We start from the raw sequence: 72,089 nt of genomic DNA, 5'->3' as shown, positions 1-72,089 counted from the left end.
GGATGACATTCAAAAGGATGGAGTTCAACTCCTCAGGAGAAAAGATATGCAGTCGGGAAGCCCTGGAGACTTTAGGGCGAGAACCAGTATTATCCCCTTGGGATTGAACTGGGGGGGAGTCTCCTCATTGTTGTGACTCAGACTCACTTTCTGAGTCTGATAGATAGAATATGGTAGTTTCAAATGGGTGTGTAGGCATCCCAAGGACTACCGAATCCTGTAGAGAGGTTGAGGTATCAGTCCGGTCATGCATATGGCTAGAGGGATCAGTTTTGCACTTCTTGAGGATTGAAATTGGTTGATTATCCTCTTCTGAATCACTGCTGGAGTCATGTTGGCTTGGTTCCACAGTAGTGATTACTGGTGGTGTTTTCCTTTTCTTGGAAGGTTTGGAAGCATCCTTTTTAGGAGTTCCTGATTTCTTGGTGTTGCAGGGGCCATGTAGTGTAGAAACTTTATGCTTACGTCTTGGGGTATGAAAAATATTGGAGAGAGTTGTGGAGGAAGGGACTGCGGTGCCTTCAGGGTTAATGACTGCGGATGGAAGAGGTGGAGTAGGAAGGTATGGGTCAATACCTTCCGTAGCCTCAATGTGGTCTGAGACATAAGCAGTCTCAAAACCGAGGGTAGAAAGAATATGGGCAGGAAGTCTGCGGATTGGTCCAAAAATTGATTGATCAGATGAAGGGTTGTACCTTTTGAGATCCTCGGTGACGAAGAGATTGATGTCATTTCCCATGTCGATCCTAGTGTCCGCATGAAGATCTGAAATGCAGAGTGACCAGAACCTTGAAAAGGTGAGTTTGGTTGGGTTGTCCCTTGGGCTCTCTTTGGGAATGTATTGCAGAAAATCATCCCAAATAATCTGTCCGTAGTTCACATCGTGTCCTATGAAGATGCTCCACACCAGCTCAAATAGTTTGAGACTCATGTTATCCGTGCCTCCAGTTCTGCCGGATAGACTACGGATGACGAAGTGGCACACGAATTACCAGACCGCAGGCAATTGGTTCTTCTTGAATTCACCGATTCCTTTGATCTTTTTCTGATAATGCATCTTGAATTCACCGATTCCTTTGATCTTTTTCTGATAATGCATCTGATGGGGTGAAAATCTTGATGGAGGGATGAACAAGGAGGTTAATGGTCGTGAGAAACTTTTCTTTGGACAGAATGACCAAAGAATCATTGATTAGGTTTAGATGAACTTCTTGGGGGTTATCGAGTGGGCGATAGGCAGAGAAGGCACATTTGAAGAGGGTTAAAATTGGAACAACATCTGTGAAAGCATCGAATAGACCAAACAGGGGGCGATTTTTCAGGAATTTGATCATGAGTTTTTTGGGAGCATTGTAGAAAGGGTATTCTTCAAAGATGGCACTGAAATTGCTTGAAGTAATTGTGGGAGAGTCTGAACCAATCGGGTTCACTGATCCAAAAACCTTGGATTGTTTCTTCGAGACATTGGATTTCACCATTGTTGTGAGTTTGAGAAAGCTTTGAAGAATGCAGAAGAAGGTTGAAGGTTTAGAGAGTGTAAACTTTTCTTTGTGTGGAAGAAAGGGGTTTTATAGTGGTTTAAGGGAGCGGGAAACGTTTTTTTTACCTAGATAAATTTGGGTAAAAACATTTGGGTTTATCTTTTAAATTAGGGTCTTTAATCTTAGCCACATATTGATAAACGAGGGATTAAATCTGAATTTGGGATTAACCAAAAAAGGGATCTGCATTTATACAGTCTACCGAAGTGAGTTTTGATATCTTTGGGAAAGGTCATGTCATTGACTGGGAAATGAAATTCTCGGTCTGGAGGGACATACAGTCTGTCTTTGTTGAACCGGGGTGAGGAATTCATTACGGTAGGATATCCATTTGACCAACCCCAATTGTATGTGTTGTCTACGGTTCCATTATTTACCAAGTTTTCAATAGCTTCACTTTCATTGAATAATTTTTGGATTAAAAGATTTAAACGTACAATTTAACTTTGAGCTAAATCTCTCTGGTTCAAAGCTATCTCTAATTGGGTTTCACTCAACATTTTTGCTTCTTTTTCTAACTCTAAATCTCTTTCTAACATAGCCATTTTGAGTCTTTTGTTATCCAGTCGTCCTCTCACATGGAACATCTCCTGGGATGCAATGTTCTTCTCATCTAAGGCTTTGTTATAGTCTGTAAGGACGGCAGCACATGTTTCATTAAGATTATCTATGTAAGGTTGACAATCATGAATGCTATAGTTTAGAGTTTGGATCATTAGTTTTACCTGTTCGAGGATGCTTAGAGTTTCATCCTTTGCCAAAATTGCTTGTGTATCAATTAGATCCAATTGATGGTGCGGAATCCCAATCAATTGGATGATGTCAGATCAATATATAAGAGAAGGAGAAGAAGAAGATGATGAATCTAAGATGTATTCAATATGAATGATGTTCCTTACAATAGATTCTCTCTCACACACACTTCTTCTCTCTAACTTTCTCTCTCTTCTCTCTTTCTTTCCTCTTCTAACCGTCTTTTCTGACCGTACACTCCCACATGCACTCCTCTATTTATATGGACCTTCAGCCATACACATGTGTACAACCGTACACAGGGTGTGCGGCCATACACACGTGTACGGCCGTACACACAAACCGCAAACACATACAACATTACATAAAAATATATTTTCCTAGAAAAGCAAAGTATAAACCATAATTTTGACCCAACAATCTCCCCCTTGGTTTATAGCTTTCTTTTCTAATTGGCCCAACAAACTCCCCCTAAAAAGTAGCTGGCCTTTCTTGTCAATCTTCAATGGGAGCTTTGGCTTCAGCTTTAATCTTCAAATTTCTTCACAACATCAAGATAAACATATGAATCTTCAATAAATGAATTCATCTTGAGCAGTCGGGTTTTTCTTCAAAATTTGACATTGAACGCACATTGGGTGAGGAGGCTTCTTGAAAAGATTCTTGAAATATAGCTCTTTCAGCTTAAGAATCTTTAGGGAGAACATCATAGAGAAATAATCTTCTGGATCACTTCAGCAGGTACAAAGATAGCAGCAGATTGATTGAGGAGGCTTCAATGCAATATGTGACATAATCTTCAAGTACAGCTTCACCATGCTTCTGGGGTTGACAGATTGAATGTCGAAAGAATAATCTTCATTTCTTGCTCCTTCGAATGTGAATTCTTCGATGCTCACGGACGAGGCTTTGGCTCAGAAATTTTCAACACAAACTCCATGATTCTTATCTATACCTGAAATCACTTTTCAAGACAAAACTAAACTAAAAGAAAACTTAGCACACAAATGAAAATAGAAACAAAAAATATTTTTGGATTTTTGATTTTTCTGAACAAGAAATAAAACAGAAATAACACTATTTTTGGATTTTTAAATTTTTCTGATTTTTTTTTATTTTTGAATTTTTCTGATTTTTTTTAATTTTTAATTCTCCCCTAATATTTAAATTAGAAGAAACTATGACAAATTTAACAAAAATAAAAATGATATCTAACTTTAAGAGAGATTTGGGATCAAAGTTTTTAGACAGCCTTTATCCACTTATCAGTACCTTTCATATTCACATCTTTTTCTGGTCGATCGTCGGTATTGTTGTCCACTTAAACACGAAAAATTGTGACAAATTTAGGACATACTATTTGTTACAAGACAGGTGAACTTAAGTTCCTAAAAATTATATCTGATCCTAATTTCTTAGATACTATATCTTAAGGACCATTCATCTGACGACAACCAGGGATATTGTTATCCACCTAAATTGAGCAGCGAGATATATAGACAATCTGTATGTGTTCAATTTTAAGTGTACTAGAACGTGTTTCCCGCTTCCTGATATGCCCCAGCCATCAAGAACTTCCAGAGTACTCCTTACACCGGGTGAGCAGACAACCATTCAGAGAGAAGATAGATTCAGAATTCTATTACTTATTACTTATTAATTTAGAGGGGTTGAGAAGTAGAAGGTTGCATATGTTGTGTACCAGGTCGGATTAGAAGTCGCGCAGAGGAGACAACATATGGCTAACAAATAAGAAGTCTTTCACATATATAACCTTCAGAGAAATAGAGTTGCATATGTTGTGTACTAGGTCGGATTGGAAGTCACGCAAAGGAGACAAAATATGACTAACAGACGGAAAGAAAGAAAATGATATTCTACAAACCTAATTTATCAGAATTTACCAGTCGCCCCATCCAACCGGAATTAAGGACAAATCCGCACATCGAGGAAAAGTTAAGCCACGGTTCCAAGTACGGGTTCAATTATTGTGACGAGTAGATTCCCATATATATCTCCCTGCTCAACCTATTCGAGCGTCGTATTGTCAGGTTGAACGGATCTAACTAGGTCAAGATTTGTCAAGTCTATAAATTTCCGAAGTTCAACTCTCCCTAGTCAAGTCCATTTAAAAAAATTTTGTGCCTACCGACGCATCAAACCAGAGCATAGACCCTTCAACTTCGGGTACGTTACGCAGACTCAGGTTGCCTGTTATCACTTTATCATATCACTTCCCAGAACATCTCCCTCAAATATAATTTCTAATTTTTAATGTTTTTGGATTTTCTATTTTTAATGTTTTTGGATTTTCTATTTTTTAATGTTTTTGGATTTTCTATTTTTTTAATGTTTTTGGATTTTCTATTTTTTAATGTTTTTGGATTTTCTATTTTTCTCCCCCTAAATTTGTGCATAAAAATGAAATAAAATAAAATGCGCAAATTTAAACTATCCTAAAACAAAAAAATGTCTTTAAAGCAAATCAACTTAAGAAAAACTCAGGAGTATAGAGAAGAAAACTTAAACCGTAAGTCACCGATTGAATTTGCATCCAGAAGGTCTGAGAACAACACGCGTAAACTCAAAACAGATCCGAAAATTCTTCATGTCGTTAAGCACAAACCCCGTTTGTGATCTCTTCCTTTCTTCCTTTCCCGCCAAGGACACATACTATCAAATAATGTTCTGAGTACTATACAGTTGAGAGCTGTCTCCTATCATGTGCCTGGAACAGCTACTACCAACAAACCGAAGTTTGATGATATGCCTCCCTAGCTGCTCTGACACAGAGCGGGATTAGTTGGTCTTTGGAACCCAGTCCATTTTGAAACTGGGTCGACCTTTGTCATCGAAACACGATACTTTCTCCCATGACATGTCCAGTTTATCACAAACAGAAGACATAGAAATATTAGAACCGTTAGTTGATTTGGGAGATTGAGCCTTTGGAACCCATTTGTAGTTGGGTTTAACCCATTTCTTTTTCGAACGGATGGGTTCCTCGGCACTTGATTTTGAACTTGAAGCCGATCGTCGAGATGACTTTGATTTTGACTTCACGGGAGCATCTCTTGGATTTGGCTTCTTGGCCGACACTCCCTTCTTGACCTTGGGAGTTGATTTCTTGGCCTTGTGGGGTTGATTTTTGGCCTTCGTGGCATTCCAGTCGCTATTTTCTGAATGTGACCTTGAGGGGTTTCTTTTGGAGTATCTCCCTCTTGGTGTTTTCTGCCAGCCGTGTGCGTAGTAGGGAGCGTATGCGCTATTTGGACAATTTCTGGCAATGTGTCCAGGTGTTCCACAGTGAAAACAAGTCTTTTTCTTCACTTGGAAATTGTTTCTTCTTGCCCCTGGTGGCGTATCTTTGCCTTGTCTCTTGCTTTTCCCACACGCACAGTTGCAACAGGCACTCTGTTTAGCTTGAAATGGTGGCCTGTATTTACCAACAACAGGTTGATCAGAAGCAACTGAGTTAGAAGCAACAGATTCAGAGTTCAAGGAGATGTTGGTTTGTTCAATGGTGTTCTCCTTGTTCTCATCTTCTGCTACTTTACCTGCACATGTAACAGAATCATTAGAAACGTTCACTTCATCCTTTTCTGGCACAACTGCAATAGGTTTCCCATATTGGAGATGTGCCTCATTGTCAATTTCTTCTTGTGTCATAGGGATGGATGTGTAGTTATGATTGAAAGGGGGAGGAACATTATCATACCCTAGACCCTTGTTTTGATTATCTTTGAATTTTAATTGGTTTTCAAATAAGGACTCGACTGTCTTACTCGACGCGGTGTAATTTTTGAAACTAACATCTGTTTTTCCACACTTAATTTTCAAAGTGCCAAGTTCTTCAGTTACAGCAGCAAGTTTGCGTTTAATGTGATCATGATTTTCACACTTGTTGCTGTAATCTTTTTGTAATTTCCTAAAGTCCTTGGTTTTTGCTTCTAGTTGTGCTTTAAACGGTTTCTTCCATTTCCTTAGAGTATAGCCTTCATATTTAAGGTCCTCATTTTCCCTTTTGAGCAAATCAATTTGTTCGCGAAGAAATTTAATTGTGGCTTTACAAGATGGAGTACATGAAACTTCATTTACCGGAATTGATGTGGAACTCATTTTCTTTTTTTTTATTTTTTTTTATTTATTTTTTTATATTTTTATATTTTTTTTAATTGCCCTTTGACTTAAAAACCAAGAAAGTCAACCTTAAAAGTCAAATTTAAAAAGTCAAACTCAAAAGTCAAACTTGAAAAGTCAAACTTAAAAGTCAAACCGAAAAGCCAAATTTGAAAAACTAAAAGTCAAATGAGAAAGTCAAAATTTAAAGTCAAAGGTCAACTTTTAAGAGTCAAAGTTAAAATTTTAACTAAAAAGTCAAAATTAAAAGTTAAAATTTAAAAACTAAAATTTTTGGTTGAATTTGGAATTTAAAATGAAAAGAAATTGAATTTTGGGGTTAAAAGAGTCAATTTTCGAAATTTGGAACCGAGAGAGACACTATATGAATTAAATTTCGAAGGAGGGAACCAAGGTGTTTGTTAGCTGAGTTGGTAAATCTCTGTGACAATGACCTAGAGGTCGCGAGTTCGATTCCCGGCACCCCCCCCAATCCGTTTCAATATTTTTAATGCGAAGCTGCTGTGCGATGTTGCTGCTTGCGAGGACTAGAGCTGCGAAGCGAGGACGAAGCCGCGAAGCCGAGACCTATTCTGCTGAGCCGTGAACCAGATGCGAGACCGAGGGGAAGAAACTGGACCGTACACGAGACCGCACACGTCCGAGTCACACACACTGAGCCGCACACTCCGAGCCGCACACTACTGAGCTGCACACACCGAGCCGTATACTCCGAGCCGCACTCCTTCAACCAGCCGCACACCTTCAACAAATTCGCGAAAAAAACGACGTTTTTCACCCTTTTTTGCTCTAAAACTCGATTAAAAACTCGTTTTTATAAAAAATGCAAAGAAGTAACCCCCCTTATTTTTGCGAGATCTATCCAAAACGCTATTCTCTTTTCAAAATAAGATCAAATAAGCTCCAGATCTGAAAAAACTGATTGATACAACCAAGCTCTGATACCAATTGTAAGTCCCCAAAATGGCTTGTGTATCAATCAGATCCAATTGATGGTGCGGAATCCCAATCAATTGGATGATGTCAGATCAATATATAAGAGAAGGAGAAGAAGAAGATGATGAATCTAAGATGTATTCAATATGAATGATGTTCCTTACAATAGATTCTCTCTCACACACACTTCTTCTCTCTAACTTTCTCTCTCTTCTCTCTTTCTTTCCTCTTCTAACCGTCTTTTCTGACCGTACACTCCCACATTCACTCCTCTATTTATATGGACCATCAGCCATACACATGTGTACAGTCGTACACAGGGTGTGCGGCCGTACACACGTGTACGGCCGTACACACAAACCGCAAACACATACAACATTACATAAAAATATATTTTCCTAGAAAAGCAAAGTATAAACCATAATTTTGACCCAACATAACGATTGTGCCATATGTTTGAAGTTTTTTTGTTTAAGAAATGAGCTTCAGTGGTATAGAAGGCCTTTCGAAAAATCAGAGTTCCGATTTTCAAAAAGCAACCACTATGGCTCTGATACCAATTGTTGAGAGAAAAACTTAGAGACACACTTAAACAAACGTTAGAACAAGTATATTGCAGAATAGTTAATCTCGAAGGATCTAAAAGCTCAACAATAATATTTAGAGTTAGATGGTTAGATAGTTAGTTGCGGAAAAGTAAAGAAATGTAAATGACAATAATTGTTATATCAAGTATACACTTAAGCTGATTCATAACGAGGAATGCATTCAAACCAATTTAACAAGTGAGATCAAACTTAGTGATTAAGTCACAAAAGACTTGCTCCGAAGAGAGGTTGTAATCGATTATGAAAGTAAGACGAGTGAGTAAGAAAGATAGAAGAGATAACTTCAGAGATGTGTATTCAGAATTAGATGTGTTTCATAGATGTTTGAATACAAAAAGGATGAGCTCTTTTAAAGAGACTCATGAACTACACTAGATTATGTCTCTAAGAGTAGCCATGCAAGGCATACTGGACAATAGAGACTATTACAAAAAGATAAGAAAAAGTAATGTAGTAAAAAAGGACTACGGTAGATAGAGACTGCGGTTGTGGTTGCCGATGAAGACACTTGACTGTGGTGGCAGGTCGGTTGTGGTAGCTGAAGTTCAAGAGGGTCACTTTTTATGATTCAACGGGTGGTGTAAGTGGGATTTTGGGAAACTTCCAACTGCTGGTCGGCGTATTATTTATTAATGCATAGCAGGCTTATGGTTGAGTCCAGGCTGAGGGTTTCGGAATTTGAAGTATGACCCGAACACCTGATTGGATGTAGTAAGATAAAATTTTTGGCTTAGGATGAGTGGGGATGTGATAGTTTGAGTTTGGTAAGGCCATTGGTGGTAACCATGGTTGGTTAGAAGTGTTGTTAGACAGACTTCAATGGGATCGTAAAATTCACTAGTTCGAGGTAGACTATCGTTGGAGGTGGTCATGAGCGTAAAAAGGGAATTAGTTCGTGCCTTGGGCACGCCGGTCAGGATTGTCGATGAGTATTTCTCTGTTTTAGGTTGAGGACCATTGGGGTCCGGTGCAAAGTCGACCCTATGTAGCTCTAGATGGGTGGGATCTGTGGGCGAGGCCGCTCCGTGGTATAGTTTGGGTGGAACCCATGGGATAGGCCTGTATGATTATGGCAATGTAGGTGGGAGCTAGTAGTGATCGTTGGGTCAAGGTATCGGATCATGGGTTTCAGGATTAAGTGTGTGGTTAGTAAGTGGTGCAGAGGGATGTTTGGGTTGGGTAGCCTTGTCATTTGGACTCTTGGGAACCTGGTGGCTAGGCAGGTGCGAGACTGGTAGTCTCAAAGATGGTTTGGTAATCTCTATACCCCGTATTAGTGAGAGGTTATTGTGAATCAGAAAGTTTAAGGTGAAATGCAAGTGTAAATCCTTTGATCTCGGGTTATAAGTTGGGGATCGAGATGGTTATTGGTGGGAATTCGCATTGGAAATCACGGGTGTTTATGTGCAAGGCCTTCTCTTTTGTAATATATGAGTTAAGGAATATAAATGGAAGGGTTCAGGGTTAAGAGATGGTTTCAATTTTTTTGGCAGATCAGGCTCTTGTATTTTGGGTTGGTTCTATCTGTGTAAGGGTCGGGGAAGCATGGGTTTCAGATTTTCAGATTGATTTCATTATATGATTGGTCATGGATTTCTTCAGATGGATTATACTAGGGTGGGTCAGTTCATAAGGCTATGGGAAGACCACATCATGCATGGAACCAGGAAGTGGTCGATCGTTGGAGGCCGGTTGTGATATAAGACTACATTTGGTCTTGTAGCATTCATTTTTATCATTGGCCTTAGTGACGTCAGGTTTGAGGGGCTATTATTATCGGTCGGGGCCATAAGTGGCGAGATAGCTAGGGAAATTATTGCTAGATGAGACTTTCATTCGAAATTCACGTGGAGCGACTGTGTGTGTCTTTTGACTCAGCAACCGGGCGGGAAAATGGTTTTTCTATTAGTGGCAGATTAGTTGGGACCAGGTAGGTCTCGACTGTTTTTGGAAAGCAGCTAAGTCGCATCGAGATACGTCAAGGCGATATTAGTGATTTGGGATTCGTGTGTGGAGTCGCTTGGTAAGTCATTTTCAGCTTAGATTGTATAACCTCAGAGTAAATGATCTGACCTTGTTGTGCAACTCTCGTCCGATTCTAACCGTTGAAGGGATGAGTCCTCTATTCGAAGAATTGTTTGATATTTTTGTTAAGTATAAGTGTTTTGCTTCAATAATGGTTAGGGATTCCGTTTCCATTAGAAGCATCAAGTTAATCAATGGTTGGAAGTGTTCTGATTAAGTTTGGACTCCAATGAGAATTTGGTCTGGTAGTTGGTCAGTATGGGCAGTCTTTCGGGGAGTCAAACCAATTCGAGATTTCAGGTTTCAGTTTTTAGGTAAAGTAGGATTGGTTTTCAGCATAGGATTATGGATTCGTCTTCTTTGGGTCTGGAGAGTTTTGCTAAGGTTAGGTTTGGTAGCTTTGGGAAGGTAGTTGTATGCTCGGGGGTTGTGGTTGGGCTCTTCAAGCTTTCTGGCATGCCTGGGATAGGAAGGAATGATTTCAAGGACGAAATCTAATTTTAGTGGGGGAGAGTTGTAACACCCAGAATCTTGTGGACTAATTTTTGGGAATAAATCCTCTTTTGAGGGTTGGACACAACGTGTTGGAGGAACCAACACGACGTGTCGAGATTTGAAGAAACACGACTTTCATTAAGGCCAACACGGCATGTTTATTCCATAAAACGGCATGTTGGCAGCTGGTGGAGAAAACCCTAATATTTAGGATGTTGCTGTTGGATTAGTGTCTAAGTCCATAACTATTTTGGTATGTACTTGACCCGATGGTGCATGGTCCTTTTGGGTTGCCTTCACCAAAGCAACTTGATTGGAGAAATAAATAAAGAGAGAGGTTATTATGATTTATTAATATGTTATAAGAATAATATATTAAAGGAGAAATCATATTTGTTTAATTAATATTGGTCAATAATTAATTAAGAATTAATTTTGTGATCAAATGTAATTAATTAAACTAGAGGGGCTGAATTGTAATTATGTGATAGTTGGAAAATAGGGCAATGGTTATCCTTGTTAAAGGATGGAAGAATTCAAGGATAAGGATATCCTTAAAATCGTCCAAGGTCCAAGAGATAGGGATTTTCAAGGCTTATCTTATGGTTGCTTGATGGGTAAGTAACTAGATAAGGATAAGGACTGAAACCCTAATCCCAACCCTATATAAAGACCCCTAAGGCCTTAGGATTTCGTGCACTTGATCCCTAGAGCATCTAAGGACGAATTTCTACCTATCTCCTCTCTCTTTATACCTTCTCCACTTGCTTTTGGTGTTTGTAAGCCATTAGAGGAGTGACACTTGTGACTCTAAGCCTTCCAAAGTCAATACAAGGAGATTTGGGATTGTTATTGCTACATAACAATCAAGGTAACATTATAAACCTATTCTCATGTTAATATGATTATTTGAATGCTAGAATTAGGGTTTATAGTCTTGGATAACTTGCATGTACAATAGAGAAACCTAGATCCAAGCATTAGGGTTTGTATGAGCACATAGGATGTCTTATGACCAAAATCCATCAGTGGTATCAGAGCCTAGACTGGTTTCTATTGTATTGATGCTTGATATGTATGAAAAATTCAATTGTATGAACTTAACATATTAGGGTTTTTTTTCGAGATTAGGGTTTGCAAACCCTAATTTGCAAGAGTTTGAATAAGATCTTCAAATCCTTTCCTTAAACCCTTAAATTTCGAAATCTAGGGTTTGTTTTAATCCCTTGATTTTCGAAATTAGCCTCCTCCCCAAGATAAGATCCTAAATTTTAGGGATTTGGATTATCCCATATCTTGTAATTATCCTCTAATTGTTAAATATGGTAATTATAGATTTTGCATTATCCTATCCTTATTTTCAAAATCTATAGAGATAATTAAGGGATTAGGATATCTTAAATGTACAAATGGTAATTATCCTCATGATTTAGATAATCCCTTATGATTTAATAATTAAATTAATAGTCTAATTCAAGATAATTATAAACTCAAGAGTTTTAATATTTAAAATTTTAATTTATATGTCATAAATTCGAAAATTTTAAGATACATTAAAACTCAATTGTTTTTGAAAAGTTTCAAAACTTTCCCTCAAGTTTTGGAATTTAAAAGTTGATTAAAAAGGTTTAATTAGGAATGTTAAATTCTAAAACCCTAGTATTGTTTTGAAAAGTTCAAATCACACCCTATGGTTTTATTAATTAATTAAGGTGTATAATTAAAAGAGGTTTAATAAATCCATAAAAGTTTAGGTTTACAATTTAATTGAATTAAAAGTATAATTGTTAAATTAGACCACCTAGTATTTTGAAAGTATAAAATACACCTTATACTATATATAACATTAAAATTCTAACATTATATATATGTATGAGTAAAAGTTAGTCTTACCGTTAGTAGGCCTCATTCACGAAGCTGGTTTATAAGGGGTGTTTAAGGAAATTGCCTATAAAATGGCGATTGAATGGGTATCCACTCTTACCCACCGCACTCTTGAATAGTGGAGGGTTGTTAGCCGAACGGGTAGGATGGGACAAAACCTTCCATTATAAGTATAATGAATTACTAAAGTAACTAAATGTTTTCATAAAATTCCCAATCTTAGTTACTTAGGCAAAACTGAATTGATGCAATTCCATGAAATTACACTTTGTGCCCTTGCGAAGACGTTAGTGGAGCGTGTGTGGTTTACCGGCACACTAAATGGTTCTAAGCAAAGGTAGCAAAGGGTGACTCAATGTTTGTCATAGTTCGGTGGAGCGTGTGTGGTTTACCGGCACATCGAATAGGTGACTGTAACATGTGAGGGCACCATGTAAGTTTGCATGGTTATTCACACCCGCTTTGTGATCCTCGGCATCCCAGTCACAAACAAGAGGGGCATATCGAGATTTAAACATGCCATTGAAAGTTCAATGAATCTCAAAGGATCTAGGAGTTTTCATAGATTTAAAACTTAAATTCTTTTTCGTTTTTCGTGGTGGAAATTAGTGAATCGTCATTCACTTACCTTCAAATATTCTGCAATTAGGGTTACGGCATCCCTCTCCCGAGTTGTAGAATATTGTGTTGGGTCCTAGCCTTAGTATCTCATTTGGGTGATTTACTAAGGACTCAATCAATCAACTAACTTGAATTTATTTTCTCCCGTTTTGTAGATGTCAAAGTTTGACAACTATGGTCTTCTCAAATCCCGTGGAACAAGCATTCCACATGAAGATGATATTCCACGATTCGATCAAGGAACAAGAAATCATGCTTCACTTCCTCCACCTCCTCCAATTATTCTCCCTAACCCACAACTTCGAAGGCTTGAAAAGTTCAAGCTCACTCAAGCCCTTTTGGCAAGTAAACATAAAGAAGGAAAGTCGGTGTGTGCACACGTCCTAGGGATGAAGTCGCACATTGGTAGGTTAAGAATGTTGGGATCCGTTGTCTGTGCAGAGATGATTGTTGATTGGGTTCTTCAGTCACTTCCTAACTCGTATAGTGAGTTCGTAAGAGAGTACTATATGATGAATTGCGATGTGACCCTTATAGATCTCACCTATATGCTTATTGCTTCTGAATCAGCAATGGTTTGGCGCAATAGAAAAGCAAAGTTGATTGGTGAATCTGCCTTCGAGAGCTCTATGAATATAATATAGACAATGGCAACGAAAGACATGCAATGATCGAAAAGTTTGATCATAAGAGAAAGGCAATGTCTGAAGTAGTTCCATGTCATGTTCCAAAAGAGTCAATTCGCTTTTATTGCCAAGAGAAAGGGCATTGGAGACGAAGTTGCCCTATTTACCTAAGATACCTAAGAGATGGGAGAGTCGAAACGTATGGCTCTAATATAGGTAAAATCCATTAACTAACTCTTTTAAGCTTCTATTCTAGATTCTTAATACATAATGTGATAAGATTACAATTGATGTTTTAGAGGATCGAAGAAAAGAAAGGAAGCTTAAGGGAAGAAGTGAGCAGAATCTAACCGTGAAGGAATGGATTTCGATCGCATTTCTCGAAGATTAGATTCTTGAGCTACTACTTAGAGTTAGAATTAGATTGCTAAGAAAGATGTATTAGCATAGTTTTTCAATGAATTGCATTGTAAGGACAAATTTTTCTGCAATAAAATAAATTTTGATTTTATATTATTTATTTATCCTTGCAATGGCGTATATGAAAAAATTGATGTCTGAATGTTTCTGTTATTAGCAATAATGGATTTGGTTCTTATTTATGTTATTTATGGAAAGTCGAGAATTTACCAAATAGGGAGAGTTTCTCATCGCCCAAGTTTCAATTGGACAGAAATTTGGAATCACGCAACTTGGTTGCATGATGAATGAGAAATTTCATATTTGGAAATTAGACTAATTCATTGACAAAGTGTCAAGTAAAGGACTGAGAGATCGAGCACAAAAAGTTGCGTGTTGATCAAGTCCACCACAAGAATCACAATGATATTCGTCATGATTTACTAAAGGTTTAGTAAATATGATTATACTTACAAGATTAAGTGTAATTCGGAATTGATTAAAAAGGTTTAAATCAATAGCAAAACGAATAAGAAGAATCATGTAGGCAGAAAGATAAAAGTTTCTCCATTCTAAGAAGAAGGGAGAGTAGCTTTTATGCTTTATGATAGGTCTTAATGATTAAGAACCATATCTCAATTGATCCTCTAAGTGAGTCATAGCACAATTGTATGTCTAAGAAGAGGAATCAAGAATTGAAGAAATGGTTAAATCAAAAGGTCAATCGTACTTCATTCCAATAACAAGTCTTAGAGTTAAGATTGTGACAATGAGTGAAAAGTATTAAAGGTTTATAACATTCATCAAATGTGGAAAGTTGTGATGTCTTGGATAAGACAAAGACCAACTAGGACCAATTTATGAAGAGTTTTGATAAAAGCTACACTAACTCTTGAATGTTTGGTTGTCAAGAAATGGTTATTGACAAGAGAATCTTATATGTCAAGGAGTCAGTGGGAGTCTTAATGGTCTTGAAAGGTTTCAAGAACAAATCAAATAAACCTTATCGATCATCACTAGCACACGAGTTGAGGTTTATAACCTATCGTGTTGACATTATTTTGTTTCTGTGCCATTCCACTTGAGTTAATTATGCATGTGAGTTCTATGAGTTCTCATTTTGAATGCATAAAAGGCAAGGACATTGATCAATGGAAAGTACATTGATAAGAAAAGGTGAGCTGCTTAACTACCTGGAAGACATAGTGGGCAGCTGTGCTACCATAAGGGCAAGAAATCAAGATCAAGAAAGTTCGATCCATATGATTTTGAATTTGTCGTAAACTTTGGTTTTAACAAATTCACATGGATAGGAACAAATACACCGTTTAAATCTAAGTGTCATAAGATTTCCTCCTTCATGAAAATGATTGTGAGGAAATGCTTTCACTAAGAAAGATTTAAGAAGATAGTGATTGTAAAATTGCATTCTCGAATTCGATTATGGTTACGGTATCCCTTTCCATAATTTGAATTGTGAGGTTTGGCAATTAGTCTTAAGTGTTTAGACACACATATGAACTATCAAAGACAAAGGTGTATAAGTTCAAGAAACCTTGATAAAAGATTATCAAAGCACTAAGTATTAGAAACATGAACTTAAGAAATTCAATAAGTATTGTTTTTCTGAAAGTTAAGCTGTTTCTGAATACATGTCGAAGCTAGTGGGAGCATAAGTGTTATGTTTATAATAATCATCATGATAGTGGGAGTATAAAAGTTATGATTATATGATTATTAAGGCACCTATTGCAAGTTGGCAATATTAATTATAGAAAACAAGAGTTATACCTTGCAAAGTCGTAAGGGTTGTAATGTTGTTTTGCTATAATTAAGGGAGAGAATATTATGCTTCATTTCAAATCTAAAGGATTAGGTTGAGAAATGTTAATAAATTTAGTCAAAGGTAAATAGTGTGTTCTTAAAATTTCGATTATGATTACGGCATTCCTCTTCACAATTCGAATTTTGAGAACATAGCAAATAAAACATTATGCGTCGTGTCCCATACGCTTCGAGTATAGGATCGATTGCAAATGCTTTAATGTTTGACCATTCTAAAATTTTCCAAATGTCTAGCGCATTTAGAGGGAAAAAGGACTAGAATCGGTTTAGACTAAAATAATTAAACAACTATCAAAGGACAATCCAAGTTCGACGAGGATTGGTTGCTTGTGAGTCGTTGGAAGTACAGTATTGGAAGATATGGAAATGATTTCATATTGGATGGACCATATCGACATTATTAGGAATAGATAAGATTCTATTAAGAATAAGTTGTCATATGGAAAATATGGAAATGTATCCACATTGGGAATTGAATATTGATAATCTATGACTAGATTAGAAACTTTTATGCAAAAGGATGTTCAAAGGAATGTACTTTGAGTGAGAGACATCATATCTAAGGAATTGTCTTGTAACAATTTCTGATAAAAGACTTTGTAATATCATTGGCAATAGTCTTTGTGACTTTTGTGCAGTGACATTACGAAAGTATAAGTTGCATAGAATGTTAGAATCTAGCATATTCTATAAGTAGCAAGAATTTGATATTCTTTCATTTATGAAAAGGATTTGGAGTTGTGAAATGAGAATGATTGGAAATCTGTTCAATGTGATCTATTTCACAAAGTAAGAACCATAGGTAAACATTGTGTGCATGCTAGGAGCATGGGACAAGTGTTGTAATTCAAGTAAGAAGTTGATTACCCGAAACGACAAATAATGAGTAATCAATATGGTGATAAATAAAATGTGTTTTATTTATACTCAAAGGTTTGAGGCCATATGAGATTAGTATTATTCTTGTGTTTCACATTTGCATGTTTTGACTTCCAGAATAATTGAGTTTATTAAGAATAATCGAATTATTCGAACGGGCCACAGTCGTTCATATGTTGGAAGTAGATATGAATGAAGACTGTCATGAATTGGTGTGTGGATTGTCTAAAGAGCATTAGACATAAGCAAATGTTTGCTGCAACGTTCATGAGTGCTTATGAATGTGATTTGAGCATTGGATTAAACCCACGCTCACTTGGATCACTCCATGAATTGTATCACGAGTGATTGGTGAGACGATAACATCTTATATTCTTGAAACCGATATGTGTGAGTTGTATCTTGCAAATCGGTTGCACATTGATAATATGTAAACGCACTAGTAACTTGGTGTTATAAAACATATTGTTGTGTGTAATTCGGTAAGTGAGTGTAAGCAAGCATTGTATCAAAGTTTATCCGTTCCTTTTATCCAAAGAAGGATAAAAGCGATATCTTTGGGCCCCTCGATGATTTAGTGATGACAAACGTAAATGCTCGGCCGGGCTAGGGCTAATTTGATTTGTTCAATTAGTCAGTCGTCATAAATCGGGAATCGAGATATAGTACAAAGAGAATGATTTGAAATCATATCTCATATGATATCTAGAATGGAGGAATATATGATCCCTTATCAAAGGACACGCATATTTGATAGGATCAGAGTTGACAGCGGCTTTGGAAAGCTACGATTGCAGATCAGGATCTGAAGTCATACGCATAATAGTTATTAGACTTATCCAAGTGGGAGACTGTTGGATTAGTGTCTAAGTCCATAACTATTTTGGTATGTACTTGACCCGATGGTGCATGGTCCTTTTGGGTTTCCTTCACCAAAGCAACTTGATTGGAGAAATAAATAAAGAGAGAGGTTATTATGATTTATTAATATGTTATAAGAATAATATATTAAAGGAGAAATCTTATTTTTTTAATTAATATTGGTTAATAATTAATTAAGAATTAATTTTGTGATCAAATGTAATTAATTAAACTAGAGGGGCTGAATTGTAATTATGTGATAGTTGCAAAATAGGGCAATGGTTATCCTTGTTAAAGGATGGAAGAATTCAAGGATAAGGATATCCTTAAAATCGTCCAAGGTCCAAGAGATAGGGATTTTCAAGGCTTATCTTACGGTTGCTTGATGGGTAAGTAACTAGATAAGGATAAGGACTGAAACCCTAATCCCAACCCTATATAAAGACCCCTAAGGCCTTAGGATTTCGTGCACTTGATCCCTAGAGCATCTAAGGACGAATTTCTACCTCTCTCCTCTCTCTTTATACCTTCTCCACTTGCTTTTGGTGTTTGTAAGCCATTAGAGGAGTGACACTTGTGACTCTAAGCCTTCCAAAGTCAATATAAGGAGATTTGGGATTGTTATTGCTACATAACAATCAAGGTAACATTATAAACCTATTCTCATGTTAATATGATTATTTGAATGCTAGAATTAGGGTTTATAGTCTTGGATAACTTGCATGTACAATAGAGAAACCTATATCCAAGCATTAGGGTTTGTATGAGCACATAGGATGTCTTATGACCAAAACCCATCAGTTGCACCCTATATAAAGGTCTTAAGTCCTCATGGATGACCTCCTTACTGGCCTTCATTGCCAAAAAAACCTAAAATCGATCTTTAAGCATCTTGGTGGTGTTCTTGAGCTAGTAATTAAGAAGTTCTTGGTGCTTATTTTTAGTCTTTGTGAAGGAAGATGAGATCTTGAAGTTGTCTTGCTTGGTGGAAAGGTTTTGGATCCATAATCATCTTCTTTTGTGCAACCTTTTTAAGGTATCAAGTTTGAACCTTGACTTATAGATGTTTAGATTTCTACATATTATGCTTTGTTATGCTTTTGCTCCCTTTTGGGTTGATGAGAGACTAAAGTCATTTAAGGGCTTGTTATTCCAGATTTATGTTTGTATTGGACTCCTTGAGCATAAAGGTGCAAGCTTTATGAGATAATTGGTTAGATTCATGCATTAAGTCACTTATTAAGTCCTTTTTAAGCTTAAGAACTTCATTTAGACATTAATTAATGCAAAGTTGGCAACTTTACATGGTTTTCCAACTCAAGGAAGTCAGATCTATGTTTTGAGGCTATGTCTTTATGGGTTAAGTACTTATTGGTTACGACCTTGCATTATTAAGCTTTATGAATTAAGTTTTGAACCATTTTTGGTAGTTCTAATGGATAAAGTTGGAAACTTGATTCTTCTGGACCATGTTATGGACTAGATATGAGCTTTGGAGCTCTTGGTATCAGAGAAAACAACTTAGGGGTTGTTTGATAGTTGTTGACTGGGTAAGATCTGACTGAGTCAGAGCCTGATTGGGTCAAAAGCTCTGACTGCATCCTCTTCTAACTAAAATCATACTGTTTGACCATGCATCTGACTAAACGTGCTGAATGCTGAAAATAACCATTTTACCCTTCTATATTGTTTTGTTTTGTGCTAAATAAAATCTATCAATTTGATAAAAAAAATCTAACAAATAATGTAAATTTATAAAGAATTGAAAAAAAAAGTTATCAACTATCAAATTACTAAGACCTTCAAAAATTAATCAATGACTCTATGAAACATAATACATAAATAGTGATTCCGTTTTCATTAAAGTGATGTATTCTTGAACTATTTCCTTGTACTGCTCATACAATTTCGTTATCTCAATCTCCTGGAGCTGCCATCCTTCATTGAAATTAATCAATAAGCTGCATAAATTAAAAAGATTCATTCATTAAACATTAAACATTTAAAACCAAAATTAAAGTCAAATAGATCTACAATTCCAAAAGTCATAAATTTACAGCTTACATTGTACAATCAACAAAGAGGCTAAAAACAGAAAACCTAAAATTCAAGAAAACGGTATCAAACATATCACTGAGAATGATCGTGTTCACTCTATCGAATAGATGCTTAAAATCAATTCAGATAGAGAAATCACACACATGAAACCAATCAACAACAAAAAAGCAACTCAACGACCAAACAATTTACAGAAATCGATTTAGAGAGAGAGCAAAAAAAAAACTTGAAGAAAAATGACCTTACCTGATGAAGATGATGGTGCAGTGATGACGTGAACAGTGCTGAAGTAGTGGCAAAAGTGAATCTGCGACGGAGGTTCGGCGTTGGAGATGACGAAGTCGGAGGAGGTTGCCGGCGAGGTGGAATTGGAAAGAAGGCGAAGGTGCGAGGAGGATCTGGAAGAAATCATATCCTGGGTAAGGAAGAAATCACGTGTAGGGCTAGAAGGAGAAGGGCAAATGTGGGTAAGTTTCAGTCAGCCATATTTTTTTAAAGGACCGAGTCAGTTATTTTTATGGGCCGAGTCAGACGTGTGGCCTGGGTCAGAAGCATATCAAACACCCTGACCGGACCGAGTCATATCAAAACATCTGACCGGACCCGGTCAGCACCAAATCAAACAGCCCCTTAATGTATTAAGTTGTTGAAACTCGAGCAAACATGGTGTGTTTGCAAGCCAACACGATGTGTTGGCTGGGGTTTTCATGATTATTTGGATGATGGCGAAGCACGGCATGTTTGCAAGTCGACATGGCGTGTTTGGTCAACATGGACTGTTGACTTTGACTTTGACCAGAAGTTTGATCAGGGTTGACCTTGGGATGTTTTGGGCCATGTTTAGGCCTTTTGGATTGTTGAATTGGGCTTTGGCTTTGGGTCCAAGTTATAAAGAGGGTAAAAATGTCTTTTACCCTAGTTTGGACACTTAGTGTGAGTCAGATCCGATTATTAATGGATGATTAACTTGAGATACATAGCATGGGGATTCTTGCAAGCCTGAAGCTAGAGATTCTTTCTACGATATTCGGCAGTGCAAGGTGAGTCTCCTCACTGTGTTTAGCGGGTCGAAGGCACCAATGCCGACCCATGGTTTATTATGTTAGGATGCTAGCTGTCTGCGTGACTCTTGTATGTGTATGTATTGATATGTATGTTGAGCGGGGCTTAGTGTCGGCCAAGGCCCGATGACTATGTCGTATGTTGTTATCTTTGTGATTATTACATGTGTTGGTAGGATTATGTATTGTATGCTGGGCGGGGCCTGTTATTTGAGGGTGGGCAGGGCTCGTATCTCAGTAGGTGGGGCCTGATTTGCGAGTATGGTGGGGCCAATATCTGAGAGTGTGAGGCCCGTTATGTGAGTGTGGGCGGGGCCCGTATCTCAGTGGGTAGGACCTGATATGTGATTGTGGTAGGGGGAACTCACAATTCTTTATGCTTACGTTTTTCAGTTTATGTTTCTGGTCCTAAGGTTTTCAAATGGAAGAGCTCGGGATGGTTGCAGGGCACACATCACATGTTTCCGCATTCTGTGATTTACTCTTATTCGATGATGTTTTTCTAAATCTAGATTACCATGGTTTTATGGAAATGATATGTATTAACGATTTATTAATTTAAAAACAAAAATTTTATGTCATTATTGTTGGGACGTTACGATTTCAAAGCTTAGCAGCTATAGGTTAGGTCCAAAACTACATATTGTGTTAAAGGCGCCAGGACCTGAACTACATTATTTTTGGGACGTTACCTTTAACTTTTTGAAGTGTTATCGATGTATGACTAAAGAGGATATCCTTATGTTCACTAAAGACTTTGAGGCCTCGGGCATCTTGGTGAAAGGTTGTAATTCTTCTTTCGTCTCTTCAATTTTGAATACTAGTCACCCACTATCAATTAAGGAATATAGACCGATTGATCTTGTAGGATGCTTGTACAAGATTCCTTCTAAAATTCTTGAAAATCATTTAAAAAACATGTTGGATAAAATTATTAGACATGAACAATTGACTAATGTTAGTGGAAGAAGCATCTTAGATGTCCCTGTTTTGCTTAATGAAATTTTCTTGTGGTCCAAAAAGACAGAAAAACATGTTGATTTTAAAAGTTGACTTCGACAACATTTTCGATTCATTGAGTTGGGAGTTATTAGACTCGATCATGGAGGAAATAGAGTTCGGGTGAAGTGGAGAAGACGGATCAGAAGATATCTTTCATCTAGTAGGGATTCTGTTTTGGTTAATGGCTCACCTATTAATGAGTTTGACATTTGTAGAGGCATAAGGTGGTCCCTTGGCTCCGTTTTTTTTCATAATTGTTATGTAAGGTCTTCATATCTCCATGGATGTGGATTGCGATCTTCATTACTTTCATGGTCTTTCGCTTTATAAAAATGGACCTTTTATTTCTCACTTTATGTATCTAGACGATGTGAAGTTTTTTGATATTGGTCGAGGATTAAATTTTTGAATCTTAATATATTACTTCATTTCTTTTTTATTTCTTTAGGGTTGAATGTAAATTTACCTAAAGGTAAGGTCTTTCGTATCTGTGTGGATAATTTAGAGGTGGATAAACTTGCTAGCATCATCAAATACAAACCCAATAATTTTCCATTTACATATCTTGGGCTTCTGGTGGGGGTGAATATGAAACTTGCCAAAAATTAGACCCTGGTGGTGTAGAAATTCAAGAAAAGATTATCGAATTGGAAGGCAAAATCTTTATCTTTTGGCGGTCGCCTCACCTTATAAGTTTTCTCCTAAATATCTTGCTCTCTAGTATTTTTCTATTTTTAGAGTTTTTATAAACATTATCATTGTACTTGATGACATTAGAAGGAAGTTCCTTTGGGGGAGGTGACGATGATAGGAGGAAAATTATCACTTGTGATGATGATAGAGTTTCTAGAAACATTATCATTGGTTGTCTTGGTAGGTGGCTAAAAGACTTAAGAAGGATGTGATCTTGGTTGCGGGTCTCTTAATTCGGTGAATTTGACTATTCTTGCCAAATGGTGGTGGCAACTAAAATATAAAGGTAATTTATTTTAGTCCTTTACATAAAGTCTATTCATTAATTAATACTTATTGATGATAAACCTCTTGCAAAGAAATCTATAAAATGTTTCTAGCTTAGTATATCTAATGGTGATGTTGATTTAAAAGAAATGACATTTTCCCTCTTGGAGTTGTTCAAGAGGATGGATGGCAAAAGCATTGATACTTTCTTTTAGAAAGTTTTATGGTGTGGAGATGTTCCCTTGAAAGACTTATTCCCTAACATGTATTTAATAAAATTAAACAAAATTCCCTAGTTTTGGATAGACGCATCATTGATTATAATACTATTTTGAGGTGAAACTGGGTCCAGGCAGCTTTGAAGTGACAGAGAGTCTGCTCAATTCCTAAAATTGGTGACTTTTCTCGAGAGTTTTCAACTTGTTGGAGGTTTGGATATATGGTGTTGGAGTGGTGATGGTTTTAGTGAGTTCTCTTTTGAACCTTTAGAGCCTTGATTGATAAACATGATAATGTCGAGGTGAATTTACTGCAAGTGGATGAAATGGACTCCTTTGAAGGTTAATTGTTTCGTTTAGAGATTGTTTAGAAACATGATCCTTCTCTTCCAAAATCTATTCGATCAAGGGATAATTGTTCAATATTCTATTTTCCCTTTCTTTCAGGTTGAACATGAGAATCTTGATCATGCATTTTTTCTTGTGGAATGAGGTTGAGATTTTGGAATTGGTGAATTGAGTAGGCTGCAATCTTTAAGAATGCTCCTACTTGTTACATGGATCTCATGGAGATGTTGAATTCAAAGGAAAATGACAAACAAATTCAAAATCTTATGTTGTCGTTTACTTATTCCACCTTATTGGTCATTCGGAAACACATAATTATATTGTTTACATAAATGTTTAAAGAGTGAGGATGTTGTTGGCGGATGATGTTTGCATTATATGCTGAATTAGATTAAAAACAAGTTCAACTTGGGTTCTCTTGATTGGTCTATTGGTTGTATATCTCATATCAAAAATGTTCTCTTACATTTGGCTTGGCTTAAGCTTTGTGCCTTAGCCTTTTTGTTTTGTTCTAATAAATTGCTCATTGTAAAAAAAAAAAAAAAAAAAAAAAAAAACACACTATTCTCAAAAGGGTTAAATGCAAGAAATAGTAATGTACTTTTTAAATACATGGGAAAAAAGGTTACACGTCATTATAGATGTAGATCAAGACATAATTCTTTTAGATGTTGATATTGCCATATTTAGTCATATGTTTTGGGGTAATCAACTTAATATTTAGAGATTAATTTAAATAATTAAAATACCTTGAATTGGATAAATATAGGTAAATTTGTGCCTTAGAACAAAATGAATAATCCAGAACCGGTTTGGAGCTGAAAAGGTATGAAAAACGAAGACCATCTAGAAAAGACTTAGGAGCACGTTGCACCCTATGTAAAAGCGTGTTGTGCCTTTTTCTACTTACATGTAAAAAATTGTATTACGACGTCGAGAAGATCGAGACCGACTCGGGTGCAAATTAGGTTTAGCGACGTGACATGAAAAGCTTCACGTTGCTACGTCGTTGAATCTATAAATATAGGATTTTACAACCTTAAATCGGTATGCACCCACACTAAATCTTTGGTGCGAAGATAGAAGTCGTCCAAAATCTTTTTTGATTAATTTGAAGGCTGAAGAACACTATAGGAGCATCACTTTGAAGATCAAAGTTTGGTAGCGTTATTTAATCATTCATTTTGTCTTAGATATCATGTTTAGCAATAATCCACTGATTGTTTTCTGTTTTTCAGTAAGCATTATAGGCTAAAACCCTTTTACTTCTGCTTAGATGTAGATGATTCGTAGATATTGTGGTTTGATTTGTTAGATGGATTTCTAAAGCTTGATTATTTGTTATGTATGTGTAATAAAGTTTCAATTTTTATTTTCAACAACTGAGTTTATTGAAGTTTAGAGGACCAATATGACTATATCAACTCTTATCTTAATTAGCTTATGACAACAAACTATTAGGACTAGTGGTGGACCAAATCCTACAGTTAGATAATATAATTGTTAGCTTGAATATATAAGAAAGTATTATATATTCATGTTATCCAAGATTAATTATCACGACCGTTGATAAGAAATCTCTAGATTAATTCATTCATAATTTAGATATTTAATTAATTATTTAGTTAACTAATTGCATGATCATTGTGTTAGTAGCTTTGTAATTATTTGTATTAGTTCATCGGATCAAGATAACTAGTCGCTATAATAATCGACAATCAACTTGTTAAATTCATTACACTCAAGTAAATCAACCATAGAAAAATAGGATGATTCAGAATCTAAGTAAAAGTACTTTAAATCGATTGTTTAAATCAAGTTCTTTAGTTACGTTTAATTTAGTTTGGTTATAAATCAAGTTTAACTTAACTGAACAACTGAACAGTTCCCCCCCCCCCCCCCCCCACCCCCCTCATTTTACTTAATTATTTTATTCTCTAAATTAAATCATATATACTCGTTCCTAAAGAGTTCGACACTCTTATTTATCAAAACTATACTATACAAGATCAGGTCCACTGCCTGTGAGTGTTATCGTGTGGTTAGGTTATATAAGGCTTTACAAATTTAAAACCTGATATTATATATATATATATATATATATATATATATATATATATATATATATATATAACACATCAAGCTTTTCGTGTACTTGCCAGGGAACGGTTTAAGTTATTTAGATAATTTTCCTTTCGTATTCGATTCTTTCTGCGGGATTTATTCCACATAAATTTATTTTTCTATTTAGGTTTTATTTTTTGAAAATCGAGTCTTAGCGATGCGAAGCCCAATTGCTCGTGACGCGACCTCGCTGTATTCCTATGCGTTGTTAGTTTTCCTTTTTGTTCCTTTTTAGGCCTTTTTTGTTTAATTTCTATTTGTTTCAGTTACTTCATAGTCCACCTCATGACAAACACCGCCTACCTTACGCTCGAGGAGTATGTGATTCGTAGCAGAGAGGGCAACGGTCAGGTCAAGTTCGTCCAACAATCCTAGAAGCAACCAAGTTCAAGCTCAAGGGGCAATTTCTTAATATTTTAAAGGAAACATCATTTTATGATTTTTAATACTCATGCTTATTTTTTATGTTTTGATTTTGTTAAGAATTAGAAAGATTGTTGAATTTTCCAACAATCCTAGAACCAACCAAGTTCAAGCTCAAGGGGCAATTTTTTAATATTTTAAAGGAAACACCATTTTATGATTTTTAATACTCATGCTTATTTTTTATGTTTTGATTTGTTAAGAATTAGAAATATTGTTGAATTTTTAATGATTTTTTTTTTTTTGAAGATTTATGTATTTCCTGTCGTTGAAAATGGAGCAATTATCTACCTAACAAATGAAAAAGTAATGAATCATTTTTAAAAAATACCATGGAGAAAAATTTTCAAATTCGGTATGGTTCATGATTTTAGTAGTATTGTATTTTTCAATTGATTTTGTTAACATTAATAGTAATTGCCTCTAACTTGTTAAACCAAACATTGCATACCCTAGCTAGTTTAGTTTTCTAGATCGCCTACCTTCTCTAAAGACACAAATGGGTTTAATGAATAACTTTTTATAAAATCACACAAATTAAATGCTTCTCCATCAACACATATGGCCCGTAAGGACTTGATAGTTTGGAAATTACGAAGTGAGAGGCCGGCAGCTTCGTTCATTACTGAACTAAAAATAAAAAACAAGTGCAATTATCATAGTGATGTGGCACTTAGCTTCCTAAACGGTGCTTGAGACAAAAAATAACACCTTGGAAACATCTGCGCACGAGGTCTTGTCTTTACAGTTTGTATAAAAAAAACCCATTACATCACAACAAGCATAGATCTTCAAAAGCAGCCATGACAGTCAAATCCGTAGCATACTCCATCCTGGTGCTGAGGATCATCACTCTTCTGATCTTAGCTGCTTCAGCCACGTACATGGCTCTTAACAGTTACAAACTTGCAGGTCAGAAGAAGATTACTTGGAAAGATCTCAAAACTTACAGGTATATATGCGTCCCTGGCACCTTACACCTTTTGCTTTTATCAACCAGTAAACACGCATGTAATTTAACAATTTTCATTTATGATATGATAGGTATGTTTTCGCGACTGCTGTCATCGGTGTTGTCTACACGCTGATTCAAATTCCTTTCGCTTTATATTATGCACGCACGGAGAAGAGGTTGATTCGTCATTCGTGTCTCCCAGAGTTTGACTTCTATGGAGATAAGGTAAGACCAATGGGAAATATATATATATATATATATATATATATATATATATATATATATATATATATATATATATAGAGAGAGAGAGAGAGAGAGAGAGAGAGAGAGAGAGAGAAAAACACGAAATGTTTATACACTTTGTCACAAAAAATGTACAGCGAATGTGACACTAAAACACGATTTCTTTTGTTTTGTGTAAACATCCAACGTACGTTCCTTTTTAAAAGACGACAACACACATTATTTCAGATTAATGGTAGACACATATGGTGGACTTTAAATTTTGCAGTTGGTCAGCTATATTTTAGCAACGGGGGTTGGTGCAGGCTTTGCTGCATCAATGGAGTTACGGGAAACGGTGGATGATTTTGTTGCTCTCATTGCTATCATATTGGCTGCAGTAAATGAAAACATCAATTTGGCGTTCAATCTTGATAAATTCCTTTCCGAAACTCATAAGTTTCTTCATCGCGGGATCATTGCTACTATTCTCCTTACTATTGGTTTCGCTTTCATGGCCATCACCTCTATTCTTTCATCCATTAATCGCACCCGAACCAATAGGTTCTTCAGTTAGTTGGCTATTATTCTTAAATTTCTGATCAGTTGACAAGTAATAATGTAATATATAACAATAACAAATTTAGTAATAAAATAAGGTCGAAAAACCATTTTTAATAACAGCCTTAGATTTCTAGGTAGGACTTGGTCACCATTTGTAATGGAAAAAAGAGAATAATTATTTGTTAAATTGGGTAAATTTGTAATTCACCATCCAATGTACTAGTGATTTATGATTTGTTAATTTGTGTGTTTAACCATTGATGATATCATGGTCAATTTTTAATTAGGTTGTCCTTAGGTGTAATAAAAATTGTTTCTTTTTTGTTATATTTTGTTTAAAGAACATTACTGAATGAGATTTAGGCTATGTTAGGCATACTAGCTGAAAAGCGTGGTGATAGCTGAAAAGTTAGTTGTTAAGATTTGTGGGAATTATGTGAGTCAACATGGTATCAGAGATTCTAGAGCGAGCCAACATGCATAAATGAAAAATGACTCGTACCCGACCTGATACTTCAACCAAGTTTGATGGCACCACCCCCGATCCAACTTTGTACACAGCCTTGCAGTTGTTCTTATGTATCTTGACTTTCACCCATCAAGATATTACCTACGTTGTTCATGTCTCCACATGCATGACCCTACATTCATTCAGGGCACTTTTCACCATGGTCTTCAACGTTATGTCTCCCCTTTTCGAGGCCTGATCGATCGCTTACTCTGATGTTGATTGGGCATGTTGATTGGGCAGGTTGTCCATCCATTAGGAGTTTCACCTCCGGCTATTATGATTTTCTTGGTCAGAATCTCTTAGCATGGTCTTCTAAATGTCAAGGCACCATTTCTCGATCTAGTGTTGAAGCTGAATATCGTGCGGCTGTAAATGTTGTTGTTGAAACTTGTTGGCTTTGCAACTTACTTTATGAGCTACTTTATCCACCCTTGTCTGTCACATTGGTTTACTGCGACAATGTTAGTGTTGTTTACTTATCTTAAAATCTGGTTTAACATCAATGCATCAAACATATTAAGATTGACCTTCACTTTGTGCGTGACATGGTAGCTATAACATGTATTTTTCATTATTTCTCCCTTGTGTCAAAATCTTTGCATTTCAACTCGTACGATAGGCATATGTGAGCTATTTAGTTCATCAATTAAAAACATCCTTTAGCAAGACATTTGTGGAGTATTAAGAAGCACATGCACCATGTAGGAACAAATTTTCGTTTTTAGTATGAAAACTTTCTATATTTTTTGTAAAGTTTTTAAAAAGAAAGTCAATTTTTAAAAAATAAATTTCACAAGAATTTCAACCAAAGATTACTTTTTGAAAGGAAAACAACATTTATCTTAAGATGAAAATTGTTTTATATTATCTTTTGGGGGGTAATTACTAATCTAGCCAAAAGCAATTTTTAGCCAAAAATTAGGAAATGCATAGTAATGATATATCCCCTAGATCTTCGGATGTAGTCTTTAAAAGAATTAGTTTTACCATTCAACAAGGCTTAGCGGCATAGCTTGCTGCCCGTTTTCCATCTCACTTATTGTACAATGACAATTAAAATTTTATTTAATTTGCAAAAATAAAAATATTAATCATAAAAAAAAGTTCCAAAATAACCCACGAAATCGTAAGTATTTATATTCGTCTACTGTTTCGTGTTTTGTATAAAAAAATTCATTTTCAAGATATAAGACCATAGGTATTGTAAAACCTACAGTTTGCTCTCTAACACATATGGTTTCCCAAACTGTAGGCTACGGTTTATGGAAAGTTTACGTTTATTTTTTATTTTTTTTATTATTTATTTATTTTTTTCAATCTACGGTTTTAACAGAAATTCTACGGTTTTATCAAACAAACTACGATTTTAATTTTAATTTTTTTTAAAATAGAGAGAATTATTTTGATTATAAAGAATGTTTATAAAAGGGAAAATACCGGCAATAATAAAAAAAATAGGGGGTATTTTCAAAATATAGACACAAAAAATTGGATTTCCGGATATAGACATGGATTCCGTGGAAGTAGCTCCGCAGAATGACAAAATCGTAAATAAATCAGTGTATTAAAAAAAAAAAAAACTCAAGATCCATTCCGTGGAGGTAGCTCCGAGGAATGGATCTTCAGATTTTTTTTCACATCGATTCTTCAGAATTTATATTAATTCCCCAACTAATTATTTTCAAGAAAAAGATTATGATAGTATGATAATCTTTTCTTGACATAATTAGTTGGAGAATGAATATAAACCCCGAAGAATCGATGTGAAAAAAAATCCAAAGATCCATTCCTCGGAGCTACCTCCGCGGAATGGATCGTGAGGTTTTTTTTAATTTATTTACAATTTTTTCATTCGGCGGAGCTACAGTAGATTCCGCGGAGTTACCTCCGCGGAATGCATGTCTATACCCGGAAATGTCCATTTTCATGTCTAAATTTTGAAAATACCCCCCATTTTTTTACGATTGTCGGTATTTTCCCTTGTTTGAATCATTGACTTGTGATGAGTTTATAGGAGATGCGTAGGTGGTTGTGGACTTGTGGTGATGTTTTGAATGAAAATAGATCATTGCAAGTAAGATCATGTAAAAACAAATTCCATATAAAATAACCCATGTTCCTTTGTTTTACTTAAGGTTGGTAGGTGTCATATTACACTTTTCCAACTGTCATGTCATTTTTCGTCACACCCTATAAAACAAACTGGTGGGTGTCATACCACACTTTAGTCTCTTTGTGTTGTTTATTGTTAATTGAATAAAATATAATAACTTATAAATAATAAAAGGAAAATACTTCATAAAAAGATTAAACAAAATACATATTAAATTAAAAAAACATAACTGAAACATAGTATAATAATATGTGACATCTACTCATCGTCGTTCGGCACGTCATCAAATTTCTCGTCCGAATCTCCTTCAAACAATACTGATTTGATGTATGTATCGACAAACAAGTCGTCTTCAACGAAATCGTCAATAAAGGGACTGGTTCGAGCATTGAAGATGTGTTCTACCAAATCAACACGAAGGTTGTGGTGCCCACGTTGGTCGTATACTTCCCATCGGGTAGCTATGTACGTCTCCGAACCAATACCAACTCCTTCAACATTTGGTAAATTTTCATTCTCATTGTAGCGAAAAATCGCTTTCCCCTCATCTTCTAAAATCATATTATGCAATATGATACATGCGTACATCAGGTTACTTATTCGTCTATGATCCATAGATCGTGTTGGTACCAGGATCGGTCATGAGGATTCAAATGCCCAGGTTGAGTGGGAAAAAAAGTCCCTTAGGCCCTAACGTGTAACGAATTAAATTATATATACTAAAGTTTTTTAAAACGACAATAAACTTTATAGGAATAAATGTAAATGATTTTAATTTTCAACAACATAAATGAACATTTTTTTCGGTCATGTCTCTTTAGCTGGTAGAGTTGAAGTGGCAGCCAGCCAAGGTTGCTAATTCACTCATCTCCCACCCGTATTACATCAATTTACGTGCAAAGAACTACCCCCGAAGCCCCGATATCATCCTGAGACCCGAAGCAAGTCCCGAAGCCTGAAGATCCCTAGAAGAAAAGAGTTTCCGAGCCGAAGCTCTGGCTGCGAGAAGCCCGGTGTGTGAAGATCTTCCAGTTTTACCGAAGAATACTACTTTTAGAGCCGTAGTGTTGTCCAAGAATCGTCTAATCAAGTGAGTGTATAGTCCCTTTCATAAACACGATTTTAATACAAGTATTGGTTGAATGTATTAACTAGATGTTTTGGGTGAGTGTGTAGTCACTCTCTTCTAACACATAAATAGGAAATATTTGCTATGAAATGCGTGCTATGTGTTTATATATTGTTTATTTAAGATGAGTGCAGAATGGATATTTTATATAGTTTTAAATGAGTTAAACTGTATATGTATTTTACATCTACAAATATGTTGGGTAGAACATGGATAGATGAGATAGTTTGTGTGTGATAAAAGATTAGTTGAATAATGAGATCAAGAGGTCAGTTTTAAATCCGTGAGCATGGATCAGGTAAAGAGATAAACTTGTTATTAGTCTGGGAGTATGGATTAAGACTAAGTTAATTGTCCCTAGTCCGGGAGAATAGATTGGGCATAGTTATTGATCTGGGAGTATGGATCAGTTCAGGAGATTAGTTTTAGATCCAGGAGTATGGATCAGGTGAAGAGGTTAGTTTTAGATTCCGGGAGTATGGATCAGGTGAAGAGATTAGTTTTAGATCCGTGAGTAAGGATCAGGTAAAGAGGAAGGTTTTAGATACGAGAGTTTAGATCGTGTCGTTGTGAGGATCAATGGGGTGGGATAAGAGTTGATTTTATATGGTGAAATTATACAAGTTTGTGAGTTCTAATATATATATATATATATATATATATATATATATATATATATATATATATATATATATATATATGATATAACATTGTAGGATGAAAACCCTATATGTTCACCAGGCTCCCAAGCCTGACCCACTCAGTTTTCTTTGTATTACAGGTTATGGCACGAGAGCATAAGTTGGCTGACCTAACGAGAGATTTTGGATTATAGGCCAGTAGTTATGAATAACTGTTATAAGGTCTATTTTGTTCTGTTTATGCTTTTGGTCTGTATTGAACATGACATCCCGAGATTTTGTTATATAATAAAAATACATTTCTTTACAGAAATGCTTTGATAAATTCTTATCATATTTTGTTTTGGGAACGAATTCCGCAACTGTTTTCTGTAAAAGATTACTCTGATTTTAAAAACAAAGCATAAACAAATCAGTCTTTTTCTGACCGTGAAATTGGAGATGTCACATAAATAGCGACTGTGATATAGGAAAATCACAGCTTTATCAAACGTGTATAGATAATCTTGTGTCATGCACTCTAACATCCTCATATATTAATCCCATAAGTTCGGTCTCATGCCGAATGCTAGTTGACGAATTCCAACCTTATATTTTTGGATTGTGGAGAAATATTTTTTTACCTCTTCTTCCATCAACCCGATGCCGAAAATATGGAAACGATTTTGCATATCATTAACGATGCATAAAAATAATACCTTACGCATCCGGAACCGATGCCTAAATTTTTCCGCGAACACTACATCATCAGAAATATAGTCGTTCACCGATTGGTTGTGTGCGCTTTACGGTCTCTCCATAGAGGAGGATTTATTTTTTTACGCGAACTTTCGCATTTATTTTCTTGCAAATAAGCAAGTGTTGTGTGGATGACGTCCCCCATAAACTATGCTTCCCGCAACGCCAACACATCGGACGAAGTCTAGGAAGAATCTAAGAGAGAGTTTTGTGTTGTTTGGTGATTTTAAAACGAAAAGTAAGGTTTAATTTATAGAAAAGTGTTAGAAAATAAAAATAAAAAAAAATAAAAAAAAATAAAAAAAATAAAAAAAAGAGAGAAGAAGAAGAAGAAGAAGAAGCCAACGGCTTATTTCCAAACGGTCAAAAGAAATACCATGCGGCAAAACCACCACTCACTTCCCGCATACCGCATTTTTTTATGCCTTATATCGCATACCGCAACTTATCACGGTATGCGCTACAAGGTGCACCGTGTAGTCTAAGGAATGAAAAGGGTGAAAATGTTTTCTTGAGTTTTTCCTTAAGGAAGTGAAATGTGAATCGGGAAGGAAAAAATATGCATTTTTCCATGGAAATTATCCATCCAAATGTGTGCTAATTGAGAGGATTCTCATCCTTTTCTTTCCCCTTTCCTTCCCTTTTCATTCCACTTCTTTTCATTTTAAATCCAAAACAAAACGATAGTGATTTTCCTGCGAACAAAGACAGTTTTAAGGGGTTTCTAGTGTGGTACCGGCAATCCCTAGCTTTTCTGGCCACAATGGAAAATTTTTCGATTTTTCAATTTTTTTACTTATTTTTCATGTATTGGCAACACCTATTCATCTTGACAACACCTGCTATGTATTTCTGCGTCCGTCCCTGCCCGTAAATTAGTTACAAAATTAGTAGTTATTTGTATAAAAAGTGACAAAGTATATTTTGATTAAAACACTTCCCATTGTACATATATTTGTCTTTAACAGATCAATAACGACAGTTTTTATAAATTATTTGTAACATTAAGTTTACTCTTAAAATAATCACCGATAAGTGGAACATTGCAATTTCTTTATCTAAAAGGACTTCTTCTGTAGAACACACAAGAGTCTAGGGGAAGCTTTTGTAATTCACGCATTTCATAGTCTCATGTAGAAAATATTTGGATAAAACCGAAACGTCGGTTAATTGGAAATGGCGTCGACATCCACCGTAAACCCCTTGAATGCAATGGAGGAATCTCCAAATTGGCTTGAAATGCCTCACGAACTGATGGCAAATATACTTCAGAGATTGGATGATGTAGAAATACTCAACAGTGCACTTAAAGTATGCACAACATGGTGGAGAATTTGCAAGGATCCGGCAATGTGGAAAGTCATCGACATGCACAGACCGATTGATGCTCGGGATGTAGATTACGATCTTGAGGCGCTGACTAAGCAGGCAGTTCATCTAAGTTGTGGGGAATTGATCGATTTCAGTATCTCGGGGTTTGGCACTGATGATCTCCTTGATTACATTCTGCTAAGGTAGGTTAATTTCTTCCCCTTCCCAATTCCCATCTATCTATTCAATTTAATTCATACGCACCACTTCCAACAGTTGTAGATCTTAATTCGACCTTTCAACTATAATCTTCTAATTAGGAAAAATTACTAAAGTTTGTTGATTTTTTTGGTTCTGAATGGCGATCACTTGTGAACAGCTCAAGTAAACTTAACAGTCTTTGCCTTACGGACTGCTACAATATCACAAGCAGTGGGTTGAGTCGTGGGCTCGAAAGAGTGCCACAATTGGAGAAACTTCACATTTCTTACACGTCTTGGAGGGTAAACTACAGCGAAGTTATTGTACCAAATTGCCCCCAACTTAAGTCCTTCAAGTTGGACAAAGAATGCATAGAGATAGGCCTTACAAATGACGATGATGCCCTTGCCATTGCAGAAAACATGCCTGAGTTACGCCATCTGCAGGTGTTTGGTAATAAGATGACAAACACTGGACTCCAAGCCATTCTTGATGGATGCCCTCACCTCGAATCCCTAGACGTTCGTACGTGTTACAACATTAATATTTTCGGGGATGAAGTAAAACTCTGCAAGGAAAGGATCAAAAATTTCAAGTGTCCTGGTGACTCGATTGAAAACTGCACGTTTCTTCCTCCGTTTCATGTCTATGTGGACCCCAATAATCAGTGGGGAGATTACGAGCATTATGATGATGGTTTCTATTATGATGATTATGATGATCCTTCCGACTATATATGATTTCTTTGTTGGGTTCACAAAGTATTTAGTTTTATGTTTTTAATATTGCTTATGTCTTTGTGTTGTTTGCAGGTGTAGAACTTTGGCTTTAGATATTATATATGTATCTGCTTAGAAGTGTTATGTTTTTAGTTCATGTAATGCTAGCTAGTTTCGTGGACTAAAGTTAGGAAATATCTAACAATGTACAAATATTAAATGCACTAGGTAAACATCTTTTTTACTTTTGGAAAAGCTTTACCTTGAACTCATTATGCTATCTCTTTGACATTACATCCACTTTGTTGGTTTTACACCCAAATGGTCATATGAGCTTTGAGTGATAATACTTAAGCAGCTGTATCCATTATTGTTACTCATATTAAACTTGTTTTGATCAAATAGATGCTTTAAACTCATGTTTTTATAATAGCTAGACTTTATTAAAATGAACAGCAAAAGGTTGGAATTACAAGGTACAATACAAGGGGTTGTTAGCCCATGCATCCCGACCATAATAAATCCCTACCCCATTTAGCTCTACTTTTAAGCCCCGTGTTGTCCACTTTTCAATGCTTTCGAGGAAAACGAGGTTCATATTTTTAACAATTGCTCCACTGAAAAAGAGATATGTGGTCACCTTCTCAGTTGGTGGAAAGATCTTCCCTTTGTGAATGATTTATTTGATTATTTTTTTGGGGTTAAACTCTTGCTTTGATGGTGGGTAAGTTAATTTCCCTCCTTAATGATGAGACAGTGAACTATCCTCCCCCATTTAGACACTAGCACCAGTTACCCGTATTCAAGTTTTCTCCAATGTCACCGTACCTCTTGGTTTTAAAAACCGTAAAACGCCCTAAAGCGCTAAAGCCTTTAGGGACCGATGTGCTAAGCGAAAGCGCTCGCCTAAAGAACATGATGCGCCCCAAATTGAAAAAAAATATAAAATATATGGAAATATTTATAAATACCTAGAAATCTCATCATATTAAATCATAAGTACTGATAAATTATAACTAGAAATCGTCTAAACTATCATGCATGATAACAAATAACTTATGAATTATGTGTATGACTTAACAGTTAAGTAACACAAGTTAATAGCAAACAACTTAACAGAAAATATATAAATATAATGACCAAATTACATACTTCAGACTATAAGAGTTTAGAGTTTCAGACTTGAGAAGAGAATAGAATATGTAGATTAGTATTATGAAATGGAAGTAGAAAACATTAGCATAGTTGATTTTCGATTACTTGGAGAAGATGAGTTGGAGCGATGATACGGTTTGCTTTGTTTGTGTAATCGTGTTTACTGCCTCTGTCAATATTGATTCTGCGTTTCCATCCCTTTCCTTTATTTATATAAACCTACTGGCCCGTCTAACTTAATTAAAAGCCCATTTTCTATTAATTACCTTAAGCGCTATTAAGCGTTGAAGCGCAATGAGGGAAAAAGCGGAAAAGGCAACCGCTTAAGGGAATCGCATCGCATCTCATTACTTGAAGCGTTTTCAGTCATCGCTTGGGCGCCTAGCGCATTAAGCGCGCCTAGGCGGCGCTTTTTTAAACCAAGTCGTACCTATAAAAGAGGTTGATTAAATATATATTGAGATGCTCCATGTCAATATAAATATTGTTGATTCTTTCTTAAACGGTGTTCCGGCTAGAAATCAACACTCCCAACCCTCTTTGATCACCATAAAGACATTTAATTACATTTCCCCAAATCGTGTTCATATCGTCCCTAAATCGCCACCGCTATTTCGTTAAAAAAAACAAAAAAAAAGGTAGAGAGCTCTTAAACTGCAAATTCCCAGTCCTCCATGCTCCTTGGAGTTCACCATTTTGTCTCATACAATCCAAGTTATGCTCTTGGAAGGTTTACCCCATATAAAACCTTATAACTCAGATAACACGTATAAAATATTACCAAATGGTATCATTCTAATTGCCTTTCAAATGAAATAGTACCGATGTACATATATAAAGGGAATACAAAGCCATGCGTTGAGAAGTATAATGTAGAAATTAATATAAATGGGCTAACAACAAAGGGTATAATAAAAAGGTATAATGTCATAAGTGAGTATTTAAATATAAATATTGTTTTAAAAATATCATTAAACTACAAAACTGTTGTAGCATAACAAGCTATATGATTTGTATCCAAAATACCCCTTGGTTTCCTAGAGTCAAGCATCCGCATTATTTTTACCATAATGGCAAAACCTGATTCACCATAATGGTAAAAACTGTTAGGGATTTATTGCATCAACTACACAATCAAAGGTAGTGAAATAATCAAAAGATTTACCTAAGTGCACATCCATCCTAGAGACTAAGTTTTACTAGTTTTAGCAACATACTTTAAATCAAACTAAAAGAATAGAACATGTACCTCTTAATCTTTAGATCATTTGATTGACACCTTGCAATCAGGGTCGGCCCTAGGGGCCGGGCAAGTTGGCGACCGCCCTGGGCCTCGCCAAATGTCGGAGCCCTATGAGTTACGGTTCGTGTATAGATATAATATTAGATTATATTAGTATAAATGCGCAGATATAACAAAAGAAAAAAAACAAAATTGGAGTTGAGATGGTTAAGGCGTTGATGGCCGTGAATGACATAAAAATGTGCTCCTAATTGGTATGTGAACGTAAAGTTTGGACAAAATTAAGAAGAGCTAGATTACGATGGGACTTAGAGCCAAAATTATGGTACAAAAAACGAGGAGTCTGGGAGATTACTTTTTTTTGGAACGGCATATGACTTATGCGGATGAAGCGTCCCGTTTGACAGTTGCTATCCGAAAAAGTGTTGACCAGGAAAGGTCTGTCTGAGTAATAAATTTCTGATTGAGTAAGATAGCATGTTGTTTGATAGTCTATCTGACTGAATGTGATGACCGATAAAAAATGACCATTTTACCCTTGTTACTCTATATTAATGGATGATGTTGCTGAAAAAATATAAAAATATACAAATTGTCATACAAATATTTTAGTAATCTATAAAATTGGAGAGGAGAAGAAAAAACAGGCATGGTATGACAACTAGAGAAGAAAATAGCATTTATTTGTGAAATTATAACGAAAATGGTATTTTAGTAATTTTAACAAGGAAAGATCCACAAGTTTTTTGGGTTTGATATTCTACAACTTTTGGCTATTTATACACGAATACGATGGTAATCCAAAACAAAGACATTGATTTTCTAATGAGATTCACATCAGTAATTTCGTGAAAACCTATCTTCATCAATTTGATGTTGCTTCACCAACGTGATAAGATGTTCATAGCTCCAAGATCTATCTTTTTAAGCTCACAATCTGATATGTTCTTTCCATTCTCTTGATCAATGCAGCCACTGAAACCTAAATATTTGTTCCTGCATATGAATACAAATGATTCTTTGTTCCTACATTTACATAACAATTACACATTAATTCAAATATATTAAGTGAAAATCTTTGTTCCTACATATACAAATTAATTTCAAATAGCTTGTTTGTTCCTGCATATGCATAACAATTGCATGACTTTAAGATGAAACACCTATAATGCACTTTCTACAAACCACCAACAATAAAAATAAATATAAAAATAAATGTCTAACAATGTAGAAAATTTCATATACACACAAAAATTCATAAGCAACTCGAACCTACTGATTTAAAGAAGAAACGATTGTAAGTGAAGCTTGATAAAAGAAAAGTCGTTTTCATTTAGGCTTTTCATCAAACACCTGGACTACATATTTGATGAAACAATAATTGACATAGTATTTTGTTGGATTAGTGTCTAAGTCCATAACTATTTTGGTATGTACTTGACCCGATTATGAGCATGGTTCTTTTGGGTTGCCTTCACCATAGCAATATGTAGGATGAATTAAGGAGAGAAATGTTTAAATATGATTTATTAATATATTATGAGAATAATATATTAAAGGAGAAATCATATTGTTTAATTAATATTAGTCAAAAATTAATTAAGAATTAATTTTGTGGCTAAAAGAGATTAATTAAATTTAGGGGACTGGACTGTAATTATTGAATAATTGAGTTAGTGGGTTAAGGACTGCTAAAGGAACAAGGGGTGAACGAAATTATGATGGTAGCCCATCATATTTTCGTCCATGGCCTTATCCAGAAGGTTCCATGGGCTGCTTAGAGTTTAACCTGTCCATTAGGGTTTTGACTGAAACCCTAGCATCCTACACAAGTATATAAAGGACCCCTTAGGCCCCAAAAACGTGGGTAACTGAATCCTTATGGTTTCTAGACGTTTTTGGGTGCCTCCTCTCTTCTCCTTCTTCATCAAGTTGCTTAGTGTTGTTTGTGACTCCATTAGAGGTGCAACACTTGAGGCACTAAGCTTTTGAAGCCAATCCAAGCAAGGAATTGATTGTTATTGCTATATAACAATCAAAGGTAATTCTCTAAACCCTAATTTAGTTTGTAATATGTTAGATCTAAGATTGTAAGTCTTTGATACATTGCATGTTTAATAGAGAAACCTAGATCCAAGCATTAGGGTTTGTATGAGCACATAGGATTGTTCTTATGCCTAAAACCCATCATATTTAACAGGGACATCATTAAGAATAGAGCATATAATCGACATAATATCTTGAGAATAGTATCATCAAAATATTAATGGCTTTCTGAATAATAAAGCTATTGCAACACCTACTTGAATTGGGTTTGTGATTGGGGAGAGTAGAGATATACCGATGAGAAAGAAGCAATGAAGAAGATGGACTATAGAAATGGTTGAGGAAGACACTAATGATTTGTGCCTTCGTTAGTGCTGCTATGGAGTGGAAGGAATCGACGGTAGGTGTGGGAGAAACGAGCCGCCGAAAGAGGAGAAGAAACGGAAGCGCTCGAAGAGATACATTAGAGCAAGGGTATGATTGGGAAACTTTCTTCCTATCTCGGTCAGCCACTTGCCCGGTTCTTTCTCAATCAGATCTTTTTTTCCAAGTCAGAAGCCCAAAATTGTTTATCAAACACCTTATTGCTGATCGAGTCAGATAAAAATCGCTAAAATCGCTGACCTGACTCAGTCAGACACATCAATTTTTCAAACATAAGAGTTTTTCACTTTTCATTGCCATATGATAATTTTTTGGCGCAACAATCTGAATTATTTATTCTCTCATCTACGCTTCTGTCACCTCACTGACACCACAAATCGCAGGACTTCACCGTGGGTCGCCTAACTGCCTAAAAGTAAATTGCCCACTTGCCTGTTCGCACTAAATTGATAAAATAACTGTAAGTTTGTTGAGTTGTTTCTCCTGTTCTTTTACCATTGATATTAAATTTCTAATCTCTTAAAATCTTAGATAATATATGTATTTGAGTATTTGACAGTGGAAAATAAGTAATTGTGGTTTTTTTATAGCTAAAAATCAACTAACTGAGCATTTAATCTCGGACAAAATGACTTATGAGAAATTTGGAATTGGAGGTTTTTATGGTTTATGGTTATTTTCATCATATATGTAGAGTTTAATATTAAGTTTCTTTGGGAAAAGTGATTCAGTAAAAAGATAGATGACTAGAAGTAACAAGTAAGAATACCAATCATTACAATGTTGCTAAGAAAACATTTATTGCAGGTGAGAAAAAAAAAACAAAAAAAGACAAAACATTGAACAACTAATTGAATCTCAAAAAGAACCTATGAACAAAGTTATGAAAACAGTAGGTTCTTGTAACTTCCAATAATTGAAAGTTATTTGCTATCCGTTACAATTTGTGCATGTCTTCTAGCAATATGGCTATAAACTTTGCTAAATTGAAGGGACTCCTTTTTGCGTTTGCTCCGGGCCTCAGATATGTTGGACCGAACCTGCTTGCAATGAATAGAGAGCCTAAAGTAGAACTCCTCTAATATAATCGGAACCAAGACTCCAAAAGCAAATATTTTTGTCAAAAACATAAATATAATCGCGTAAATATGAACTTTTATATCAAAAAATAAAAAATAAGACTAACTTGTCTGTTTATAGCGTCTTTCCATGAATAAACTTCTCGAAATATTAGACGAATCGGTATGGGCAACCAGGGTTGCCGTTTTTTCGACGTGGCAGCCTAATAACGCGGGTATAACGGACGGAACACCGTCCCTGTCCTGTTATTAGGCGTTACATTATGGGCAGTTAGTGTGGCAATGGGAGGAAATGCCCAAATTTTCTCCATTTTTTGGTATCGGTCGAAAATGTCCTTTGAAAGACGGTCGAAATGTATATATATATATATATATATATATATATATATATATATATATATATATATATATATATATATATATATATATATATATCATGGTTGTAGAAATCGCTAATCGGTGGATTAGCGATTAGGGATTAATCGGCGATTAGGTCCGATTAGGGCCGATTAGGTCCGACTTTGACCTGCATTGACCAACCTCGATTAGGTCCAATTAAGTCCGATTAGGTCCGATTAATTCCGAATTTGACATGTATTGACCAAACCCGATTATAGTGACCGATTAGCAATAAATCTCATCGGTGGAGGTCCAATTAGCGATTAATCACCAATTAATCGGCCGATTAGGCCGATTTCTGCAACATTGATATATATATATATATATATATATATATATATATATATATATATATATATATTGGCGAGTTTATGTGTATTGAGGGTGGATCACTTGACCCACCTTTTTTTATATATATAACAAGTTGTATATAATTTTTTATTGTGACCCACCTCAAAAAATATGTGTGAACTATCTAAATATTTTTAGCAAAAATATATATATCAAATTTTTACAGCCCTTGTTTTATGTTTTAATAGCCCAATATATTTAGGGTATAATCCAATATGCATATAAAGCCCAACAGATTTTAAATTAAAAAAAATAATAATAATGTTAATCAAGAAAGTATCACAGCGGCGCATGTTCTTTGTTCAAGCACTTGCCCAGTTGCCCACTACCGCACTGCTGGTATGTTGATTAGTAATTTTTATTATTTTTTTGAACCTTAAGTATTTGCTTGTTAATTGTTGGCAAATGGCAACTATTTTATTAATATCGAATCTGTGAATTTTTTTTCTATTGTTTTGATTGTTTTATTCGTAATTTTAAATAGGTTTTTTTATTGTTTCTAAATTCAATGTGATTGATTATTTGATTGTTGTTCATTTGTTTGAGTATTTGATTGTTGTTTGTTTTAGAAATTCAATCAATAATGTCTTTATTCAAGTTTTTTAGAAAGATTGATAAAAAAGCAATACAAGAAGATAATGAGCAACATAAGCATATGAGACTTGATTTAAGTTCACTACCCGTTGACCCGGCAGAACGTCCCGTTATAGAATATTATCATGTGAATCAAAGAGATGAAATTAGAAGAACATACTTGCAAAAAGGACCTTTCCAAACTCAAAACTATAAGTTTCCACAACGTGATTTTGGAGGTAAACAACGAAGATTTAATATATCTTGGTTTGATGACAATAAATATTGGTTAGAATATAGTATAAAAGAGAATGTCAAATTTTGTTTATGTTGTTATCTATTTAAATCCGCATTTTGCTTTATAATTAAACTAGATTTATTATTAAAATATTTTGTAGTTATGTTATGCTAATTAAACTTTTATATGTTAAATTTTAGGTGAGCTTGAGAGTGGTATCGGTTTGAACCAAGAAGTGGGTATCAAATGACCATTTGATACTCGATGAGGTTCTCATTTTTCATCTTTATTGAATATCAGAAATATATATTCTTCCATTTGTGAAGTACTTGGAGACCTTGGTAAAGATAATAGTTATCGTGATCGTAAAGCTGAAGCAATTCGCATCTTCAGGTTATTAAAATCCTTTGATTTTGTGTTTTGTCTACACTTAATGGTTGATATCTTGGGAGTCACAAATCATTTGAATACAACATTACAAAGAAAATACCAAGATATTGTAAATGTCATGAATCAAGTAAGCAGCTCTAAAAAAGCAATTCAAGAAATTAGAGATGTAGGATGGGAACCACTTTTAGGGAATGTTACTTTGTTTTGCAATAAACATGATGTTAGAATCGTGGATATGGAAGATGAATATTATGATGGATTCAGTCGTCGAAGAGGTTCACAGGTATATAACATTTGATATTACCAATTTGATTTATTTATTGTGTTTTGTAATTAGCTTATTAAAGATTAATTTTTTTAGGTTAACAACTTGCATCATTATCATGTTGATGTATTTAAGGCGGTGATTGATATGCAACTTCAAGAGCTTAACCATCGTTTTAATGAAGCCAATACGAAATTACTTCTTTGCATAGCTTGTTTGTGCCCGTGTGAGTCTTTTAAAGCCTTTGATTTGGATAAGCTAATGGAAATGGCTACACTTTATAAGGAAGAATTTCGAACAGAATATGATCTTCAAGTTCTTGAAGTTGAACTTAAAAATTACATTAAGGATGTACGAGAAGATGAACGATTTAATCAATTGAAGAGCATTGGATAACTTGCCAAAAAAGATGGTTGAAGTAAAAAAGCATATAATATATCCTAAGGTTTACCTTCTCTTGAAACTTGCATTGATCTTACCTGTTGCAACAGCGAGTGTGGAACGTGCATTTTCAGCAATGAAGTTGGTAAAGACTGATATACGCAACAAAATGGGTGATCAATTTTTAAGTGATAGTTTGGTGTCATATATTGAAAAAAAATGTTTTAGATATTATTAGTAATGATACAATTGTGAAATTATATCAAGCTATAAGACCTCGTCGGGTACAATTGTAAGAACTTAAATTTTCTTTTTGTTCTTACTTTTACGACTTGATCCGATTCGAACCCGCAATAATATTTTTTTAGTATTTTTCTTCTTTTATCGGTTTCTTTTAAATAGTGAACCATGTGGTTTTACGTTCTAAACTCGCCACTGTGTGTGTGTATATATATATATATATATATATATATATATATATATATATATATATTTTCACTTCATTTTTTTTACATACCTTCTTATCTCACTTCATTTTTTACACACAACACGATATAGATCAAATCCCAACACTCATTCAAACACAAACATGTCCCTTCCTCTCGGTTTTTGCACAATATGAGGTGTACGCGAACATCCTCATCTCCCAAAGCACACAGTAACTTTCAATTTCCGACAACTTTTTCAATCCCGCTTCACACCTACCACGATTCCCTACAACCCTTCCACAAAAACCTTTTCAACACATTCGCTACCATGCAACAAAATACCACAAAACCACCACCAACGCAAGAAACGGTACCCGAGATGCAAGCGGGGGGAAGCCAAAAAAAAATGGCCAATAAAGGGTGAGCAAGAAGGAAAGGGAAAGTGGTCGCGGTGGAGCAATCGGAATAAGAACCTCCAACATGGTGGACTGCAGAGGAAAAATACGCGTTGGCGATGTCGTGGTGCGGAACATCAAAAATCCAACTCAGAGAAATGATATGAGAAAAGTTGCTTTTTGGGAAGTTGTGATCGGGAAATCTTGGACTATTTTGGAGAAGGATGAAAATTATTGTAATCACGATATGTTGTGTAGCAAGTGGACTCAAATAAGCAAGAAGTGCATCAAGTTCAATTCCATCTACAACAATTTTTTCTCGCACAAGCAAAATGGTGTGACCCATTTTGATGTTTATAGAGCGACGAGGGACCAATATCATGTCGAGACAGATCACGTTTTCGAGCACGAAAAGATTTGGGAGATTTTTAAGGACAACCCAAAATGGAATTAAACAGACACATTTTCGAAACAACAATCCAAGAGGTCTCGCGGCTCGGGTTCGGTCGACATTTTTGGCGCACGCATGAACATCGACCTCAATGCGAACATAGATGAGCTACCCGACGACTTTAATGACATCGAAGAGATATCCCCGTCTTGACGATCAATATGTCGCGAAAAAGCGAGGCGAGCTTAACGACATGCAAAGGAAAGCGAAAGTACACTTTGAGAACAAGCGGAAATGAAACAGAAATTTGACGCTCAAAACAAAATCGCGCTTAAAACATGTATATGAGTTGCAACGTGAGCATTTGGAGTTCCTTCGTCGAGAAGCCGAGGAAGATAGCATGAAGAAGTATTTGACTATTCTTCAAACTAGCGAGGAGAATATACCACCGAGATGGGCAAAAGTGTTCCGAAAAATGAAGGCGAAGATTGAGCGGAGATATTTAGGCGAAGGATAGTGTATCGGTTTTATGTTTTTGAAATTATTTGGACTATGGTATGTTTTCGGTCAATGTTTTTTTTCTTTCTTTGTAATGTCGTTTTTATTTTTAAAATGGTATGTTTAATTAAGTATTTAATTTAAATATTATGATATAAATTAAAAAAAATTAAAACAAATTAGAAAAATAGAAATTAAAAACATAAAAAAAAATTAAAAATAGAAAATGGTAGATGTTATCACATGTTATTTGGTGTTGCTATTTTCCACATTGGGTGTTATAAGGCCAAAAGTGTGATTATGATGATGAAGTTGACATTTTGAATGTAATAACATGTTGCTCACACCCAATAGACTTAAAAAATAGTTACCATAGAATAAGTTAGTAAACACTTTTAACAAAAGTTGTTATTAATTTTTTAAATTAAATCCAAACACCCCTCTTAGGTTTTACCAAAAAGTGACCAAACTTTTTTATTAGAGAAAAATGACAAATCTAGCATAATTGCCTAATATTATTTTTCAATAAAAATCGAACTACTCTAAGAAATAAAAATTTATTTTGTCATATGTCAATCTTTTATGGGTTTTGACATTTGTCATTTTGTTGTATTTTTTAAATAAATAATATCCACACGTCAATTTCTAATTTTTTTTTCAAATTTTAAAATTAAAAAGCCACAAAATATTTATATTTATATATGTAAAGTATTAAATGTAATAATTATGATACTGAATTGAAATAAATATGTTTCTTTCTTACATATTTTAAAAACACTTAATATTTACATTTTGATATTCAGATTTGTTTTAATTAATTAACTCGTATAATACATAGGTCTCATACTTAATAAATTAATATATAACCGAAAGAGTAATTAAAAGTAGGGCCTCATAGAATGCGATTATATAAGGATAAGATGATAATTATATAAGAATTTGATGGATATATGCTATCGGTGTTAAAGTGATAACCGTAAGACGGATGGGTATGAGTAGGGATAAGCAAAGGAACCAACCTGGCTGGAACCGGTCTGGAAATCGAACTTTGTGGGAAATGGGAACATAACCAGACCGCCGGTTTTACCGGTTCTTGCCGTGTCTTCAATGTTGGAACCGGTCCTCGAGAAATAACAACATACGGTTCTGGTTTTTGACGGTTATACCGGTTCCAAAAATCCACAAAAATATCGTCCCGGTCCCGACTCGACCGGTACCATCGGGTTCCAGTTCTGGTACCGGTTCCCAGTCCATATGCTCATCCTAGATATGAGTCAAACTCTCCATATTAATTTTTAGCCACATCGAATGTCATATCATTTTTATATCACGTTCATTTTTGTCACCACACCATGTATTTATAGGCTAAAATGATTAAAATAAAAATAAAAATAAAAAAAATTAAAGATTGCTATCTTCTCCTGATCTCCTCCATTGGAAGTTACTCTATGTTGCCATCTCCAAATCTTCCAACGGGACATTAAGAAGGGGCAATGTTCCTCGGCATGGAGGGAGGCCATCTGAGCCTCTCCATGACGTTCTTGAGCCATGCCTAGCAACCTAAGAATCCTTTTTCAATTTTTCTCTAAAAATCATTAAGGATAAATGAAAGATGCAATTTCTTTTTTCTCAAAGGACTGAATCTGTAGAACACAGAAAAGTCGAAATCACTTTTGTCTGGAGAAAAGAGAATTTTGGGTGATCGAAACGTCCCGTAATTAGAGATATTAAAAATACATTGGTAAAGTAAAACCATTGTAACTTATATTTGAAATGGCGTCGACCTCCGCAGCAGACCCGTTGTTAGCAATGGAGGAAACCCTGGATTGGTTGAAAATGCCTCATGAACTGATGGCAAATATCATTCGGAGATCAGATGCTAAAGAGATACTCAACAGTGCACTGAAAGTGTGCACAACATGGTCGAGAATTTGCAAGGATCCGGCGATGTGGAGGATCATCGATATGCATGAACCAGGTGAAGCTTGTGACGAGGATTACGATCTTGAGGCGTTGACTAAGCAGGCAGTCGATCTAAGCTGTGGGGAGTTGATCGATATCAGTATCCAAGGTTTTGGCACCGGTGATCTCCTTCATTACATTGTGCTACGGTTGGCTTCTTCCCCCTCACATCGCCATTAATCTTAGTCTTCTAATAATTTTATGTTGCTGAATTTTGTTGCTTTTATATGGCTCTGAATGGTGACTTGTGAACACAGATCAAGTAAACTGAAGAGTCTTTGCCTTAAGAACTGCGATGTCACAGGCGATGAGTTGAGTGATGCAGTCAAAAGGGTACCGATGTTGGAGAAACTTCACCTGTCTTACATCTCTATCGACGCATACGACATCGAAGTTATTGGACAAAATTGCTCTCAACTCAAGTCCTTCATGCTGAACAGCAAAGAGTTCGAACCGCACCCACAAACTGAAAATGACAATGATGCCCTTGCCATCGCAAATAACATGCCTGAGTTACGCCATCTGGATCTTTTTGATAGTGATATCACAAACAAGGGACTCAAGGCCATTCTTAATGGCTGCCCTCACCTTGAATCCCTAGATGTTCGTATGTGTTATAACCTTGATCTTGATGGCAGTATAGGAAAACTTTGCATGGAACGGATCAAAGACCTTAAGTATGCTGATGACTCGGTGGACAACTCTTGGTTTCATTACTGGATGCATGAATATGATGAATCTTACGAAAGTGATAGCGATTAAGATTATCGTTCCAGTATTTTCCATAGAGGATGAAAATGATATCAATCATCTTGATTTTAATTTTGATTATGGTTAGTATCGTTGGTAATATAAATTCAGGAGTTTGTTCGTGTTGTTTCTAATCTGGACATGGGTTAGCCACTAACTGGTGTGAAGCTTTTGTTTGACATATTTTCTATCTGCCTGGAATTGGTTTAATGTTGGTATTTTTCATTTCCTGTGAACAACCTGGTTTCTGGTTTCTGTGGTCGAAATTGACAATTCTCAACTGAAGTACAAGTTTAATTCCATGATATAAGCATCCTTTTTGCTTTCAGAAATGCTTTATGCTAATCTCATTATGGTGATCAAATTATTTGGCACAATGAAGTTATGAAGTAGAAGTAGGGATCAAACACCGATTGTGATGGTCATTGAAGATATTTGTTTTATTTGTAGTATATTTGGTCTTTCAACAATCCCTATAATTTAACAACACAATCATTCGATAATACTGAAAATGTCTCGATTTGTACGAACTTCTTAAGCTTCTTGCACCTTGATTCGACAGCCATTACATTGGTTTTATCCAATGTAATAAATTTAACAACCATAATACTTAAACATAGTTCCATTCGTGTTGCCTCATGTCCAACTTGTTTTGATCAAATAGATACATTAAACTATGAGTGTCAATCGATGATACGACAAATACACGAAACTAAATCGAGACGAAATTAAAATTTGAACATGTGTTGTGTTCGTGTAAAGTTTAAAAAACACCGTGTCCGTGTTCATAGATGACTCGAAATTGACATGATTTAGCATCTATTATTGTCGTGTTTTTCATGTTTGTCGTGTTATATTTATGATTATGTATGAAGTCAATAAACTAATGTTTATGTTATGTTATCATTTGCATGTCATGGTTCAATTGGTTTATTTTTGTGCTAGTGAAAAAAACGACATCGTGTCGTGCTCTTGTTGTATAAAACATCGTCATATCGTATAAAAAAACGGTTGCTCGATTTGACACGATCACATTAAACTCACGTGAACGGTATACATTACACATTGTTTCCTTAACGTAAATACCCCACTCCTAGTATTCACAAGTGAGAACAAAAACGCTTAAACATGAAACACACGTCAAGGCAGTGTTCTTCAATGAACTTTTGAGTATAGGTGGCAAAATTTGATACGACATGACAAAAATACACAACACGAAACGAAATTGTGACGAAATCGAATTTTGAATTTGTAACTGTGTCGTTTCGTGTTATGTATAAGAAACACGATGTCGTGTTCATGTTTAAAATTTGACACACTAATAACACGATAATAGCACAAAACATCATGATCGTGTTCAAAAGACGTGCATATTTAGTAGCATTCTATGTTGTTTTATGTTATTTATTGTCGTGTTATTCGTGTTTGTCGTATTTAAATAATATTTTATACAATAACATACATATGATATTTTGCAAATGTTTTTTTTTCATGGTATCGTGTTTTTATTGATTCGTGTTCATGTTAACAAATAAAAACATGCTATCTTATCGTGTTGTGTTGTGTTCAAGTTAAGAAAAAATAATTTGTGTCTTATCGTGTTATGCTAAAATGCAAAACAACTGTTTGATTTACTATCCCTAATTTTGAGATAACTTAAAGCGCCTTTTTAATTCTACAACTTTTTGTAACATCCAAAAATATGGTCCAAAAAATTTCGTTTTTGTAATAGATAAAATAGTATTTTCAAATATCAACCATACATCTCAACAAAACCAATGTATCAAATGTTATCAAAATCAAAGTGAATATCAAATGCGAAATCTCAATGGTGTGTGCGATGCAATCAACTCGAGTTCTTCCCCTTGGAACCAAAGTACCTGAAACATAAACTAAAAACCGTAAGCACAAAGCTTAGTGAGTTCCCCAAACTACCTATCACAATACATACAATAAACATATAATGGGCCCCGCCCAACATACATATAACATATATCAAATAATCACATACACATGCAATAATCACATAGATACGTAGCATACAAATAGTCATCGCCCCCCCCCCCCCCCCCCGCATCGGACCCTAGCCCGACAACCATATAAACACATACACATGCAAGAGTCACGAAGACAGCTAGCCTACTAACATAGCATAAGTATGGGCCAACATTAGTGCCTTCAACCCGCTAAACCTAGTGAGGAAACTCACCTCGAAAAGCTGAATGAAACAAATGATCCGTAGTTGCTGGTCCTACAGCTCCCCAAGCTATCAGTTGCCACATAAAAACTAATTAACATTTGGGATATACAATATAACCAAAAATCTCTACTTAGGGTAAAAAGACTATTTTACCCCTACCCTAGCTTGGTCCAAGAATGAAGTCCCTAACCACAATCCAATGGGCCCAAAGCTAAACAATCCACCAAGGCCCAAAATATGGCCCAATTTCCAATTAGGCCTGTCACACCCCAAAACCGAGAACGGCGGAAATGTTCTGGGGCGGAGGACATCATGTAATGTATCACAACAAATGTAAAGTAGTAAACAAGCAACAACATCATCCATTGCATTAATAGTATAATTTTGATTACAAGTGTGTTCTTTCATAGTACAAGACAACATGATAACTAATCAAAATAAAAGACGAGTCTTGACTGCTCCGTCTTCTCTAAACCTTGCATCGACACCTGTCTTATTTGTAACCTGAGGATACAAGTTATTTTGAAAGCGACTATCAGCAATAAAGCTGGTGAATTCATAAGTATTTTACTGTTATTGCTTTGAAAAGTTGTTATGAAAGACTGGTTAATGTTTGATGAAACATTTAGTATAAGTATGAAAACCCTAGAAAATCTCATATTTCCTACTAGTATAAAAAGCAGTCTTCTACCAAGACCTGAACGTTTTAAAAGTAGTCCTCTACCAAGACCTGAATGTTTTGAAAGTAGTCTTCTACCAAGACCTGAATGTTTTGAAAGTAGTCTTCTACCAAGACCTGAATGTTTTGAATATTTGTTTCTAAAAGTTCAACATTCATCCATAAGTGTGTGGTAGTTTAAAAGTTCCAAAACTATAACACGATGATGTTTTTCATGCCAAAATAATAGATTTATGTATGTATAAAATCGCCAAGGCACTTGATGACTCTGTAAACCAATATATTTTTAATACTCCCTGTGAGTCTTTTGTTTAAGTAAAACTGGTTAAAAGGGTGTTTATCCCGAATTGTGAACATGCTAAAAATATCCCATGGTGTAGATATTACCCCCTGAGCATGATTGAGTTAAATGTATATTACTACGTACAAGAGTTGTTGTTTCCGCATGTTGTAAGTTCCTCATAACCATACTAGACGCAGTACCTATGTTGACATTTGTCACCCCGGGAACTGTAGCTAACAGTCAGGGTGCGGAGTCGTCAGCCCCGTATAGATCTATACATACTTGTCACGCTCTCCCTCCAAGAGACTCTGGTTATAGGTGGGGACTTTCGTTTTGGTACTAACAAAGCCATTGTCTCGCATGTTTGCTAACAACAAGTTCACGAGTAATATAACGAAATGCCTCTTTGTATGAAAAGATTATCCTTGTTAAGAAAATACATACTTCTAAATAAAACGTTGGTATAGACTCATGAATGAACTGACTCTTGTGTGATTCCTTGTAATAGGAATAATGTTTTATATCTCCTAAACTATTCCTATAATAGTTTACTAGAATGTAATTGATGAGTGTCCAAGTAGGTTTATACACCCTTGCTACCCAAGAGTGTTGGCACTGAATTAACTGATGGAACATTTATGACTATATATGTACACATGATATATAACTAATATTTAAACGACCTTCGGACGAGTACCCGATATCCCACCAGACCACATCCAAATCGAGGAAAAGGAAACAGGGTGGATAGCCTTCCTAAGTCTTTTAAACATTTCTTATATAACTATACATATAGAGGCATGCAATTTATAATATAAAAGCATAAACAAAGTTTTGTAAAACCTTTGAAAAGTTTAATAAATAAGAATTTATGACTTGATGTCAGTTTATAAATTGATTCGAAAACCGTTTGACAAGACAGTTTAAGTGTGAGAAAACCTTTGTTTGAAGCACAACTATAACAGATTCAAAAAGGAAACATACAGTTTGTAAGACAGTTTTCTAAAAGTGTTTTAACATGTAAAAACGTTTGAGAAAGCTATTTGAAGTACTCTGTTTGGTTAAACAGCTAAAAGTGTAGTAAGTCCATTTGTATGTTAGTTATAAATCACATGTGATTGATTTCATAACCAAAAAGTATAAAAAAGATTTATGTCTTTCACACGGGGATAACCGTGTGTTTACTTGTATTCCCCCCCCCCCCCCCTTCAAAGTGTATAAAAAGCATTTATAAAGATTTTGAAAGTGTAGATTATTGGGGTATGAACTCACTTGATTGAAGTGGTTGATTTGAAGTAGTCGAGAGAAGAATCGAGCAGAACTTTGACAGGAAGAGTTGAAAACGCGGGAAATCTCGGGATTCTCGGGAAACTCGGGAATCTCGGGAACACAAAACCTTGCTTTGGGACTTGAAGGTGAAAACCGGGGCTTTGGGAGGGTCTCGGGGGCTTAAACGCAGAGTTTCGGCGCGAGAAAGAAAGGAACTGAGCAATGGAACTCGGAGCCCTTGAAATCTATTTATAGGGGTATTTCTGGTGTGCCACGTCGTGGCTAAGGTTGGCCACCTCGTGGGGAGCAAGTCTTATCCTCTTCCATTGATTGGACGCCCTCAGTCACTTGCCGGGTCGCGGCAAAGTTGTGCCACGTCGTGGCAAGCCTGACAGCCATGAATTTCGGGCCTCGAACTTGTAAAATCTATAACTTTCGCGTACGAGCTCCGTTTTCGACGTTCTTTATATGCACGCGTAGCTAAAAATATGATCTACAACTCTCGTTTAGACTTCATTGGCAAATTTTGACTTTATTTTTAATTATTTATTTTTAACGGGCCGGGACACGAAAAGTCCGTTAAAATTCCATAACTTCTTCATCCGATGTCCGTTTTCGTCAGACTTTTCGCCGTTGCGCTACTATTATTGAGACCTTCGATTTTCATTTAGGTTGTTTTGGCCAAAAGTATCTCGAGCTCTATTTCGAGTTTTTAGCTGCCTACTGCTATATCTGGATCTTGGAAAAATCATAACTTCCTCGTACGAAGTCACATTTGGACGTTCTTTTTATGTACGCTCACGGTTAAATGTTATCTACAAGTTTCATTTAGATACTTAAGGCTAAAAACTATTGTATTGAAACTTCGCGTTTTTCGTTTAATCGATGTTGCCGGTTTTGTCGGAAATCTTAGAATGGTCATAACTTCTTCGTTATAACTCGGATTTTTGTGTTCTTTATATGTATGAAAACCTTGTTACGATTCCTACTACTTGATATAACTCAAATAAGATTTTAGGAAAGTTATATTTTGACCTAAATTTGACTGGTTTTACATTATACTGTCTCTAAATATCGGGTTGTCACATCATCCCCCCGTTAGAGAGAAATTCGTCCCGAAATTAGAGTTTAAGCAGAATTGATAAATATGCTATGGATAGAAGTTTTATTTGTTTCTCGTGTTCTTGAGTGAAATCAGGTCCTCGCTTGGCATTCCAACGAACCTTTCACTATCGGGATACGACTTTGCTCCTTTCGTTTGACTTCACTGGTATGAGAACTCTTCTTTATCGAATGTGTGTTGAGTGTTTTTGTGGTCTGTGAGAGTATTACACCTTGAAACTGTGGGTCTCTGGATTGAACTTGACGTACTGCACGAGTGGTACTTCGGGGAGGTTTGCTGAGGTTTCTTTGGAAAGGGTAAGAAACGTGAGGTACTCTACGCATGAGTACTTCAGAGTTCTGAAGTGATAGTTTCGTTAGAAAGATGATTTCGGAGAAAGAGATGTGCACACGAAACTGATATTGTGAGGATCAAATGGACTTTGATCGTATGATTAAATCGGAATCACTTGGAAATAAATGCACTAGATTTGATCATAAAGGCGTTACAGACAAAACACAACAGTGCAACTTTTTAACAGAGTTACAGTACTTTAGAGTAACTACAGGAATACTGCTGCGAACAAAGTATACTACAAAAGACAAGTATACGCAGCACGAGGGTCCCTTAACTGACGGGATCTCGCAAAAGATAAGACTCAAGTTACACTAGTTTTAAACATGTTTTAAAAAGACATACATAATACTGACGATTGGAAGTGAACCTATACTATAGTAGGGTCCTTCGTTGCCTCTTTCCATTATGAGGTCAAACTCCTCCGAATTCACCGTCATTCTCCTCTGTTGGACAGTCCCTCTTGAAGTGTCCCATTATGCCACCTAGATGGCATATTCGAGAGATTTCGACATTGGTGGTTGAAGTAATGTGTTGGATCCGAGTCTTGCAGTAACAGACGGTGTGTCCCTTTTTATTGCAATTTAAGCACTGCAATTTCCAACAAGGTCCATGATGGTGGTAGTTGCATTTGTTACACTTTGGGAGATTTCCAGCATACTGTCTGGCCGGGTTAGGGATAACTGGGATACTAGAAGAGATGGTAGTAGGAGGTACAGAAGTCGTGGCTACGAAGGTTGTCACTGGTTGTTGTCATTTGCTCGCCCCTTGGGGTGATTTGCCTTTAGCCTTAGCCCAGAACTTTCGTTTGTTATTCTTGGGCTTGGGATTCGGGATGTCGTGGTAGTTTGTTGCTCGTTGAGGTACTTGACTGTTACTTGGATTGGAATTATTGTTAACAATCCCGCTAACATTCGCGTTGTTAGCATTAAGGTGGGTCAAAACAACTGACACGGCAGCCGAGACTGCATCTTGAAAGGTAGCTGCATCAATCTGAAGAGTTGGTGTTTGGTAGATGGGTTGATCGTTTTTCTTCGGCGACATGATTCTGTTACACGAAAAGAAAAATGAATTTGTGAGTGAGTATGGTTGAACCTAGACGTAGTTCGATCGTTCATGTAAAGAATAGAAGTATGTTCTCGAAGGTTTGACCTACATCCCTATGATGCAGTCCCAGTACGGAATAGGAGTATGTTTACGAAGGTGTGACCTACATCTCTATGATGCAGTCCTAGTATAGATTAGAAGTAAACTAATAGAATGGTCTCAAAATGTTTATCATCCAAACCAGGGTATTATTGGTTGGTGGATAACATGATCCAACTTTTGAAAGTGAATTGGGAATGATCCCTGAGCTAAATTACCCTAGTCCAATAACTTGACTAGAGTGGGTTTCAGATAGATCCCATTGAAAGTATAATGAAAGTATTAGAACAAAGAGTGACACAGAAGTTAGCCGACTTTCAATATTGATATTCACGACGTAATAAGTTTGGGAAAATTGATCTTGAAGAAGGACTTACATCATATTCGGAGTAGAAAAGTCTTTGACAGCATAAAGACTTATCTAAAATTACTTACAGTACAAGGTAGTCACATAGAAAGTACTACACAGAACATAGACAGGAACACAGTTCTTTAAAACAAAGAAGTAAGTAAGGTATCTTCTACTGGCGACGGTCACCCCTATGGTGAACCCTTAGTTCGGCTAGTTGACGTTCCATATCAAGCAGGTATCTCTCGTACACCCTCTGGCGTACTTGGAGCTCTATGACTTCGACTCGTGTTTCAGCCAGTGTTCGAAGTAGGGCTTCATGGTCTCTCTCAGAGCTCTCACGAGCATCTTCCAGATGAATGGTGCGGAGGGTATGCATTCTCGCATTGGTATTAACCTCTTCGATACATTGGAGAGCCATCCTGCCCTGAATTTCGTTTCGGGCAACTCTACGGATTAGGATTGGTAGAACTCTGTCTGCTGAGCTCCCTTCGTTTACGTTGTAGAAGCTTCGGTCTCCATTAAACGGCATACGTTGATCTTGCTCTTCGCTCCATGTTTCCATGCATTCTACCCGAGGAGGTGTCGGGCCATGAAAAGCCGGACGAGGGTTAGGATTTGGAAATGGAGCTATCGGGGTAGGTTCTCAACCTTGGGTTTGGAGTTATCAACATCCGAAAGGTTTTCAACATGGTGATCATTCAAAGGGATTGGATGATCATTCTCTGGTCCTTCTCCAAACCATCCAGCAATGACTTCGTTCGGAAAGTACGGGTTGCCGTGGGGATGGATTCTAGCCATGTTATCTATGCGAGAATTGGGGTAAGGAAATAATTATTAGACGAGCTATCTAGATAATTATTAGAAAATCTTCATTAGTTACATTGCTATTTGTAAAGTGCATACCAGTCATATGTAATCAACACAGGATAGGCTTTCGAATAAGTGACCTTAACTCCAAATTCACAAGGAATAGGGTAAAGCAAAAATTTCACCGATTCTAAGTCTATAACATCCTAGTTACATATAGCCAGTGTTCTAAAAGGCGCGCCATGGCGTGAGGCGTGGCTTCGCCGTTACGAAAAGCTTCATAACGTTGCTGTTAGGCGTGGCACGTGGCAAGGTGTAATATGGCGCGTTATGGCATGTTATGGCGCGTGTTTTTTCGTTTGAGACACAGTTTTTTGCTCTTTGTTATGTTTTTTCAAATCGGAGATACAAGTATTGTGGTTTTTGTTAACTTTTTGTTATTAGTTATTGATCTAACACTTCTAAAAAGTAGTTATATTTAATATAAATTTATATTTATGTGGTAATATAATTTTAAATTAATACAAAATCGCCGCCTTACATCACGCCTTGAAAAACGTCATGGCTCGCCATGGCTCGTTAAGCTTGAGGCTTGGCCTTGTCACCACGCCATGCCTCACGCCATTTAGAACCTTGCATATAGCCTTAGTGTATCCACTTAGCAACTATCAACCTAGTAATGAAGATCCTTTTTAGTTCTCAAGTAAGTAATTATGGTAACCCAAAATACCCATATGGTATTTTAGATTTAGGTCCTGTTATAATGTTCTCATTGTGGTAATGTTGGTAAGTTTTTAGACTTGTTGCCATATCACAACCATTATTGGGCATATGCTAATCACTCCTCGGACCAGCATAGTTGATCAGGCTATGCCACTCCCAAGACTGACTATACATCCCCAAGCTTACTTGTGATATTCAACAATCGTAATACTTTTGTTCTTGTCGTTGTGACACCGATTTTTGTATGAATGCGGGCACGTATACTAACCTAAATATTTTAATATTTAAAAGTATAAACTCTAAATCATAGTATTTTTAATCCCTTTGTATTTATAGTTAGTATATCTTTTATGGGTTGATATACTCAATTCACTATAAACAATGCTTTGATACCAATCTGTCACACTCCAAAACCGAGAACGGCGGAAACGTTCTGGGGCGGAGGACGTCATGTAATGTATCACAACAAATGTAAAGTTGTAAACAAGCAACAACATCATCCATTGCATTAATAGTATAATTTTGATTACAAGTGTGTTCTTTCATAGTACAAGACAACATGATAACTAATCAAAATAAAAGACGAGTCTTGACTGCTCCGTCTTCTCTAAACCTTGCATCGGCACCTGTCTTATTTGTAACCTGAGGATACAAGTTATTTTGAAAGCGATTATCAGTAATAAAGCTGGTGAATTCATAAGTATTTTACTGTTATTGCTTTGAAAAGTTGTTATGAAAGACTGGTGAATGTTTGATGAAACATTTAGTATAAGTATGAAAACCCTAGAAAATCTCATATTTCCTACTAGTATAAAAAGTAGTCCTCTACCAAGACCTGAATGTTTTGAAAGTAGTCTTCTACCAAGACCTGAATGTTTTGAAAGTAGTCTTCTACCAAGACCTGAATGTTTTGAATATTTGTTTCTAAAAGTCCAACATTCATCCATAAGTGTGTGGTAGTTTAAAAGTTCCAAAACTATAACACGATGATGTTTTTCATGCCAAAATAATAGATTTATGTATGTATAAAATCGCCAAGGCACTTGATGACTCTGTAAACCAATATATTTTTAATACTCCCTGTGAGTCTTTTGTTTAAGTAAAACTGGTTAAAAGGGTGTTTATCCCGAATTGTGAACATGCTAAAAATATCCCATGGTGTAGATATTACCCCCTGAGCATGATTGAGTTAAATGTATATTACTACGTACAAGAGTTGTTGTTTCCGCATGTTGTAAGTTCCTCATAACCATACTAGACGCAGTACCTATGTTGACATTTGTCACCCCGGGAACTGTAGCTAACAGTCAGGGTGCGGAGTCGTCAGCCCCGTATAGATCTATACATACTTGTCACGCTCTCCCTCCAAGAGACTCTGGTTATAGGTGGGGACTTTCGTTTTGGTACTAACAAAGCCATTGTCTCGCATGTTTGCTAACAACAAGTTCACGAGTAATATAACGAAATGCCTCTTTGTATGAAAAGATTATCCTTGTTAAGAAAATACATACTTCTAAATAAAACGTTGGTATAGACTCATGAATGAACTGACTCTTGTGTGATTCCTTGTAATAGGAATAATGTTTTATATCTCCTAAACTATTCCTATAATAGTTTACTAGAATGTAATTGATGAGTGTCCAAGTAGGTTTATACACCCTTGCTACCCAAGAGTGTTGGCACTGAATTAACTGATGGAACATTTATGACTATATATGTACACATGATATATAACTAATATTTAAACGACCTTCGGACGAGTACCCGATATCCCACCAGACCACATCCAAATCGAGGAAAAGGAAACAGGGTGGATAGCCTTCCTAAGTCTTTTAAACATTTCTTATATAACTATACATATAGAGGCATGCAATTTATAATATAAAAGCATAAACAAAGTTTTGTAAAACCTTTGAAAAGTTTAATAAATAAGAATTTATGACTTGATGTCAGTTTATAAATTGATTCGAAAACCGTTTGACAAGACAGTTTAAGTGTGAGAAAACCTTTGTTTGAAGCACAACTATAACAGATTCAAAAAGGAAACATACAGTTTGTAAGACAGTTTTCTAAAAGTGTTTTAACATGTAAAAACGTTTGAGAAAGCTATTTGAAGTACTCTGTTTGGTTAAACAGCTAAAAGTGTAGTAAGTCCATTTGTATGTTAGTTATAAATCACATGTGATTGATTTCATAACCAAAAAGTATAAAAAAGATTTATGTCTTTCACACGGGGATAACCGTGTGTTTACTTGTATTCCCCCCCCCCCCCTTCAAAGTGTATAAAAAGCATTTATAAAGATTTTGAAAGTGTAGATTATTGGGGTATGAACTCACTTGATTGAAGTGGTTGATTTGAAGTAGTCGAGAGAAGAATCGAGCAGAACTTTGACAGGAAGAGTTGAAAACGCGGGAAATCTCGGGATTCTCGGGAAACTCGGGAATCTCGGGAACACAAAACCTTGCTTTGGGACTTGAAGGTGAAAACCGGGGCTTTGGGAGGGTCTCGGGGGCTTAAACGCAGAGTTTCGGCGCGAGAAAGAAAGGAACTGAGCAATGGAACTCGGAGCCCTTGAAATCTATTTATAGGGGTATTTCTGGTGTGCCACGTCGTGGCTAAGGTTGGCCACCTCGTGGGGAGCAAGTCTTATCCTATTCCATTGATTGGACGCCCTCAGTCACTTGCCGGGTCGCGGCAAAGTTGTGCCACGTCGTGGCAAGCCTGACAGCCATGAATTTCGGGCCTCGAACTTGTAAAATCCATAACTTTCGCGTACGAGCTCCGTTTTCGACGTTCTTTATATGCACGCGTAGCTAAAAATATGATCTACAACTCTCGTTTAGACTTCATCGGCAAATTTTGACTTTATTTTTAATTATTTATTTTTAACGGGCCGGGACACGAAAAGTCCGTTAAAATTCCATAACTTCTTCATCCGATGTCCGTTTTCGTCAGACTTTTCGCCGTTGCGCTACTATTATTGAGACCTTCGATTTTCATTTAGGTTGTTTTGGCCAAAAGTATCTCGAGCTCTATTTCGAGTTTTTAGCTGCCTACTGCTATATCTGGATCTTGGAAAAATCATAACTTCCTCGTACGAAGTCACATTTGGACGTTCTTTTTATGTACGCTCACGGTTTAATGTTATCTACAAGTTTCATTTAGATACTTAAGGCTAAAAACTATTGTATTGAAACTTCGCGTTTTTCGTTTAATCGATGTTGCCGGTTTTGTCGGAAATCTTAGAATGGTCATAACTTCTTCGTTATAACTCGGATTTTTGTGTTCTTTATATGTATGAAAACCTTGTTACGATTCCTACTACTTGATATAACTCAAATAAGATTTTAGGAAAGTTATATTTTGACCTAAATTTGACTGGTTTTACATTACACTGTCTCTAAATATCAGGTTGTCACAAGGCCCAACTCCTTCACATGGGCCTTAGCCCACGGCCCAATAACATACTAGGCCCAAAACTACTAGAATCAGATGGCCCAACAAACCTTAATCCCCCCAAGCCCAAACCAAGGCACAAACCGAAAGTCCGACAATGAAATACCAACAAATTGAGTATGATGGGCGTACTCATCTGGTACGCTAAGCGTCCTGCATAGAGGGATTATACCCTGCGTATACAGGCTTGTATGCCCAACGTACTCAACCATTTCAGCCAACTTCAAGATTAAGCTCCAAACCCATTAAGACTTTGCTCTAGGATGTAGATCTGACCCCTTTAGCTGAAATACCACGTAAACTTACTAACTTTACGTCCATGCATGACCCTAAGAAGCTCCAAAGCTCAAAAAGGACTTAATGAAGGAATTAATGGATGCATGAGGCCCCTAAACTCCATAAAGTTGGCACCTTTATGCTAAAGGAGTCCACAAGGACCTTGGATCTGAAAGAATAATACTTTGGAACATCCTAATATTAACATCCATCCAATCCATGTCTAAAAACAAAACTATTTAACCAAAAAGTAGACCTAAACATATAGAAATCAAGATAAGAACTTGATTCCTCATGCTTCTTGTAAATGAGTAGAGGTTTTGGATCCAAGACCTCCTCTTTAGACTAAGCAACCTCAAGCTCCTTCAACTACTTCAAAATGCACCAATATAAGCACCAAAAGCTTTTCAAAAGCTCACACACTTAACAATGGAAGATGGGACTCGATTTTAGGGTTTCTAGACATAAAAGGCTGATAAGGTGGCCACCTCTTGGGACATAATGACATTATATAGGGCTTGCACCCTAAAAATTAGGGTTGTGGTCCTGACTACATACGCTGCATGTACTACCATGTACGCTAAGCATACGTGCATGCCTTCGCGCTTCACTTGGGTCTAATTACCCCCCACGTACACGAGGCTTACGCCTAGCATACGGCCTCAACGAGCCCACACATACACTAAGGCCCAAATTCACTAAATCCACACAACTTACACAATTAGTCCATTAATTAAGTTATTAAATAAATAATACCTTGAAACCATTGGGCGTTACAATTCTCCCCCACTTGGATCAGACTTTGTCCTTGAAGTCCTCTGTCCCGAACAACTCTGGATAATGCTCTCTCATCTCCTCCTTGAGCTCCCAAGTCCACTCCGACCCCTTGCAGTGTTGCCACTGCACCTTCACCAGCTCTATAATCTTGTTCCTCAAGGTCTTTGTCTTCCGATCCAATATTGTCACTGGTCTCTCGATATAATTCAGGCGGTCATCAACCTGAATATCCTCTAATGGTACAACTGCGGAATCATCCACTATACACTTCCGCAGTTGAGACATGTAGTGTACTATGAATTTGGCTGAGCTCGGCTGGAAGATCTAGACGATAAGCAACATGGCCCACCCTGGCAAAACCCTGAAGGGACCAATATATCTGGGGACCAACTTTCCCCGCTTCCTGAACCGGATGACACCTTTCCAAGGCGACACCTTCAGGAGAACCATATCTCCCACCTGGAACTCCAAGTCTGACCGGCGCCTGTCAGCTATTCTTCTGCCGACTTTGAGTTGTCTGGAGCTTGCACTAAACCTGCTAAATAAGCTCGGTGGTCTTGAGCACCACCTTGGTACTCCCCATGACTCGCTGACCAACCTCTCCCCAACAAATCGGGGTCCTGCACTTTCTCCTATATAGCATCTCAAAAAGAGGTTGATTGATGTTGATGTGATAATTGTTGTTATACGAAAATTACGCTAACGAAAGGCATGTATCCCAACTCCCACCAAAATCCAACATGCGCGCTTGCAGCATATCCTCAAGTGTTTGAATCATCCGCTCACTCTGCCCATCGGTCTGCGGATGAAACATTGTACTAAAATGGAGATGAGTGCTCATCTCGTCATGAAACCAGTTCCAAAATCTGGAAGTAAAGTGAACATCCCAGTTTGAAACCACTTATACTGGAACTCCATGACGTGCCACCACCTCCCGAACATGAATCTCGGCCAACTTCTCTGCAGATGTACTCTCCTAGATCGGGATGAAATGCACACTCTTGGTTAACCGATCCATGATGACCCGTATAGAATTCACTCTGCGCGCAGTCCTGGGAAGCTTCATGATAAAATCCATAGTGATGTCTTTCCATTTCCATATGGGAATCTCTAATGGCTGCATCTTGTCATGAGGTTGCTGATGTTTGGCCTTGACCTTCCTATAAGTCAAGCACTGCACCACATACCAAGCTACGTCCCGCTTCATGCAGGGCCACCAATAACCCAACGACGAAGATCCCTGTACATCTTCGTCTACCCGGGATGAATGAAGAACCTCGACTTGCGGGCCTCCTCCATCAAAACTTGCCGTACACTGCCCCAATACAGAACCCAAACCCGCCGATGCAGGGTTAACAATCCGCATCTATCAAAATCAAAGGAAGCCACCTTACCCACAATCTACTCACTCTTCCAATGCTCTTCCTTCATAGCATCAACCTATGCATCACGAATCCACTCAAATAACGGAGTAATCACGATCATCCTCAAGCATAGATCTCTGATCAGAGTCGCGACCGCCTTGCGGCTGAGAGCATCGGCCACCATATTGGCATTCCCCGGGAAGTACAGGATCTCACAATCATAATCTTTCACCACATCCAACCATCAAAAATGCCTCATATTCCGATTCGACTGATCCATCAAGTACCTCAGGTTCTTGTGATCCGTGTAAATGATACACTGGACCTCATAGAGGTAATGCCACCAAATATTAACGGTGAAAACCACACCCTAGCTCCAAATCATGTGTCGGATAATTCGCCTCATGAGGCTTCAATTGCCTTGAAGCGTAAGCGATCATGTGACCCCACTACATTAATATTGCCCCCAAATATGTGATCGAAGCATCACAATAAACCACGAAGTCGTCAACACCCTCCGACAGGGTTAAAATCGGTGCTTCACACAACTGTTGTCTAAGAGTCTCAAAAGCTGCCTGCTGTTCAGGCTCCCATCGAAAAGTCACCGACTTCTTGGTCATTCGAGTCCATGGAACAATGAACTTGGAGAAATCCTGGATAAATCTTTGATAGTAACCCGCCAGACCAAGAAAAGTCACCGACTTCTTGGTCATTCGAGTCCATGGAACAACGAACTTGGAGAAATCTTGGATGAATCTTTGATAGTAACCCGCAAGACCAAGAAAACTCAGAATCTCAGATGGAAACCTTGGAACCTCTCACTGCATCATAGCCTCAACCTTAGCCGGATCGACCAGAATACCCTTCTGATTGAAAAGGTGCCCCAGAAACTGCACCTCATGCAACTAGAAATTGCACTTGGATAACTTTGCAAAAAGTCTCTCCCTCCTCAAGATCTCAAGCACCTCCCTCAAGTGCTCCTCGTGTTATTCTTGAGTCTTGTAATAGACCAATATATCATCAATAAAGACTATCACAGATCGATCCAACATCGGTCTGCACACACGGTTCATAAGGTTCATGAATGCGGCAGTAGTATTGGTGAGATCAAATAGCATCACCACGATCTCATAATGACCCTATCGAGCCCGGAAAGCTGTCTTCTACATACATCCTCATCCCGGACCAGCATTTGATGATAACCTGATCGCAAATCAATCTTGGAGAACCAAGATGCACCCTGAAGTTGTTCGAAAAGACCATCAATCCTTGGGAGGGGATAACGGTTCTTCACTGTTACCTTATTCAACTCCCGGTAGTCAATACACATCCGATGAGAACCATCCTTGAAACATCCCAAAAACATAGTCTGAAAATTTCGTTTAATTTAATAATAAAAACCATAGTCAATAAACCTCTTATAAAAATCATAAGCAATGTATCTCAAAATATTATAACAACTGTCAAGTATATCAGAGTGTAAACATCTCAGGCTGAACAAATGGTGTGTGCACTGCATTTCTTCCCGAGCTCCTCTTTTGAAAACTGAGTACCTGAAACCAAAACTGAAACTGTAAGCACGAAGCTTTTTGAGCTCCCCCAAACTACCACATACCATACAATAACATATAACGCACATATTGGGCCTTGCCCACTACATCGGACCGAAGTCTGGACTAACTGGGGCCTTGCCTCCTGCATCGGACCGAAATCCGGACTAACTGGGGCCTTGCCCCTTGCATCGGACCGAAGTCCAGACTAACTTGGGCCTTACCCACTGCATCGGACCGAAGTCCGGACTAACTGGGGCCTTGCCCCCTGCATCGCACCGAAATCCGGACTAACTGGGGCCTTACCCCCTACATCGGACCAAATTCCGGACTAACTTGGGTCTTGCCCACTGCATCGGACTGAAGTCCGGACTAACTGGGGCCTTGCCCCCTGCATCGGACCGACGTCTGGACTAACTGAACATAGCATAACATGATTATAGCATATAACATAAGCACATATATTGCATACTGCATTAAACCGAAGTCCGGACTAACTAACACATAAACATGCCTGAATCACAAAGACATCAAGCATATTGAACTACTGCATCGGACCAAAGTCCGGAACTACTACTATCTAAACGGGTCAGCATTGTGACCGTAGACCCGTTCCTATTGGAAGGAAACTCACATGTACTGCTGAACTCTGTTGATAATTCTTTGGTTGCTGATCAACTATTCTCTGAAGCGCTGCTCTCCTTGCTCACCGAGCTACCAACACCAAATAATAGAACTTAGCCTAAACTGTCCTCCATATGTCAACTAAGTCAACTCTGGTCAAGGTCCTGGTCAAAGTCAACTTTCCAGTTGACCTGACTCGCTGAGTTGTTCTACCAACTCGCCGAGTCCATGCATCTCAAATCTCAAAACAACCTCGATTCCACTCGTCGAGTCTAGCAACAACTTGACCGGTTCTCCTTCAACTAAACATTCGGGACCATCTTCAACCGACTCGCTGAGTTGTTCTTCAACTCGTCGAGTCCATCTTCATAAGCTAAGGAGATTGCCTTCGACTCGCCGAGTTCTTCCTTGAACTCGTCGAGTAACATGATCTTCATGTCCATTATGGACACAGACTGGATGAGTCCTTCTCTAACCCCACTCACTGATCTGACTCATAAACAGAAGGGTTTGGGTTTACGGCCCGACTTGTCGATTCCATGAACTGACTCGTCGAGTCTATCTTGTGACATCTCTATTCTTCCGATTCTAGTCCATCCCAACACCTCCAACTCATAGATTTGGACTCCTTATGCTAGCATTGCACATAAAGTTGCTAACTTTACGTGCATGCAAGGTGCTATGAGGCTAGAACACTTAATCCAAACTACAATGAAGGCCTAGGTCATGAAATGGAGCCATAGCTGGGTAAAGCTGCCCTCTCAGACTTTCTAAAGCTCAAAAATGCTTAGATCTTAAGTCCCTTTCATCCTCAATGGCTCAATACCTGAATTGACCTTGGAAATGGCCCAAATGTGACCAAATCTATGCTAGAAAGGGGATCTAGATGATTAACAGTCAAGGTATAAGCTTTTTACCTCTAAATGGTCTGAAATGCTACCCCAACTTTGGATCTATAGCTTCTTCTTGCACCACCAAGGTCCTTCTTCCTTCTCCAAGCTTCAATTCGCTCTCAAGGTAAGAACTAGATCAACAATGGAGTTGGGTGGATAGGGTTTTGGGTTCTGGACGAGAGAGGTTGAAAATGAACCCTAGGGAAGAGAATAAGACACTTAAATAGGATACCAAGTCCCAGAATTAGGGTTTCCCAATCCAGACCAGACTCACCGAGTCCACTCACCGACTCGTCGAGTCGGTCACTTACTTTTCCACACGGAGCCCGCTCCGACTCGTCGAGTTCTTCCTTAAACTCAACAAGTTGAATCCTTTGATTAAGGGCTTTTCTTTCCTTTCTTGGTCTTTCGGATTCTGGGTGTTACAGTCCTTCTTCTTCACAAACAGAATCGGGGCTCTCTAAGGAAAACTACTCAACCTGATAAATCTCTTGTCTAACACCTCCTGCAACTTTGTAGACAACTCCTGCATCTCGGGAGGAGCCATCCGATACGGTGCTTTGGCTATCGCATCTGCACCCGAAATCAAATCAATCCTGAACTCCACTTGCCTCTTCGGAGGTACCCAGGCAAATCCTCCAGGAACACGTACGGATACTCCCGTACAATATGCACATCGCCCACAATCGCCTTACCCTTATCCCGAGTATCCATGACATAAGCAGCAAAACCCGAACAACCCTAATGAAGATAATCTCTGGCCCTCATTGTTGAACACATAATCGGCCCACGCTGCGGTCTCTCACTCTGATTCACCAACTCTCACCCACTTGGGGTCCAAACCCAAACTAACTGCTGCTCACATTTGATCATAGTCCTATTAGGGCTCGACCAATCCATGCCCACGATGACCTTGTTCCCATGCAGAGGAATGCGAACCTGATCAACCGGATACCACTCAATAAACAAATGGAGTGTACAATACCAATGAACTCTTGCCAACCTGACCGTCCTATCATCAGCAATCTCCACGTCAAGAGGACAGTCCAGCTCCCTCGGAGCTCCAACAAATCTCTTGCTAAGCGCAAGTGATACAAAAGATCGAGTAGCCCTGGAATCAAATAATACCAAAGCAGAGATACCGTTCACAAGGAACGATCTTAAGAAAACATAAGCAACAATTCAATATAAATAAAGAGATAAGGAGAAGATACATACCCGTCACCACATTAGGAGCTGCACGCACCTCCTCTATCGTCATCTGGAAAGCCCTGCTCTTCACTGCTGGCACATCTGCCCGACCCTGACGGCTGTCAGTAATCCTCAAAGTCGTAGGGGTGGGTGTTGACACCGGTCCTGCTGCAGCTAAACTCTGACAATGGGCCTTCTTGTGGCCCATCTGATTGCACTGAAAGCAAATCAGATCAGATAACTAAGTGGTGGGGTGATAGTACTACAATCCCTGCTGATATGACCAATCCAGCCGCACTTGAAGTAGCCATAACCACCCACTCTGCACGTCCCCTCGTGCACCTTTCCGCAGCGGCTACAACCAAGCTGGCCTCTCGATCTATAATCAGATACCTTGGGCCTCTTGCCCGAACCCTCAACGCGCGTCACAAACTCTGGTTTCCTTTTCTTCTCCATCTTTAAATCAATCTCCATTTCCCTAGCCCTCGCTATCATGTCTTCCAGCGTTTTGCAGCGGGATCGACTAACAAATTGTCGAATATCACTCCTCAGCATATCATGGTACCGAGCCTTCTTCATCTCCTCATCTGCCACATATTTCAGAACCAGAAGTGCCATCTCCCTGAACATAGCGGTGATCTCAGCCACCGTCTCAGTAGTCTGACGGAGATCCTGAAGCTCTCGCACCAGCTGCTGCACCACAATCTCAGCGCGAAAGCCGCTCAATCTGTCATCAAGAATCTCCAGAATACCTTCCTTGATTGCGCTAAAGATCACATAAGTCTGCTTAAGGATACCTGGTGTAATCTCATACGAGATGAACTCCCTCGTCTAGTCATAAAGCTGCCCGACTCCAGAACCTGAGCCTGAACTATTCCTAGCACCGGAACTGCCTACTGGCCTGCCTCACAATACCGCCATACTAAAAATAGACCATGAAAACTATCAGAATACGCATCAAATACACAAATCGGGGAAATCACAACTCCACAAGCTCCCTGGATTCATTGCAGCCCTCCTTGAATCGAGTACGGGTCATTTGCTTCTAGTAGTACAAGCTCATACTACCTTCCACATCTATCCGTAATTTCCTCAAGAAATGCCTTAACTCAGCCAAGTTACTCTATATCCAACAATTCCCTCATAGATAAGGCTCCCATCACTAAATCTCAAGGTTGTAAAAATCGCTAGGCAGTAGCTCGGCGGTCGACTGACGATAAGTGATTAATCAGACTCGACGGGGATTGATTGACGATTAATCGGGGACCCTAAATTATTAGTAAAATTATTTTAAAAATTAATATTTCCTAAAAAATTAAGTATTTGAAAATGTTAAATTTTAAATTTTGAATTGTTAAATATTTAATATTTTAAAATTTAAAAGCTTAAAAATTTAAAATTTTAAACTTTTGGTGTAATATTTGAAAATTATTTTTTTATCAAATTTTTAAATATTTCCCGCCTATGACCACCGAAGATCACCAAGGCCGTCATGGACCGCTAAGCCCGAGTTTGACCAATTTTGACCAATTTCCGCCAAGCACCCTAATCGTAATCGGTTCGAGGCCGTCAAGCGATTAATCTTCGATTAATCGGCCGCCAAGGCCGATTTCTGCAACACTGCTAAATCTCATCTGAAATTTTCCTAGTTGCAGAAGGAACTCCCGCTAACTTCCTCTAACTAGCTCACGAATACACTTACATATTACAAAAACTAGATAATCCTTCGAATGAGAGGTCCCACACTACAACGGTTGGACTCAAACAACAGCTGCGCAATAAAGTTAAAACCTAACCCTCTAAAATTATTTAGTTCCCATAATATGTAACATACCATATTCATTTACTAGTTAACTGAAGCTAGCTAAAACTCCTAAAAGCACAAAGCAAGTAGTATTTGAGCATCAAGTAATCAGAACCAAGCATAACCTAATCAGGCCATCCTATTACTGACTGATCAGTACTAGCATGAAAATCTATAAGCTCGTATAGCATGCATACAATGGCATCTCTCCTAGATGTTTGACTAGTGTCTAAGGCTGTAATTATATTTGGTAAGTACTTGACCCGGTTGTGCATGGTCCTTTTGGGTTGCCTTCACCATAGCAACTTGACAGGATGATTTGTTAAGAGAGAAGAAATATTATTGTTAATATATTATGAGAATAATATATTAAAGGATTAATAATGTTATTTGATTAATATAAGTCATATATTGATTAAGAATTAATTTGGTGACTTAACGAGGTTAATTGAATAAAGGGGCATAAACTGTCAAATGTGTGATAGTTGTGTTTTGGGCTATGTATCCTTATGGATATGAGGGTGGACGAAATTTAGGGTTTGGGAACCTTAAAATCGTCCAAGCCTAATATTTAGGAGGATCTTGGGTTGCTTAGGGCCTAAGTTATTCAATTAGGGTTAAAGGTGAAACCCTAGTAGCTCATAGTATAAATAGACCCATAGGGTGAGGGAAATCGACACTCATGCAAGGCAAGAAACCCTAGGGCCGATTTCTCACCCTCCTCCCTCTTTCTCAAGATCATCTTCTTGCTAGTTGGTGTTTGTAAGCCATTAGAGGAGTGACAATTGTGACTCTAAGCTCCAAGAAGAAGAAGTATCAAGCAAGTAATCCAAGGTATTGTTCTAGATCCAATTTCATATGATTAGATTGAATTGTTTACATTAGATCTAGTATTATAAGTCTTGGATTCAATGCATGTTCAATTAGAGAAACCTAGATCCAAGCAATTAGGGTTTGCATGTGCACATAGGAAAGTGTTGTAGCATTCACTAGCAGTCAGTGGTGAAAGTGTTGTAAGACTACGGGGCAGCCGTAGCATTCACTAGCAGTCAACAATGGATGGTGATGTAAGACTATGGGTAAGCCGTAGCGTTTCTTAGTCGCTTCGTTAGCGGAGTTGGGGCGAGGCCCTTATCTCCTAGTGATCAGATGGGGATCAGGATGGATAATGGATGAGGATGATAGGGAGTTGCCTGTATAGCCCTAGCAAGGTGAGACCTTGGGAGAGGCCGCTTCAGGATATAGTTGGGTGAGACTCGTGGGCGAGGCCCGTATGAGGTTAGCAGTGTAGATAAGACCTGGGAGCAGGGTTGCTCAGTAGTACGATTGGGTGGGACCCGTGGGCGAGGCCCGAGCGAGGGTGAATAGACTAGTGGGACTAGAAGGATAGAGGCGGGTGGGACCCGTGGGCGAGGCCCGTGAGTTTTAGCAGCGTAGGTGGGACCTGGTAGGGACCTTAGTGTCAAGTTAGGGGATCGGGGATCCCAGGTTTGTAGTGCCTGAGTGGCAGAATTGTTTGAGCAGTTATAAGTAGTCGAGGTTTCTTTGGGAGTCGCTGAGAGCGACTAGTATTGGTATTGGGACCAGCTACCGGTGGGAGCCGGTAATCCAGATATTGATAGGTTGGTAGGGACCAGAGTGGTCTCAGTTCATCCGGAAGGCAGATGAAGAAAGGCAGAAATATCCGGTCAATAGTAGTGCGGGAAAGCGGGTTATGGTGAAACTTAGTTAGTTGAGTCGAGGAATGCTCGACACCAAGTTACGTCAAGAGAGGAGTGTCAGTGGTTACTGGCGGTGATGACCTGTACTGAGTTTAGCAGGAATAATGAAACGGTAAAGATGGGATCTTCACCGTGGCAAAGGAAATAGTTGTTTTTGGAGCATCGCCTTGGGAAGGCAAGGGAATTGCGTGAGGAAAGAAAGGGTGAACCCCTATAGGTTCAGTGCAGTACTCGGTGAGTACCAGTCGGATTATCGGCTGAGTAAGTTCTGTTTCCAGAATGTTCAGGGTCAGGGTTGACCCGATATGGTTATCCGCTGGATTGATGCTAGTCAGAATGATCGGGCGGTAGGTCAGCGAAGGAGGGCAGCTAGTGTGGGGATAATTGGTTGGGTGTTGCAGGCAGACCGCAGGCCGTGGGCCATAGCAAACTTTGAGGACGAAGTTTAGTTTAAGTGGGGGAGAGTTGTAACACCCAAAGTCTTGAAAGCCCAGAAAGTAAAGGAAACCCTAGATTTAAGGGGGACTCGGCGAGTCCAAGGAGGAACTCGGCGAGTCCGAGCGGGATCTGAGTCGTGGAGTAAGTGACCGATTCGGCGAGTCGGCCAAGGTGACTCGGCGAGTCTGGTCTGTGCGAGGAAAACCCTAAATTCGGGGCTTGGAGCCTATTTAAACGTCTCATTCTCCTTCCCAGGGCTTCTTTACTGCCTCTCCAACCCAGAATACGAACCTTAAACCGCCATTGTTGCTCATTCAAGCTCTTTGCCATTTTGTGGGTGATTTGAAGGAAGAAGGAGGGAAGGAATCATTGAGGCTTCAATGAACTGCAGCAAATCCGAAGTTGAAGGACCTTTCAGAGCACTTGAAGGTAATAAGTCGCTTCCTTCATCCAGATCTACTTTGGTTATAAGTTTTGGGGCTTTTAAGCCATGTCTAAGTTTAATCTCGAGCCCGAGGTCCAGATCTGAGGTTGCTACCTCAGATCCATGCTTGTTTTGGTTTAGAATCCCGTAAAGTATCAGCAATAGAGTGGATTTTTGGAGCCCTTGGTCTCAAACCCTAGTTCATGGTGTATTTTGCTTAGATCTCCATCTTCACACGTAAAGTTTGCAACTTTACGTGGGGGATAGGCTTGGGAAGAGTAGATCTACTGTTTGGAGTCCATGTATGACTCGAAAGTCCTCTGCATGTTGTGGAACCGAATAGACTCGACGAGTCCTTCGAGTGGACTCGACGAGTGGCTTGAAGGTGAGGAGGAACTCGACGAGTGTGATGAACAACTCGTCAAGTCGGATGAAGATGTGCATGAACTCGGCGAGTTGGATGAACAACTCGGCGAGTTGGATGAAGATTGCTTTGTGCTCGGCGAGTCTGTTCTTAGACTCGGCGAGTCAGGTCGCGTAGTCCCAAACCCTTCGAGTTAAGACTCGAGTCAGCGAGTCGAGCAAGGACTCAGTGAGTTGGTCAGGACAGGAGTCAGGAATCTGTAGACTCAACGAGTCAAGTCGCGATTGGAAGGACTTGAGCATAAGAACTCGACGAGTCAGTGAGTGGACTCGGCGAGTAGGGTTGACCTGGAAGGTTGACTTTGACTAGGACTTTGACTTTGGCAAGGGTCGACTTGGTTGACCTTTGAAGGTCAACTAGACTAAGTAATGTGTTGGCATTAATAGCTC

General features: G+C 37.4%; 3 protein-coding genes and 1 pseudogene across 3 annotated transcripts; all 4 read left to right on the top strand.

Annotated features, from left to right (window-relative positions):
- The first annotated feature begins 26,617 nt into the window (after window positions 1-26,617).
- LOC145063480 (CASP-like protein 4D1) lies at window positions 26,618-27,695 on the top strand. Its single transcript, XM_079011076.1, has 3 exons — window positions 26,618-26,759; window positions 26,852-26,987; window positions 27,277-27,695. Exons 1-3 carry the CDS (start codon window positions 26,692-26,694, stop codon window positions 27,562-27,564), a joined length of 492 nt encoding a protein of 163 aa, XP_078867202.1. The 5' UTR covers window positions 26,618-26,691; the 3' UTR covers window positions 27,565-27,695.
- A 6,164-nt stretch (window positions 27,696-33,859) lies between these two features.
- Window positions 33,860-35,169, top strand: LOC145062530 (F-box protein SKIP19-like). The gene is made up of 2 exons (XM_079010122.1): window positions 33,860-34,197; window positions 34,374-35,169. Exons 1-2 carry the CDS (start codon window positions 33,860-33,862, stop codon window positions 34,933-34,935), a joined length of 900 nt encoding a protein of 299 aa, XP_078866248.1. The 3' UTR covers window positions 34,936-35,169.
- Window positions 35,170-42,154: 6,985 nt separating this feature from the next.
- LOC145063909 (uncharacterized) lies at window positions 42,155-43,433 on the top strand. The gene is made up of 4 exons (XM_079011470.1): window positions 42,155-42,383; window positions 42,583-42,621; window positions 42,709-43,055; window positions 43,134-43,433. The coding sequence occupies exons 1-4, from the start codon at window positions 42,155-42,157 to the stop codon at window positions 43,431-43,433; spliced, it is 915 nt and encodes a 304-aa protein (XP_078867596.1).
- Window positions 43,434-46,903: 3,470 nt separating this feature from the next.
- LOC145063908 (F-box protein SKIP19 pseudogene) lies at window positions 46,904-47,854 on the top strand (annotated as a pseudogene).
- Window positions 47,855-72,089: the final 24,235 nt, after the last annotated feature.

This window comes from Lactuca serriola, chromosome 7, assembly GCF_051521515.1.
Source record: "Lactuca serriola cultivar US96UC23 chromosome 7, Lser_US96UC23_V15, whole genome shotgun sequence".
NCBI classification, from domain to species: Eukaryota; Viridiplantae; Streptophyta; class Magnoliopsida; order Asterales; family Asteraceae; genus Lactuca; species Lactuca serriola.
The sequence above is the reverse complement of the archived record's forward strand: the minus strand, read 5'-3'. Positions and strand labels throughout refer to the sequence as shown.

Coding starts and splice junctions, on each gene's coding strand:
- LOC145063480 (XM_079011076.1), top strand. CDS start 26,692: ATGGCTCTTAACAGTTACAAACTTGCAGGTCAGAAGAAGATTACTTGG. Junction 26,760..26,851: donor AAAGATCTCAAAACTTACAG/GTATATATGCGT, acceptor ATGATATGATAG/GTATGTTTTCGCGACTGCTG. Junction 26,988..27,276: donor TTGACTTCTATGGAGATAAG/GTAAGACCAATG, acceptor TAAATTTTGCAG/TTGGTCAGCTATATTTTAGC.
- LOC145062530 (XM_079010122.1), top strand. CDS start 33,860: ATGGCGTCGACATCCACCGTAAACCCCTTGAATGCAATGGAGGAATCT. Junction 34,198..34,373: donor CTTGATTACATTCTGCTAAG/GTAGGTTAATTT, acceptor ACTTGTGAACAG/CTCAAGTAAACTTAACAGTC.
- LOC145063909 (XM_079011470.1), top strand. CDS start 42,155: ATGTCTTTATTCAAGTTTTTTAGAAAGATTGATAAAAAAGCAATACAA. Junction 42,622..42,708: donor CGGTTTGAACCAAGAAGTGG/GTATCAAATGAC, acceptor CCATTTGTGAAG/TACTTGGAGACCTTGGTAAA. Junction 43,056..43,133: donor GTCGTCGAAGAGGTTCACAG/GTATATAACATT, acceptor TAATTTTTTTAG/GTTAACAACTTGCATCATTA.